Source organism: Procambarus clarkii, chromosome 43, assembly GCF_040958095.1.
Source record: "Procambarus clarkii isolate CNS0578487 chromosome 43, FALCON_Pclarkii_2.0, whole genome shotgun sequence".
In the NCBI taxonomy this organism is placed as follows: domain Eukaryota; kingdom Metazoa; phylum Arthropoda; class Malacostraca; order Decapoda; family Cambaridae; genus Procambarus; species Procambarus clarkii.
In genome coordinates this window covers 37302626-37374714 of record NC_091192.1, presented here as the reverse complement: position 1 = coordinate 37374714, position 72089 = coordinate 37302626, and the positions used below count along the sequence as shown (strand labels likewise).

The following is a 72089-nucleotide window of genomic DNA, read 5'->3' as shown; positions in this document are numbered from 1 at the left end:
AGAAAGTTGGAAGACAGCTAACGTGGTCCCAATATACAAAAAGGGTGACAGGCAAGAGGCACTGAATTACAGGCCAGTTTCCTTAACTTGTATACCATGCAAGGTGCTGGAGAAGATCGTGAGGAAAAGGCTCGTAGAGCATCTGGAGGGAAATAACTTTGTAACGCACCACCAACATGGGTTCAGAGATGGTAAATCGTGCCTCACAGGGTTAATAGAATTTTATGACCAGGCAACGAAAATTAGGCAGGAAAGAGAAGGGTGGGCCGACTGCATTTTCCTGGATTGCCAAAAAGCCTTCGACACAGTACCCCATAAAAGGCTGTTAAAAAAGTTGGAGCAACAGGCAGGAGTAAAAGGGAAGGTGCTCCAGTGGATAAGGGAGTACTTAAGCAACAGGAAACAGCGAGTAACGGTGAGGGGGAAGACATCAGAGTGGCGAGATGTCACCAGCGGAGTCCCACAGGGCTCAGTACTTGGACCCATCCTGTTTCTAATATATGTGAACGATCTTCCAGAGGGTATAGACTCATTCCTCTCGATGTTTGCTGATGATGCAAAAATTATGAGAAGAATCAAGACGGATGAAGATAGACAGAGACTACAGGATGACCTGGATAAACTGGAGGAATGGTCTAGAAAATGGCTGCTGAAGTTCAACTCTGGAAAGTGTAAGGTGATGAAATTAGGCGAAGGGAGCAGGAGGCTGAACACAAGGTATCATCTGGGAGGGGAAATCCTGCAAGAATCAAATAGAGAGAAGGATCTGGGGGTTGATATCACACCGAACCTGTCCCCAGAGGCCCACATCAAAAGAATATCATCAGCGGCATATGCTAGACTGGCCAACATAAGAACTGCCTTCAGAAACTTGTGTAAGGAATCTTTCAGAACCCTGTATACCACTTATGTAAGACCAATCCTGGAGTATGCAGCTCCAGCCTGGAGTCCATACCTAGTTAAACACAAGACAAAGTTAGAGAAGATTCAGCGGTATGCCACCAGGCTCGTCCCGGAACTGAGAGGATTGAGCTACGAGGAAAGGCTAAAGGAGCTGAACCTCACATCCCTGGAAAACAGAAGAGTAAGGGGAGACATGATAACCACCTACAAAATTCTCAGGGGAATTGACAGGGTGGACAAAGACAAACTCTTCAGCACGGGTGGGACACGAACAAGGGGACACAGGTGGAAACTTAGTACCCAGATGAGCCACAGAGACGTTAGAAAGAATTTTTTCAGTGTCAGAGTAGTTAATAAATGGAATGCACTAGGAAGTGATGTGGTGGAGGCTGACTCCATACACAGTTTCAAATGTAGGTATGATAGAGCCCAGTAGGCTCAGGAATCTGTACACCAGTTGATTGACAGTTGAGAGGCGGGACCAAAGAGCCAAAGCTCAACCCCCGCAAGCACAATTAGGTGAGTACAATTAGGTGAGTACAGTTACTGAGATGTAAACTGAATGGTAGTGTCATCCAATACCTGGTTACTGATAATAGCATTTCACGATGAGAAAACCTTATGACCACACATGTAGCGATTTTGCATTCAGTAAACACTTACTGAGATGTAAACTGAATGCCGGAGCAGGCCAATACAAGGATTGTGATAGTAATATTTTATTTTTTTTATTTACGATGGAGAAACTTAAACTAAAAATGAGGTCCCATGGAGGGATATCTATGTTCAATAAACTGTTACTGAGATGTAAACTGGATGGTCCACCCACCCAATACCTGGCTACTGATAATAGCATTTCACGATGGAAAACCTTATCCTAAACTAAAAATGAGCTCACATGAAAAGATTTTCACTTACTGAGATGTTAACTGAATGGTTGAGCTATCCGATACACGGCTGGTGATAGTAATATTTTATTTTTACGATGTAGAAACTTAAAACTAAAAATGAGGTTGCATGGATGGATAACAATGTTCAGTAAACAGTTACTGAGATGTAAACTGAATGGTAGTGTCATCCAATACCTGGTTACTGATAATAGCATTTCACGATGGAAAAACCCTATCCTAAACTAAAAATGAGCTCACATGAAAAGATTTTCACTTACTGAGATGTTAACTGAATGTCTGAGCTAACCAATAGCGGTATTAATTCAAGATGTAAAACTTTAAACTAAACTAAAATGAGTGCACATGAAGTGATTCTCACGTTCATTAAACACATACTACGTTGATGACTGAATGACAGAGACATCCAATACGTGGTTGATGATAACCGTATTAATGACATTGATAATAAGAGGTCTTGAACTAGATACGGGCTGTGGGGGCAACAAAGCTGCGATATTGAAAAGAAACTGAACTGAATTTGAAAATTGATTAATATATGTAATGTGAGGCCGATCTACTGGAAAACAGTAAACATACTTTATTTGAAAAAGAATATGAGAAGACTGTAAAGCTGTGGGGGCGTGAAAATGATAAAAAAATAAGAAGAGATGGTCTTCATAAACATAACATAAGATATCCATGACCGTAATTAATACAGTGTGAACTCTCTTAAACTATGCACACCATGAAATCTCGTCACTAAGCATAACTTGTCACTCTGCGAAACAAATTATTGACTATAGTGCGACAGTGAGAATAAAATGACCACTTATGTTTTGGAGTGCTATTCTAGTCAAGAAATACTGTAAAGGATGATTATTGACTAAAGGGAATTTCGCAGACTGGAGGTGTTTGATGTGTTGAACTGCTTAAAGGAAGCATATTTGCTAGAAAAAATTCCTGTGAAATAACGCTTGTTATATGTTTTGACTAGCTAGCTAATAGCATATTGCATGGTTAATAATGAAATGAAATGTCACATTTTTGTCTGACTCACTTAGCACGAGTGAAGAGATAACAATGAAAAAAAAACTGGCAAAGGTTGAAAAACTCTGTGAAATCATATCTGTTATGATAAGTTTTGACTAGCTGCACGCTATGTTTGCCTTCTCTCTCTAATCTACACACGCGATATGAAATGTGAATTTTGTTGACTGAAAGGAGTTTGATGATACGAATAGTAATTGCCGACATTGAGCTTAATCTCAAAAACATAGTTTCTGCAAAAAAAAAAATAACATTAAATTAGATGCGAGCTGCGATTTGAAAACAGAAGATGTGTGATGTGTGGCTTATTGTGTGGACTCTGGAGATATGATCTCCACATATAAGTTTCTCAAGAAAAACGGTAATATTTTTCTTGTGTTTTGGATGTAATGGCTAAACACGGATGTCATTTTCAATAATGTTATTTGCTCATCCGACAAAGATGATTTTCCCCGTTACGTTACATTGTGTTACAGAGGGCTAAAACTTGTAGACTGTAATATTCTTATGGAAGGAGATGTAATGGAGATGGACTAAGTCCTACTTTATTTAAAAATGTCATTTTGGGCTGTAAAAGTTGATTTGCGTTACGTTACATTGTGTTAGAGGGCTAAAAGGGGTAGAGGACAATATTATATGGTAAGAGATGTGCTAAGTCATACTTTCATTTAAAAATGACATTTTGGACTGCAAAAAGTTGATTTGCGATACGTTACGGTGAGTTACATTGTGTTACAGAGGGCTAAAAGGGGTAGTCACCAATATTTTATATGGTTAGAGATGTAATGAAGATGGACTAAGTCATACTTTCATTTAAAAATGTCATTTTGGATTGCAAAAAGTCGATTTGCGATACGTTACGTTGTGTTACAGAGGGCTAAAAGGGGTAGCCATCAATTATTTATATGGTAAGAGATGTAATGGAGATGGTCTAACCCTCACTTTCCGTTTCAAAATGACATTTTGGACTGCAAAAAGTTGATTTGCGTTACGTTACGTTGCGTTACATTGTGTTACAGAGGGCTAAAAGGGGTAGACGCCAATATTTTATATGGTGAGAGATGTAATGAATAAGGACTAATCCCACACTTTCCGTTTCAAAATGACATTTTGTTCTGCAAAAGTTGATTTGCGTTACGTTACGTTGCGTTACATTGTGTTACAGAGGGCTAAAAGGGGTAGACGCCAATATTTTATATGGTGAGAGATGTAATGAAGATGAACTATGTCATACTTTCATTTAAAAACGATATTTGGTCTGTAGAAAGTTGATTTGCGGTACGTTACGTTACGTTACATTGTGTTATAGAGGGTTAAAACTGGTATACCGTAATATTCATATGCTAAGAGATGTAATGGAGATATTGTGTTTGGCTAAATGAGTTCACATTTCAATAATAATATTCGGACAACAGCCAGAAAGTTGATCTCTACGTTACTTAATGATGATATAATGCGATGCAATCATGTGCTAATATTTTATTTGTGTTAGAATGTAAGGGCTATAGGAGTTTGTCTAGACTTGCATACATTTTCAAACGCTATTTATGTAGGCAGTAGAAAGACTGGTTTCCCATTATGCTACATTGACTGTGATACAAGAACTGAAAAAACAAACTTAACCCAGACCTATTTCACTATCGACTCACCGGTCTTATTCTCATCGATTGGTGTTTACATTGGATGACGTAGGTCTTAAGAGAGACAGCCTTGATGGAGAAAGATACGTGAACAGCGGCAGCAGGAGAAAGGAAATGATGTTACTTTCCCCAACTACTAAGAGAGAGAGAGAGAGAGAGAGAGAGAGACAGACAGACAGAGACAGAGAGACCGAGAGAGAGAGAGAGAGAGAGAGAGAGAGAGACTGAGCGAGACAGGGACAGAGACAGAGACAGACAGAGAGACAGATCGTTACTCTTAAAATGTAATTTGGGCAAAGAACGAATGAAGTTGGTATATTCTCCACGTTACATTAATGATATTGGGTAAAGAACGAAGTTAGCATATTGGTCGTGTTACCTTACAAGGATGTAAGGGTGAGAGTGAAGGCGGGCTTGAAAATTGACATGGTGATCATCCTCTGATGCGTTGTCAGTCTAAGTGAAATGGAGAAAGATATGTGAACAGCGGCAGCAGGAGAAAGGAAAATGATGTTACTTTCCCCAACTATTAAATGATCTGGAGAGAGAGAGAGAGAGAGAGAGAGAGAGAGAGAGAGAGAGAGAGAGAGAGAGAGAGAGAGAGAGAGAGAGAGGCAGAGACAGAGACAGAGACAGAGCGAGAGATAGAGAGAGAGAGACATGGAGACAGAGAGACTGAGACAGATAGAGAGACAGAGACAGATAGAGAGAGAGAGTCGCAGACCCTGGCGAAACGCAATGGTAATGGGTGTCCCACCACTTCCGGTGTCGTAGGAGAAATACCCAGACTAGTTGGAAAGATGACTGTTACGGCCCTCTCGGGACGCAACGGGGTTCTTACTCTGATGTAGTTAGAGGAAGATATATATCCGGCCCCAAGCCAGTAGAGGCTATCAAGGGATGCGATCCGTGACGCAAGTAACTTAAAGGGAGTAGGGAAAGAAAGGTAAGAACTTAATATAATATAATATAACCTTCACCATTTAAATATATAAAAGTAAAACGTACACAAGGGGGAGGGGTATTAACACTTCACAAAGGGGATCAACACTGTAGTCTTCTGCTGGAGACTATGGATCCTCGAAGCTAGATGCTGAGTCCGCGGCGCTTTCTTCGTGGCCTCAAGACGTGTCCTCTGAGAACGCCGAGTCTACCCTGGCCACAGGTCAGCCACAACACAGGTCCACTGGGGGCACCGTCGTGGAGGCCGTCAACCACACGTCCAGCAGGTCTGCTGGCAGGTACTGAGCCACCAAGGCTGGTACGGCCACTCCACGAACGATAAAAGGGGTACGCCCTAGACAGGAGTCTCGTGTGATATCACCAATCACCCTCCTGTCCTCAATACCCCAGTGGATTATCGTCTCCAACCGTCGGTCCCGGGTAAATCCTTCCACTGCCACTCCACTGGCAGGTTTAACACACCACAGTGTTCTTCCGGGGGGACGACGTTACAACAGCTGCAGCAAACTTCACTGTATGGAGACTGGCTGCCTCGGGTAGACTGACTCCACCTTCAACACAGTGGTCCCAGGTCGGCTCTGTAAGCAGACACGTCATCAATAACTGGGACACTAATACACCACACTCACAGGCTCAGATACAAACGCCCGACATATCCACTCTATAGATGGCGCTGTCGTCGGAGCACCACCTCACCAGAGGTCAGGAGCGGCGGTGTTGAGCGCTGAACCAGACTGGAAACTGGTCCTCGAGTCCAGTACACGCTGTCCTCACTAGGTGTCGTCGTTCGTTTGGCGGGGGTTTCGGGAGCTGACCCACAGATGGCGTGTTTGTCACTGCTCCAGGCTCGGACGCTGTATCCGGGTTCGTAACAATGACCAGTCAGGCTCCAACCTGCGACCAGTACGCTTACCCCGTCGCGACATTGAAAAACGCTTTAGGTAATGGTACACTCCCCTCCTGCAGGAGACTTTGCCCTCATCCTCACACACACACTTAGCTCTTCCTGTAGGGGACGTTAATGGTTTGTCTAACCACATAATGGCCCGCTGCAGTCTCACAACGAGAGTGACTTCTCTCTTTCTTGACCCGAACACAGAAAAAGCCAGGTGCAGTCCCGTGTCTTTTCCATGCATTTCTTACAAACATCACTTAAGACCTTCCTGTAGGGGAGTCAATGGGTTTGTCTAACCACATAATGGCCCAGAGCACTCTCTCCCGACTAAGGGGAAACTCCATCCAGCTCCCATCCCAAAACAACATAACAGGCCGTGCTGCCTTCTCCTCTCATCTACACACTAACTCACGATCAACTCTTTTACTCCTTCCTCCATCTTCCTTCTATTTTCTTACTCTATCACTTGCTAAACACACATATTCATTTCACTCCTTCCTCTTACTCCACCACTTACTCTCACACAACAAGAACTCCAATCTTTCCTGACCATGTACCTTAACCCCTGAGGACTGGGGCGACGCGCTCCCAGGTATGGGGGTTCTCCTCTCCCTCCCCCCTCCCCAAACATCCTCTACTCACGATCATCAAACTATTATCATTAAGTCTATGACAATCTCCTTCCTCATATTACACTCTTATCCTTGTATTTTCATACGTCTTCCCAGAAATTCCCTTTGTGTCTAGAGCGATGCGGTACACCTGCTCACCCGCCACGCGCCAAACTTCCGGGAAATTCCCCAAAAACCCTGTGTGACGACGACGACGCGCTCCGACTACGACGTCGCGCGCCACCTGGCACCCAACAACATGACCTCCCCTCTTTCCGGACCACATACCCAAACACAACACCCTCACACGCGTCCGAAACACACCAAAACTTCCCCGAAAATCCCCCAAAACCCTGTGTGACGACGACGACGCGCTGCGACTACGACGTCGCGCCTCACCTGCTCAGATGGCACTCAAGAGTGCCACCTGGGGCAGCTGGTGCGCGTCGCCGTAGTCGTACTTTACACTACTCTGTGCCAGGTAAGTCCAGTATGTGTTCACTATAGCCCGTGCTACTTAATTGCCGCTCCTGTGCCAGGTAAGTCCAGTATGTGTTCACCATAGCCCGTGCTACTTAATTGCTGCTCCTGTGCCAGGTAAGTCCAGTATGTGTTCACCATAGCCCGTGCTACTTAATTGCCGCTCCTGTGTCAGGTAAGTCCAGTATGTGTTCACTATAGCCCGTGCTACTTAATTGCCGCTCCTGTGCCAGGTAAGTCCAGTATGTGTTCACTATAGCCCGTGCTACTTAATTGCCGCTCCTGTGCCAGGTAAGTCCAGTATGTGTTCACTATAGCCCGTGCTACTTAATTGCCGCTCCTGTGCCAGGTAAGTCCAGTATGTGTTCACCATAGCCCGTGCTACTTAATTGCTGCTCCTGTGCCAGGTAAGTCCACTACAGCCGGGGTCACCATAGCCCGCGCTGTTTGGCACATTTTGGTCCAATTAGGTGAATACAGAAAAAATATAAAAATAGAAAACAGAGAAAAACATAGAAAAGTTGTCTTTTTTTTACATAGAAAAAACTCGTACATTTTATGTGGTAGTAAGAACATAAGAACAAAGGTAACGGCAGAAGACCTATTGGCTCATACGAGGCAGCTCCTATTTATAACAACCCAATCCCACTCATATACAACAGTGGAAAAAGCTTGAAGTTGCCCAAAACAATGCTATGAGAGCCGCACTGGGAGCCCCCATGTGGACCAGCCTCTCTACAAGAAAGAATATCACAAAGGACAGCTACAATTATCAGTAAGATAATTATTTCTTCTGATCCAATCCCAGTACGGCAGCCATTGGTGGTTGGACTAGGCCAAAACAATGGAAACTCTTGGGCTGCAAGAGCAGGAAAAGTCGTAAACAGACTACATTTAAAAAGCATGATTCTTGATAGAGAGGGTGATCATCCACACCCAAATTACACTCCTTCCGCGCCGTGGGAAGAGCCTTCTTTCAAAATAGTAATAGCAAGTCTCCCAATGAAAAAGGCTGCCTATGATCCGACAATCCTAAGGCGCATAATAGAAGAGCAAATGTATAGCATAGCAGTAGCAGGAGCCACCCACATCTTCACAGACGGATCGGTGGACACAGAATATGAGAGTGCTGGCGCTGCTCTTTGCACGGCCAGCGTACAGGCATATTGGAGACTGGGAGGACCAGTATCATCAACCCAAACTGAGCTGTTAGCCATACAACAGGCATTCGCATATGTGACTGCACAAAACACTCAAAATGCAATCATACACACAGACTCAAAAGCTGCACTTCAAATACTAGGACAAAAACAGTGGAAATAATTACCACCATTTTGTATCTTGGAGCAGTCGCTAAAGGCAAAGGACTCAACATAACTTTAAACCGGATCCCATCCCATATTGGAATCCCATTAAATGAAAAAGCTGATGAAATTGCTAAATTGGCAACTCGTCATCCAGTGATACATAAAACAATTCAACCCAGCCTAGAGAACATAAAAAACATCATCACCAAAAAACTCTCACATCTCAACAAAGCCTACCTGCACCAAAGAATAGCTGAAGGTTCGCCATCTGCAACATGGTATCTTCAGGCAACCAAATTAGAAAGGTTAAATATCTCAAAAGGAATCCACAGGGAAATAGCAGTTAGGTTATATAAACTACGTCTAGGTTACAGATGCAACTGGGAGATTGGTGAACCCCGAATTGTGAATTTGTTAGGTCTGTGAGATCTTCATTAGATATTTGTTTAAGTATTCTCTTTGTCACTGCTAATGAAACACCCATATCAATTTCTCCCACAGGTTTTCTACAAGCTGTCTTTGCAAGCATATCAACAATGTCATGCCTTGAGATGCCAACATGTGATGGTATCCATAGGAATTTAATTTCAAATCTGTTTTCTTTAGCAGCTAAAACATTCATTCGAATATCACTGACTATTTTCTGGGTGTCACTACTATGTGCGTTCAATGCCAGGAGTGCACTCTGCGAGTCACAGTATATAAGTCCACTACCTTTGTCTTTTAAAAAATCAGTGGCAAGGTATATGCCTGCAAGTTCGGTTTGAGTTGTATTTGCCCAGTCATTGACGCGCTTCATTGCTGTATGTACGAGAGAAAATTGTTCAAATATATTGCATGCACATCCGGTACATCGTCCACCTTCTTCTACAGAGCCGTCGGTATAGCACTGATACACATCGTTACCCATACTCTGAGTAATTTCAGTGATGCTTTTCAGTGTTAACTGTTTTAATAATGTACAGTGAACACTATCTTTCTTGGGCTCATTTACAAAATCAATTGATAGATCCCAGTTATCCCATGGAGTAATTGGTTGATTAATCATTAATTGAGTTGGGTACATATTTAATATTTTGATGGAGTTGGCTACCTTGTAGAACCAAAATACATAATCAGATTTCGTTCTTCTTCTATAGACCTCAGGTGAGTGCAGTATATTAGAAAGTTTAGCTTGAAACTTCATGTGTTGTCTAGATCTACTAAATGCCTTCACGCCGAAAACTGTGCTAATAGACAAAATTCTCTCACTTATGGTAGGTAATTTTAACTCTGCTCTCATATTAACTATTCTCGTGGACTTTGGAGCCCCAAGGATGAGACGCATAGCTTCATTTTGCAAGGTTTCAAGAGATTTCAGCTCTTTGTCAGTATACAGTGTGAGATGCAGAGCATTGTAGTCAATCACAGAGCGTATAAATGATACATAAAACATTCTAGCAAGTCTCACGTTGATTCCATGATTGACACCAACAAGGACCCGCAAGGACTTTAATCTCTCCCACAGTCTCCTCTTGAGAGAAGAAAGGTACCCAGGGTCGTTAATGGGGACACTAAGGTACCCAGGGTCGTTAATGGGGACACCAAGGTATCTGTAAGACTCGCAGTTCTGAAGTGCTCGCCCATCTATATGATAATTGGCTGGTGGAATACTACATGGAATGAGGGCACGAGTTTTCTGTACAGAGATAAGGAGGCCACATTCCTCAGCTCTAGCAGCAAAAGCGTCGAGCAGAACTTGCATTCTATGCTCAGTGGCAGCCTGTAAACATATATCATCAGCATAACAAATGACAGTGTCTTCATTATTAGTTGGAAGATCTTTAATAAGTTTATGCATCAGAACGTTGAACAACAAGGGACTGAGGACCCCTCCTTGTGGAGTTCCCAGTTCAAAGTGTTTGTTCTCTGTGCTTTTAACACCATTAAACAAAACATATGCTGTTCGGTTAGACAAATAGCCCTTTATCCATTTCAGTAATTTTCCTTGTATTCCCAGCTCGGCAAGCTGTTCCAGTATGATTTCTCTGTTTGCTGTATCAAAAGCTGCTGCTAGGTCGATGAAGACTGTTTGAGGGGAAGCTTCAATATGTGCGAAGTACTCAGCAAAACAGTGTTGTGTACTGAGCCCAGGCATAAATCCAAACAGTTGAGGTGACAGGTGCCCCTGTATACGATACATGAGTCGGTTAAGAACAATACGTTCAAGCACTTTACAAACACACGATGTTAGAGATATGGGTCTATAATTATCTGAGTGTGGTTTGGGGATGGGAACAATGATACTCTTTGTCCAAGCATCAGGTAATACTCCTTCACGTAAACTCATTCTGTACAACACTAATAATGGATTACCTGGTACGTGTGAGACTAATCTCAGTAGACTGTAAGTAATACCGTCCTCTCCAGGAGCAGTTGATTTTCCCATCTTTAGTGCATAATTTAATTCCCATTCAGTTACATCATTAAGGTCCGACACGTCGATAGCTGTACAGGCAAGATTGATTTATTTATTTATTTATTTATTTATTTATTTATTTATGCATATACAAGAATGTACATAAGGAATGTGAGGATACAATTATGGTAATTACAGTCTTGTAAAGCCACTAGCACGCGCAGCGTTTCGGGCAGGTCCTTAATCTAAGAAAATTTTAAGGAGGTAAATACTTGCAAAATTTATAGACAAAAAAATGATAACAGATTACATGGAATGAAAAAAAAAAAAAAAAAAAAAAAGATGAGAGAAAATTATAGGTACAGTATATTAAAGCACATAGGTAGCTATGATTGATTGCAATGACAGCTTAAAATGGTAGTTGACAACAAATTGGTAGGCACAATACAGCAGAAACAATATAAGATTGATTGCAATGACAGCTTGAATGGTAGTTGACAAAAATTGGTAGTCACAATACAGCATATGGCTAGCACATAAAAGAAGACAGCAATGAACACAATTATAAGGTTGTTTGATATTGCATAAAAATTAGGAGATTGGGTAACACTAGGTACAGAGCAAATTTAAAGCTCAGTGTAGGAAACTAAATAGATGAAGTTAGGTACTTTTTGGTTTTGCTTTTAAATAAGGCAAAAGTTTTACAGTTTTTCAATTCACTAGGGAGTGAGTTCCATAGACTAGGTCCCTTAATTTGCATAGAGTGTTTACACAGATTAAGTTTGACCCTGGGGATATCAAAGAGATATTTATTTCTGGTGTGGTGATAATGGGTCCTATTACATCTGTCCAGGGAGAGTTTCAGAGCATGGTTTGCATTTAAGAACAGGGTTTTGTAAATGTAGTTGACACAAGAGAATGTGTGGAGGGAGTTAATATTTAGCAAGTTTAGAGATTTAAACAAGGGAGCTGAGTGTTGTCTGAAAGCAGAGTTAGTTATTATTCTGATAGCAGATTTTTGCTGTGTGATGATGGGCTTAAGGTGGTTTGCAGTGGTAGACCCCCATGCACAGATACCATAATTAAGATAGGGGTAGATTAGTGCATAATATAGTGAGAGGAGAGCAGAGTTAGGAACATAATATCTGATTTTGGAGAGTATACCAACTGTCTTAGAGACTTTCTTAGTTATGTGTTGAATGTGGGTGCTGAAATTGAGTCTCTTGTCTAGGAATAGGCCAAGAAACTTGCCATCATTTTTATTTATTTATTTATTTATTTATTTATTTATGCATATACAAGAATGTACATAAGGAATGTGAGGATACAAATATGGTAATTACAGTCTTGTAAAGCCACTAGCACGCGCAGCGTTTCGGGCAGGTCCTTAATCTAAGAAAATTTTAAGGAAGTAAATACTTGCAAAATTTATAGACAAAAAAATGATAACAGATTACATGGAATGAAAAAAAAGATGAGAGAAAATTATAGGTACAGTATATTAAAGCACATAGGTAGCTATGATTGATTGCAATGACAGCTTAAAATGGTAGTTGACAACAAATTGGTAGGCACAATACAGCAGAAACAATATAAGATTGATTGCAATGACAGCTTGGATGGTAGTTGACAAAAATTGGTAGTCACAATACAGCATATGGCTAGCACATAAAAGAAGACAGCAATGAACACAATTATAAGGTTGTTTGATATTGCATAAAAATTAGGAGATTGGGTAACACTAGGTACAGAGCAAATTTAAAGCTCAGTGTAGGAAACTAAATAGATGAAGTTAGGTACTTTTTGGTTTTGCTTTTAAATAAGGCAAAAGTTTTACAGTTTTTCAATTCACTAGGGAGTGAGTTCCATAGACTAGGTCCCTTAATTTGCATAGAGTGTTTACACAGATTAAGTTTGACCCTGGGGATATCAAAGAGATATTTATTTCTGGTGTGGTGATAATGGGTCCTATTACATCTGTCCAGGGAGAGTTTCAGAGCATGGTTTGCATTTAAGAACAGGGTTTTGTAAATGTAGTTGACACAAGAGAATGTGTGGATGGAGTTAATATTTAGCAAGTTTAGGGATTTAAACAAGGGAGCTGAGTGTTGTCTGAAAGCAGAGTTAGTTATTATTCTGATAGCAGATTTTTGCTGTGTGATGATGGGCTTAAGGTGGTTTGCAGTGGTAGACCCCCATGCACAGATACCATAATTAAGATAGGGGTAGATTAGTGCATAATATAGTGAGAGGAGAGCAGAGTTAGGAACATAATATCTGATTTTGGAGAGTATACCAACTGTCTTAGAGACTTTCTTAGTTATGTGTTGAATGTGGGTGCTGAAGTTGAGTCTCTTGTCTAGGAATAGGCCAAGAAACTTGCCATCATTTTTATTACTGATGTTAATGTTGTCTATCTGTAGCTGAATTGCATTTGATGATTTGCTTCCAAATAAGATGTAGTAAGTCTTTTCGATGTTTAATGTTAGTTTGTTCGTTGACATCCATAAGTGGACTTTTTTTAATTCATTATTCACAACATTATTTAGTGTATGTGGGTTGAGGTTTGAGTAGATAAGGGTAGTATCGTCAGCAAACAATATAGGTTTGAGAATATTAGAGACATTAGGCAGATCGTTTATATATATAAGAAATAGAAGAGGTCCTAAGATGCTGCCCTGTGGCACTCCAACGGTAATTGGTAGAGTGGAAGAAGTTGTATCATTGATGGTTACATATTGGTGTCTGTCACTAAGATAGAATCGGATGTAGTCAAGGGCAAGGCCTCGGATTCCATAATGCTGGAGTTTAAGTAAGAGGTAGTTGTGATTAACAGTATCAAAGGCTTTTCTTAGGTCAATGAAGAGTCCAATCGGAAACTCATTTTTGTCAAGGGCTGAGTAGATAATGTCAAGGAGACTAATGATTGCATCATTGGTGCTCTTTTGGGACCGGAAGCCAAACTGGCAGGGGCTGAGTATGTCGAATTTTACGAGGTAGGAATAGAGCTGTTTGTAAATAATTTTTTCAAATATTTTTGATAGAATGGGTAGATTTGATATTGGTCTATAATTGTTTATGTCCGCCGGATTGCCTCCTTTATGGACTGGCGTTACTCTTGCTTTTTTGAGGATATCAGGGAAGGTGTGATACTCTATAGATTTGTTGAACAGTAGTGCTATGGGTGAGGAAAGGGCATGGGAGGCTCTCTTGTACACAAAGGACGGAATTTCACTGGTGTTCCCTTCCTTGGTTTTTAGAGAATGTATGATGGACACAACATCTGCCGGGCTGATTGGTGAAAGGAGAAGAGAGTTTGGATAGCTGCCTGAGAGATATGTGTTAATATGTGTCTGAGTCTGTGGGATTTTACTGGCAAGATTAGCACCAACCGATGAAAAGAAACTATTAAATTCATTTGCCATTTCTAAGTCAGTTGACGGTATACCCCCATCCTTGTAGAGTTTTATTTGGTTATGTGAGTGTTGTTTAGTTCCTAGGATACTAGAGATAGTTTTCCAAGTGCTTTTCATGTTGCCTTTTGCTTCATTGAATCTATTGACATAATATGCAATTTTTGCCTTTCTTATGATACTGGTAAGCATTGATGAGTACCTTTTAGCTACTTCCTTTGAAACTAGGCCAATCCTAACTTTCTTTTCATATTCATGTTTCTTGTTGATTGAGTTGAGAATGCCACTTGTGAGCCATGGATTGTTTAATCTTTTGTCAGTTACTTGCTTTGTAAGAAGGGGACAATGAAGGTTGTAGAGGCTTAGAGTTTTGGAGAGGAAGAGGTTAGCTAATGAATTTATATCATGGGTATTATTGAATTCAGAATCCCAGTTAATATTGTGAAGTGCCTCTGTAAGATTGTCTAAAGCTGATTCACTGTGTAGCCTAAATGAAAGTTTCTTGCTTTTTGGTGGTGTTATGTCCATGTTCGCTATGAGAAAGGTAGGATAGTGGTCAGTTGTTCTGTCGTAGATTATACCAGATACAAGGGGAGCTGTTATGTTTGTCCATACTTGGTCCAAGGTAGTGGCTGATGTTTGAGTGACTCGGGTAGGTTTGGTGATAGTGGGGATTAGCATACAGGAGTTCATGCTGTTAAGGAAATAGTCAACTTGAGAGCAATTTTGTTGACCCAGGTCAATATTGAAGTCTCCTCCCAGAATGATGTGGTTTTTGTTGAGATTGTTGTTTATAATAAGATTCCTTAGGTTGTCTGAGAAAGAAGCTATGTTAGTATTGGGAAATCTATAGATGGCTCCAATAGTCAAAGAGGATTTAAGGGATTTAATTGTAAACTGAGCAAAAGTATATTCACAGTAGTCATCTCTGTCACTAATAACACTGTTGCAGATAAATGTATCTCGGTAATATATAGCTGTGCCACCACCTTTTTTATTAGGCCTACAGTTATGAATGGCTTTATAACCAGCTAAGTTGTAGAGTTGGGTATAGTCTTTATTTAGCCAAGTTTCTGTTAAAATAATGAACGATAGGTTAGTACCTATTGCTGTGAGTAATGCATTTAAATCGTCAAAATGTTTACCAAGTGATCTAACATTTTGGTTATAAACTGATAGACAGGTGCTATTTTGGAGTTTGTTTTTAGCCTGGTGTGCTGTGAAATACTTGCAATAATGATGATCAATGTGCTGGTTGGTATAGATATGAGACAGAAGATTTTGATCAGGATCAATATCAGTGAGCATAGAGATGCAGAGGGATCACGATATAAGATACACGATAAAGCAAAACACAAGAATAAAAGCAGATACAATAAAGTAGTAACAATTTAGAAGTAAAATAAAGATCCAATAGATAGCCAGGGAGGACACAGAAGTTACATAAAATAAAAAAACAAAAAATCAGTAGAGACTGACAATATTAATGTAAAATAAAAAATAATAAGAAAAATGATAATCATAAAAAAATGATCTTGAAGATAATTAGCTTAGTAATGGTTAATTAACAGGGTAATAAAAAGCCCTAGGTTTAGTGACAAGGGGATTAACTAAGAACAAATAATTAAGAGTATAAAACAGGCAAAGATGACAAACAAAAAAATAAATAAAAAAATAAAAATAAAAATAAACACCTTTGGAAAGGAAAGGCAGAGCTTAAGTACACTTTGGTTGTATGTGAGACTACAATAATGTTCTGGTTATTCAGCTGATATCCCACAGTCATCCAGGAAAGAAGTGAGGTGTGCTTCAGTGGTTATGACATAAGTTTTTCCAGAGTCAGTCTTCCTAGCTATTATTTTACCATCGCGCACAAAACAATGTTTAATAGCAGTGGATCTATTGCGAATTCCACGTAGTTTAAATAAGAGATTTTGTCTGAATCTGGTAAGACATTCGTTCACATAAACCTTGGATTTCATAGCGACTGCAGTAGTGATAAGGTCTGACTTGCGGGAGCAGCTATCTAACTTCACCCTTATCTTTCTGTTGTTTGTACCAGATGATTTGGCACCCACTCTATAAGCTGACTTAATGTCTCTTGCTTCAATTGAATAATTCAACTTAGTACGCAATTCCTGGATCACGATGGCAGTACAGTCTTCTCTGTCAGTTTCATGGGGAAAATCCTGTGATGAGATGATGACAGAATCAAGGAGCTTAAGCTGGTCTGATTCGTCTTGGGTTGCAGTGTGTTGCTGTTGTAGGGAGTTAAAATGGTTCTCTAACTTTTGTAGCATCTCTTCTTGCTTCTTAGAGGTTTCTGCTGGTTTAAAGTTAGTAACCGAGATCTGAAGAGAGCTTAATTCCTGTTCGAGGTGGCCGACTCTGGCAGACAGATCTTGGTTAATCTTGTGCATTACAACTGATGGGTCGTTGTAATTTAAATTGTACAATTGCACAATAAATTGTACAATACAATTGTATCAATTGTACTAATTGTAATTTAATGAATAAATCTATCTATTATAGATTTAATAAATTGTATTATTATTATTATTATTATTATTATTATTAAAAAATTTTCAAGGATATTCCTGCGCGGGCCCTAAGCCTCTGGCTGGCCCACTAAGTGTTGCTTGTTTCTGTTTTACTTGGGTGGAGGATGAGTATTTATGACTCGTATATATGGTCACTTCAGTAAGATTTTGTCCCATATGTGTTTAACAACTTCTGCTCTGTTAAATCTAAGCTGAAATCTTAATGGGTTCGTAGTTCTGAACTGTGTTAGATAATGTTCCAAGTGCTCAGTCGGGCATTTCTCCACAGTGCTGACATTTCCTCTCATCTTCTGGAACCTGTAAGCCTATTTCCTATGCATATTTTATTTTATTTTTATTTTATTTATATATATATACAAGAAGGTACATTGGGTTTGTGAGAATACATTGGATAGTACAGTATTTACATTCTTGTAAAGCCACTAGTACGCACAGCGTTTCGGGCAGGTCCTTAGTCTAGCAGATAATTTTAAGTAGGTAATTTCGATCAGAATTGATAAGTGATAAAGATACATTACAAGAGAAAAATGAGATGAGAGAGATAAGTAGGTATATTAAAGCATATTGTTATATTAAAGCTCTGATTGATTACATTGACAGCTTGATTAGTAATTAAACAAGGTTAATAGACACCATACAGCAGATTGACAGCACATATAAGACAGCAATGATCACAATGGTAAAGATGTTCAGATTGGGTACATAAAGATAGGGAGACTGGGTAGCAAAAAATACAGATAAACAAGATTTATAAACACCATACAACAGATTGGCAGCACATATAAGAAAACAGCAATGATCACAATGGTAAAGATGTTCAGATTGGGTACATAAAGATTGGGAGATTGGGTAGCAATTGATACAGTGCAATTTTAAGGCAAAAAGTGAAAACTATGAAGATGAAATTAGGTACTTTTTAGTATTGATTTTGAATGATGTAAAAGTTGGACAGCTTTTCAATTCAGTAGGGAGTGAGTTCCATAAACTGGGTCCCTTTATTTGCATAGAGTGTTTACACAGATTAAGTTTACCTCTGGGGATATCAAAGAGATATTTATTTCTGGTGTGGTGATAATGGGTCCTATTATAATGATACCCATATGGGGTATCCAAGCCTGATGCGTTGTAAGTGTACTTCTGTTGCTCTACTGCTCCCTTTCATCAAACTAAGTGGTTCGTAGTTGGTTGAATTCTTGTACCAACCCACAGATCCTGATGTTGCAACTGCTGTGTTGTGGTCACTGTACATCTTTTGCATTGCTCTGTTTCTAATTACTTTCTTAATCTGTGACAGACTCTGTGGTATGTAAATGTCTACATTTCTTTTCTTAGTTGCAAGTTTTGCAGTTTCGTCTGCAATGTCATTTCCTATTATTCCCATATGACTTGGCACCCAGTTCGTAAGTACCTATTATTAAATAAAAAAGTACCCCCTCTCTGTGCACGTACTCTTCCATACGCAGAAAGTAAGTAATTATCAAAAGAAGGCACCAAGCCGGGAAGGCTATGTAGCACCATCAAATGTGTGGAATTATCATAGGGCGCTAAATATCACTTAGGATGCCAATATGAGAACAGAAACGCATAAGGCGAATGATATAAAAAAGTCTTAGATTCAACAGAGCAGAAGTTGTTAAACACATGGGGGCAAAATCTTATTGAAGCGACCATAAGAGTCATAAATACTCATACTCCGCCCAAGTAAAACAGAAACAAGCAACACTTAGTGGGCCAGCCAGAGGCTTAGTGCCCGCACAGGAATATCCCTGAAAAAAATATCAAAAGTATCCGATTCACCAAGAATTCTATTGAAGGATAAGTGACCATGAGGGGCGGTCGGGAAGCAAGATACACGCTTGTCCTGGAAGTCAGGATATTCAACAAGGATATGCACGACTGTAAAAGGGACGAACTCTGTCAGGAACCCGTAGGTGCGGGACTGGGACGTCCACCTCCCGAGGGTCGTGCGGCCCCAGGCTCTGCTTCAGGAGGCTGTGGTCGTTCATACCCTTGATGGGGTAGTTCTTCTCCGGCCACGACCACGGGGGTCTCCGGGTTTCGGGTCCCTGTGCCTTTTTTCACCCACTTCGAGGTCAACTCCGGAGCTCACAGTTCCTGCGACGGCGCTGGAACCAATTGTATTGCCGTTTGCCTTTCCATTGGAGACTTTCGGAGCCGTGGAGAGGGGGGACCTACTGCATGGGTAACAGCTTCTCCTCCGTATCAACCTACCCTGGCTTTGCGCCCTGGAGAGGCCACTTTCAGACCGACACCCAGAGCGAAACTCCATAGTTGCGCTCCAGAAACACACCAGAAACAAATACCTATTTGATATTCCAAGAGTATGCCCTCCCTACCTATCAACATTGGTGTTCCCCAGGGGAGCATACTTGGCCCTCTCCTCTTTCTCATCTACATTAATGACCTCCCAAATGCCTCCTAATATCTCAAACCATTTCTATTTGCTGACGACACGACCTTCATTTACTCCAGTCCTGACCCCCTTGCTCTAAATGCCACAGTGAATACTGAGCTAAATAAAGTCCATCACTGACTAACTGCCAACAAACTCACCCTCAATATTGACAAAACATTCTATATTTTGTTTGGCAATAACTCCTCAAATCAAATAAATCTTAGGATTAACAATACCCAAATTTGTAACAAAGTAGATGGCAAATTCCGTGGTGTTCTCATTGACCACAAGCTGAATTTCCAGGGACACATTCTAAATATATCAAAAAAAGTTTCAAAAACTGTCAGCATTCTTTCTAAGATCAGATATTATGTACCTCGCCCTGCCTTGGTGACACTATTACTCTCTTATCTATCCTTATCTCAACTATGGTATTTGTGCTTGGGGATCTACTACCCAAAATCATTTACGTCCTCTAATTACTCAACACAAAGCTGCTATTAGGACAATATCTAACTCTGGCTCCAGACATCACTCGGTACCCTTACTCAAATCTCTGAATATGTTAGATATTAAGTCACTGCACATCCTCTCATGTGTATTTTATATATATAAAACGCTGAACTGTAATGTCAATCCTGACCTTAAAAGCTTCCTAGAAAGTTGTAACAGATCCCATGAGCACCACACCAGAAACAAATACCTATTTGATATTCCAAGAGTACGACTTAGTCAAACTAGAAATGCTCTACAAATCAAGGGACCCAGAATGTGGAATGACCTTCCCAATCATGTTAAAGACTGTACCTCTCTCAACCAGTTTAAGATAAAAACTAAGTACCACCTAATTAACTCCCTGTAACCTACCTCACCCCTAAATGTCAACCCATGTCTACTACTTGAAACAATGCTGTTTGTTGACCAAATTGTATTTTTGCTTTTTTTCTACCATGTTTCCCACCCATTTTATTCATTTTTTCTGATTTTTTTCTCAACACAATTTATACTTTAATCTAAGTTAGTATTAAGTTTTAATCTTAGTGTTTTTCCTGCCCGAAACGCTTTGCGTAATAGTGGCTTTAGGCATTGTATGTACTACCTCTATCTGTGAATCCATCAACTTTTGTATCTCACCTTGTATGTATGTACTTTACCTGAATAAATACAATACAATACAATACAATTTTATTTAGGTAAGGTACATACATACAATAAATATTTACAAGGATTGTTTGACTTATAGGTATAGCTAGTACATACAATGCCTAAAGCCACTATTACGTAAAGCGTTTCGGGCATGACAAACTTAAATGACAAGCTTAATACTAATTGAGCATAATGAGTAGAATGAAAACAAGAAATGAAAACATAGATGAAAAAGCAGCACAAATACAATTATGTCGACAAACAGCGCTCTTTATATTTGTATTTGTATTTGTATAGTCTCCAGAGACTGATGGATGCCAACTACCAACTACTAAGAGGGACAATGCAGTTTGGACAATAAGGAGCAGGGCAGCGCTCCATGAGTTAAGCGTGTATGACCAATACACAACCTTGCCAGAGCTGTTTCCCACCGCCGGTTACGGTGGTAGGATTAAGGCCACGAGGACACACGTACTACTCTTAAGAGTATGCAGTTTGTTACCAGTAACAGAAGACCAACAACCTTACCAACGGGCAAGGATGGAGGAATGAATAACCGGGTAAAAGTCAGAATAAGGAATACCTTTACGGGAGATGGGACAAGTATGGATAATTTCCATAGCGGCAGCATCCGCACACTCATTTAAAGAGACATAAATATGGCTGGAACACAGCAAAACTCCACTTTCTTAAATCTACTAGAGATTAACGCCAGTCCATAAAGGAGGCAATCCGGCGGACATAAACAATTATAGACCAATATCAAATCTACCCATTCTATCAAAAATATTTGAAAAAATTATTTACAAACAGCTCTATTCCTACCTCGTAAAATTCGACATACTCAGCCCCTGGCAGTTTGGCTTCCGGTCCCAAAAGAGCACCAATGATGCAATCATTAGTCTCCTTGACGTAATCTACTCAGCCCTTGACAAAAAATGAGTTTCCGATTGGACTCTTCATTGACCTAAGAAAAGCCTTTGATACTGTTAATCACAACTACCTCTTACTTAAACTCCAGCATTATGGAATCCGAGGCCTTGCCCTTGACTACATCCGATCCTATCTTAGTGACAGACACCAATGTGTAACCATCAATTATACAACTTCTTCCACTCTACCAATTACCGTTGGAGTGCCACAGGGCAGCATCTTAGGACCTCTTCTATTTCTTATATATATCAATGATCTGCCTAATCTGACACACTAATATTCTTATGGCAGTGTCTGGGATGCTCCCGGACGCAGGTTCTAATCCTCGTCACGACCCTTGTGGATTTGTTTACAAATACCATAGTTGAGATAAGGATAGATGAGGGAGTAATAGAGCGTCACCAGGGCAGGGCGAGGTACATAATATCTGATCTTAGAAAGAATGCCAACAGTTTTTGAAACATTTTTTTATATATTTAGAATGTGTTCCTGGAAACTCAGCTTGGCGTCAATGAGAACACCCAGGAATTTGCCATCTACTTTGTTACAAATTTGGGTATTGTTTATCCTGAGATTTATTTGATTTGAGGATTTATTGCCAAACAAAATGTAGAAAGTTTTGTCAATGTTGAGGGTGAGTTTGTTGGTAGTTAACCAAAGATGGACTTTATTTAGCTCAGCATTCACTGTGGCATTTAGAGCAAGGGGGTCAGGACTGGAGTAAATGAAGGTTGTGTCGTCAGCAAATAGAATGGGTTTGAGGTGTTGGGAGGCATTTGGAAGGTCATTAATGTAGATGAGAAAGAGGAGGGGGCCAAGTATGCTGCCCTGAGGAACAATGCTACTTGTTACAGTTAACAGTTACAGTTACAATGTTGAATTATCTGCATGTCTCTTGCAAATTGTCTATACAGTATACCTAGGTCATAAAAGTATTTGTGTGTACGTCTGATACCATACTACTTGTGAAGGAGGAACTTTATATGTGTTTATCTCTCAGAATGTTTGGTAATATGTTTATTTGTGATGTGTGTCTATGTATATATTAACACGTTGTACTGACCGGGGTGAGAATAGCTTGAGCTACCTCATCCCTTTGTGTGTATTTTACCTCAATAAACTTATTTCAATTTCAATTTCAATTTCCATGGACAGGGTGAGAGATTTGTTAAAATATATAGTTCAGGGATTTATTGAAGAATCAAGAAGGCAAAGAGTTATGAGCTTTCATACGTCAGGCTGCGAGCAGCCGCGTCCAACAGCCTGGTTGATCAGTCCAGCAATCAGGAGGCCTGGTCGACGACCGGGCCGCGGGGACGCTAAGCCCCGGAAGCATCTCAAGGTAACCTCAAGGTAAGGACATGATAGAGGTTTACAAGTGGATGAAAGAACATAACAAAGGGGATATTAATAGAGTATTAAAAGTATCAACACAAGACAGAACACGAAACAATGGGTATAAACTGGATACGTTTAGATTTCGGAAAGACCTGGGTAAATACTGGTCCGGTAACAGGGATTTTGATTTCGGGAACCAGTTGCCACGTGGCGTGGTGGAGGTGTCTTAGTCTCTTAGGAGGGTCTCTTAGTTGTTTCAAGCAGCGTGGGTCATGTATATGAGTGGGATTAAAATAAAAATAATAAATAAATGTTTATTTAGGTAAGGTACATACATAAAGAGATTTTACAAAGTTTGTTGGATTAATAGATAGAGCTAGTACATACAATGCCTAAAGCCACTATTACGCAAGGCGTTTCGGGCAGGAAATGGGTGGGTGGTTATATATAGGAGAGATTGGGTGGTTATATATAGGAGCTGCCTCGTATGAGCCAATAGGCCTTCTGCAGATACCTTTTTTCTTATGTTCTAATATTAATTTAGCGGTGATAATGAATGGGTTAACTACAAATGCCACTGTAATGAAAAAAAAATATCAGAGAAAATGGGGGATTATTGACAAGCTCTCGGCTTTCTGTCCTCATCGATGCCACAGGTATATACCGACCCTCAGGCAAATTCAGGTAAAGCTTGTGGAATGGAGATAAAAGGATAAAATTTAAGTCTATATAGGATCAAAGGTTTGGAACCATATAGTTAGGCCTATTTTTCACACGCTTTAGTTTAAACTTACAAATGAAGAAGCGAGTCTACTTAGTGCCATCTATTGACGGTAAGACACACTAGAGCTAGGCTGACGCCACGACAAGTGTTACCACAATAACGATTATTAATGATAGGAAGCAGTTTAATGAATTAAAAAACAGATATTAAGTTAGCAAAATCACACGTAGATGTAAACAATTTTATTTAAAGGCATTATTTACTTGGAAATAATTTATTATAGTCGGCAGAAAAGTGGGAGATGGCGGCGTCTTGGCGGGGGACGGAGAGTGACGCGTCCTGATACACGCTGGACGTAAACAAAACTATGGTGGCCTCCAGAGTGCCTGGCTTTACTCGTGCTCACAACATCACGCCCACGCAATATATCTCGTAAAGCGACAGGAGGACGAGTGACACGACTGTAGCAGACGCGGCGATGGTGCAAGAGGGAGTGTAGCGAGCGGACACGGGTAGAATTGGAGAGGGCAAAGACAAGGGCGCCATTGGTGATTCCAGAGAGTTGTCACTCCGACCCGGCCAGCATGAAGGGTGACCTGACGGTGGTGTTGTCAGTGTACGAGGGTGAGTGAGGGCCAGGCTCCAGGGCAGACTGTGGGGTGAGTGAGGGCCAGGCTCCAGGGCAGACTGTGGGGTGAGTGAGGGCCAGGCTCCAGGGCAGACTGTGGGGTGAGTGAGGGTCAGGCTCCAGGGCAGACTGTGGGGTGAGTGAGGGCCAGGCTCCAGGGCAGACTGTGGGGTGAGTGAGGGCCAGGCTCCAGGGCAGACTGTGGGGTGAGTGAGGGCCAGGCTCCAGGGCAGACTGTGGGGTGAGTGAGGGCCAGGCTCCAGGGCAGACTGTGGGGTGAGTGAGGGCCAGGCTCCAGGGCAGACTGTGGGGTGAGTTAGGGCCAGGCTCCAGGGCAGACTGTGGGGTGAGTGAGGGCCAGGCTCCAGGGCAGACTGTGGGGTGAGTTAGGGCCAGGCTCCAGGGCAGACTGTAGGGTGAGTGAGGGCCAGGCTCCAGGGCAGACTGTGGGGTGAGTGAGAACGATGTACAGGGCAGACTGTGGAATGAGTGAACCATGTTCAGGGCAGACTGTGGAATGAGTGAACCATGTACAGGGCAGACTGTGGAATGAGTGAGAACCATGTACAGGGCAGACTGTGGAATGGATGAGAACCATGTACAGGGCAGACTGTGGAATGAGTGAGAACCATGTACAGGGCAGACTGTGGAATGAGTGAACCATGTTCAGGGCAGACTGTGGAATGAGTGAGAACCACATACAGGGCAGACTGTGGAATAAGTGAACCATGTACAGGGCAGACTGTGGAATAAGTGAACCATGTACAGGGCAGACTGTGGAATAAGTGAACCATGTACAGGGCAGACTGTGGAATAAGTGAACCATGTACAGGGCAGACTGTGGAATAAGTGAACCATGTACAGGGCAGACTGTGGAATAAGTGAACCATGTACAGGGCAGACTGTGGAATGAATGAGAACCACGTACAGGGCAGACTGTGGAATGAGTGAGAACCATGTACAGAGCAGACTATGGAATGGGTGAGGGAAACCAGATATTTATGCAGGATTTCACACATACTGCTGTTACTGGCAGTGTCTGTGTTGACTGTCATAGTAATATTGATTAGTGTAACAATTAGCATCTACTATGTAGCTCCTAGTAAATTATCTAGTTTCTTGCCTTGTATCCTAGTGTCCCAATCAAGATGAGCAGAAATGACCAAGTTGTTGATGCATCTATGACCTCCAGTGTTGCAACAATCAGTCTTGTATCTTTACCCATTTATTAGAAAACATATGGCCAATGTTTATGTAAATAGTTTGTCACAAGGATGGCTATAGCCTTCATCTAGGGAAGTGATGAAATGCTATACCAGAGTCTTCTATCATCATGGGTAGTTCTTATTCAGATTTTGTACTAGTTGAAAAATTGACAGTAATTCATATTTTAGGAGGTATTCTGTGTAGTTATATACATACAAAGAGAACAGGTTACTAGAATTAATGTGCTTTGAAAAGTAATTTTATATAACATCCACACACCAACACTGCAATAAATTATTGAAACAATCTTCTAATGATTTTCACTAGCTGTGGAAGGTCCTGATTGGAACCACACTTCTCAATCAACACAATCAGTCTTCCACCGGAAATGGTGATTATGTAGTCCATTTACAAAATTCACTCGGTCAAGAATTAAGGTTTTGGTATGAGCTTTTTATTTTTAGATCAAGGGGGGAAGATAATCTCATTTCAGTATTTTTAGCTCTCAAGTGTTGTTTCACTCTCGAGTATTTGTAGATTGCTAGAGTTATTTTTTTTAAAGTGGTGATATTTATTTCTAGGGGAGGGTATGCAGCCTCGGGAGAAGTGGAAGGTGGTGGTGACGGCTCACCTGGAAGGCAAAGTGGTCTCCACCGACCCTGTGCCCCTCTCAAGTCAGCCGAATATTAGTCAGGAGATGTCATGGGACGTTTCCCCATCAACCCTTCTCAAGTAAGAAGCAGACATTTGTCTCCAGTGTGTTCAAGTTGAAAGATGCTCTAATTTTTTTTTTTACTATTATTCCTTTCACTTTCTGTATTACTTGACTTATTTTATATAACATTACAGTATTTACCCAGAATGTCAGATCAGCCAACTCTTGGTGCTTGCACTTCACAATGTGATATAGGTACTGTACTACAGTTGAACTAACAAGGGAGTTTACAGTACTGTGTCAGATCCCATTTGAAAACAGTACAGTTTAGCACTTGGTTGCAGGTACAAGAATGCCCGAGTGCCGTTGCGTATTGAGTGTCATGCCGTGGACAGCAACAATGATCACCACTTGGTTGGTTACATCATCCTTCCACTCGTCTCAGCTGTCCAGGGAGAAATGGTAAGCCTCATTTCTCTGAACAATAATACAATAATTTTATAAAGTTGAATTTTTATGAACAGTGAAATGCCTCATCAATATATATACGATGGGGCCTCGACTTACGATGCTAATCCATTCCCAGAGACGGATCGTAAGTCGAAATATCGTAAGTCAAAGTGATTTTTCCCATAAGAAATAAAGGGATTTGAATTAATCTGTTCCCCACCCTCCAAAATATTAACATATAAATACATTTTATACTGAATACAATGTTTTTTTCTAACTACAATACAGTACCTAAGTTTATCTTACCTTTATGGAGGGCTCTTGATGGCATATGGAAGATGGTGATGAGGGGGAGGAGTTGTTACTGTTTGGAAGGGGAGTCTCCTTCCATTATCACATCAGGCAGTGATGTTTTCTCTGGGGTACACTCTTTCCTACGTTTTGCCTGAATACCACTAGGACCTGGTTGTGGTTCAGTGCTTGTATGTCTCGCTACAAATTTGTCAAGAGACATTTGTTTTTCCCTTCATTTTAACATTTGTCTGTAATGATGCATCACTTTAGCACCCATAATGTCCTTTTTCTTAGCCAGTATGGTGGATATTGTTGACTGAGATTTGTTGTACTGCCTAGCCAGTCCAACAACCCACACACCATCTTCATATTTACGAATGATCTCTTGTTTCTGCTCTATGGTCATCCTTACATGGGATCTCGTATGTTGAGCCTTACCACTGACTTTCCTGGGACTCATGGCGTGATACAGTGGAACCTCTATTAACGAGTGGCTCTATTAACGAGTTTTTCCAGTAACGAGCAAGCCACTCGCAGCAAATTTGTCTATTGACGAGCTCGCCTCTATTAACGAGTGAAACCACATGGCGTTTCCTAGCGTCTCGCGGGTTCTCGCAAATTCTCGGACGCCTCCGACGCCAGTGTTGTTGTTGTATCTCACACGACGAGCATCCCTCTGGATTTATTTGAGCTTTTCTTTGGGTTTTTAGTGGTTTTGCGACTACAATTTGTAACACGATGTCTCCAAAGAAGCTGCTTGCTAAAGATAGTGTTGTCAAGAGGAAGAAAAACACAATTACTGTGGATTTAAAGAAGGAAATTATAGCAAAGCATTAGTGTGGTGTCTGTGTGATTGATCTCACAAGGAAGTATGGCAGGTCCTCATCAACAATTTACACCATTAGTAAAGGAATGAGGAGGTAAGGGAGGATGCTGCCTCTTAAACTGAGATCAGGGAAGTGTTTGGAATGTTTGAAAAGGTGAACGCATTCTTGGAAAAGCTGCCCTGATAAAGCAGTGACAACCCGGTGTGTGAAAATGTTTAATTAATTTATCACTTTGTGATAACACTTTATGAAAGTGTTATCACTTTCGCAGGTATATGTCGCTTGAACGTAACACACTTTTTTTCTCTTGAATGCACCCAAACACCGCGCTCAAGCGTCATTTGAGCAAATATTTCTATAAAATCCAATTCTTATCCGATTGACTTGGGGATTGTATACAAGTTTGCCATGAAATTTCCGTTTTCTTTAATAACCACATTGCCTATTTGAGAAAACGGCATTGTATTGTATCTTCGGGGTAAGACTATTATATTGTTGACACAACGAGTGTAATCAACGTAGTTTTTTATTTAATGCTGGTCTAACGCATCCTTGTGTGACATTTCTCCGTCTCCACCAGTCTCCGTGGTGTAGTGGTAAGACACTCGCCTGGCGTTCCGCGAGCGCTATGTCATGGGTTCGTATCCTGGCCGGGGAGGATTTACTGGGCGCAATTCCTTAACTGTAGCCTCTGTTTAACGCAACAGTAAAATGTGTACTTGGATGAAAAAACGATTCTTCGCGGCAGGGAATAGTATTCCAGGGACCATAGGATTAAGGACTTGCCCGAAACGCTATGCGTACTAGTGGCTGTACAAGAATGTAACAACTCTTGTATATATCTCAAAAAAAAAAAAAAAAAAAAAAAAATTTGAAATGAAATTTTGGGTGAAATTCCCAAGAAGAGAGAGTCCGCCTGACTCAGAGGTGGATTCTCCTTCCACACCATAACCCCTCTCCTCCTTCCCACCTCTCCATCGTCTCCCTCAAGCCAGCAACTACTCTTCATAAGGTAAAGTAAATATTAAAACACTACAACAAAACATTTATATTTACATGTGCAGTATTATATTTACATAAAAAAAGTCATACAAGTATGGATGTTTTTGGGAGTGGAACGGATTAAATTTATTTCCTTTATTTTAAATGGGGAAATTTGTTTCCAAAGACGAGTTTTCCAGGTAACGAGCTCGGTGCCAGAACGGATTAAACTCGTTAATAGAGGTTCCACTGTATATAATAATTACTTTAATGTTCAAAATGCAAAAAATCACCACAAAAGCGAAATTTCTTATAGACGCGATCATCACTAAGCGGGCAGCTGTAGTAAACCGAGGCAGGTCGGCCGTGTGACCGGGAACCACGCGCTTGGTCGACCCGAGCGTGTCCCAACAAATATCGTAAGTCGACGACACCGTTGGATGTCGAGTCGCATTTTTTTATGAAATTTACATCGTAACTTGAAATTATCGTAAGTAGGGGCAATCGTAAATGCCACTGTATTTTGGTAGCAGACTGTATTGGTAGCAGTCTTTCTTGTAAACATATGTTGTTAAATATGACCGAAAAAGTAAGATTAAACAAATAAAACCAACAAATAAAACCGCATTGGAAATACATAAAACAAATAATTGAAAATATATTTGTGGAAACACCTGGTGCTTGAATGGCCCACGCGACCGTGTCTGGGCGAGTCACGCATGGGGCGATCAGCCCGTGATGACATCACAGCGCACCTTGTCCATGTCCCCACAGCCAAAGGTGGAATTTGGTATTTAGTTTTACATAGACATGTTCAGGGAAAGGAATTTATCATTTTACGAAGAAAAAAATTTTGTTGGGACCACTTTATTTCATGCGCACAGGGGGAATTTCACAATAAACTCAGCGCAGCACGGTGGTTAACACCACTGTGCTCAAATGAAAAAATGTAATATTTTTGTCCTATAAAAATGTTCATTTGTGTCCCCTGACCACCGGAAAAATAACAAAAAATCGTAGGTGACATATTTTGGTCGCAATAGGGCGAGGAATTCTGGCAAAATGTAGGCGTTGATAGAACACGTGTCGGAGGCAGTCGGCTTCGTTCGTAAGAAAGTAATTAGAAACAGAGCAATGCAAACGATGTACAGTGACCACAACACAGCAGTTGCAACATCAGGATCTGCGGATTGGTACAAGAATTCAACCAACTACGAACCACTTAGTTTCATGAAAGGGAACAGTAAAACAACAGAAGTGCACTTACATCGCATCAGGCTTGGATACCCATGTGCATGGGAAATAGACTTACAGGTTCCGGAAGGTGAGAGGAAATGTCAGCACTGGAGAAATGCCTGACAGCCCAATGGAACATTATCTAACACAGTGCACAGTTACAAACCCATTAAGATTTCAACTTAGATTCAACAGAGCAGAAGTTGTTGTTAAACACATGGGAGAAAATCTTACTGAAGCAACCATACGAGTCATAAATACTCATACTCCGCCCAAGTAAAAACAGAAACAAGCAACACTTAGTGGGCCAGCCAGAGGCTTAGGGCTCGTGCAGGAATATCCCTGTCAAAAAAAACAAAAAACAAAACAAAAAAAAAACGAGCAAGCTGTCAGGCGGGTGTTACCACAAAGATGATATTACCTAATTATTTCAATGCCTCTGATTTTCTTATTTTTTCAATAGTATTATTCAATAGCGTGTAGCGTAATAGCGTATTATATTTATGTAATAAAATGTGTGAATCATTGCTACACTCAAAAGTAAGGTGTGCATATTAGTGATTCAATTATTATGTTCATGAAATAATAAACAAATAGTTGTGCTGTTATTACACTATATACACAGAATATATATAAGTATCTGCATGTTTTGTTCACCATAACGAACCACTAAGTTGGTATAGCGAGTCAAAACAACGAGTATCCACCACATACTAGCCAGTAAACATCACCACCTTCCCTCCCTCACCACCTTCCCTCCCTCACTCGCCAACATTCCTTCTCCCACCAAACTGTTTTTGCTTTTATTTACTATATACAGATGTTATTTATGTGTCGACATGCTTTGTTCGCCATAACTGTAAAACTAGGGTGGTATGATGAGCTCGGACAATAACAAAGGTCGCCACACAGTCAGCTGATGCTCCCTTCCAAAAACAAAAGGTATTGCTTTTGGAAGGCCTTATTTTTGATGGCCTTGGACTCTGCGCTTCAGGTTGGGGAGCTTCAAGCTTTCCTCCAACCCCAGGGGTTCTGTTTGTTTGATTTAGGTGGTGATTTTGTTTGTTTGCAGCCTTTTTCTTTTTTGTCAAAGAATGAGATGGCGGGCTTTCGGAGGGGTCCGTTGGTTTTGGATGGTTAGGCCGGGGGTGCATCACGTGTTGTGTCCGGTGGCGGCTTTACACTAATACCTGCTGATCACTGGTTCTGTGATGGATGATCTGGGTGGTAGATTTGGATGTGTGGTTGTGGTTTTGGTTTTTTAGTGGTGGAATTGGTTGGATCTGGTTTCCCTGGTTCCCTGTTCACGGGCTCGTGTATCTCGGGTTGTCTGCAGTGTCATGTCCAGCCTGTCTGTGTTCTACCCTCGTGCCCATGACATTCGGATGTATGCTGCTCTCGCTGCGTTTTTTAGCAACATGTCTCTGATAGTCATTCGGGTGTGGGGGTTTTGGAGGTCGAACAGCGTCCTAGCCTCCAGGTATCTAATAAACGTTCCAGTTCCTTCTCAGCCGTGTGGGGGTTTCGGGCGCCTGTGGCGACCGTTTCTCTTCTTCGTCGAGGGAAGTAGTTCTGAAGTAGAGGGAACACAGAGAACATATACGGCACACATACATGATAAATTACTTAAACTGCTGGGATCGTCTCAAAGCTCTCAAAATGTACTCTTTGGAAAGGAGATGAGAGAGGTATCAAATAATATATACAGTACAGTGGTCCTTGATTTATGATGGTAATCAGTTCCCAGAGACGGATCATAAGTCGAAATATCGTAAGTCAAAGCGATTTTTCCCGTAAGAAATAAAGGGAATTGAATTAATCCGTTCCCCACATTCCAAAATATTAACTTACAAATACATTTTATTATACTGAATACAATTTTTGTCTCTAAATACAATGCAGTGGAGTTTATCTACCGTTTAAATACAGTTTATCTTGCCTTTATAGAGGACTCTTGATGGTGTATGGAAGATGTTGAGGGGGGGGGGAGGAGAGGTGTTACTGTTTGGAAGGAGTCTCCTTCCATTATAACATCAGGCAGTGATGTCTTCTCTGGGGTACACACTCTGGCACGTTTTGCCTGCATACCACTAGGACCTGCTTCTGGCTCACTGCTTGATTTTCTCACTAGAAATCATTCCATTGAAGATTGTTTTTCCTTTCTTTCCAACACTTGTCTGTAGTGAGGCATCACATTGTCATTAAAAAGATCAATGCAACGGGCTGTTACAGCTTCATCTGGGTGGTTCTTTTCAGCAAAACTTTGCAGTCCTTCCCATACTGCACACATTTTCTTAATTAATGAGTAAGGGACATCCTCTAGTGCCTCTGCCGCCTCCTCTGAAGATTTATTTTACTGCCTAGATAGTTCAACAATACTAGTACCATTTTCATGTTTACATATGACTCTTGTTTTTCCTCTATGGTCATTCTTATGTGTCTTCATATGTTGAACCTTACCACTGACATTCTTAGGACCCATGGCATGATATATAATAATTAGTTTTATGTTCAAAAAGCAAAAAAATCACAAAAACAGAATTTCTTATAGGCGTGATCGTCACTAAGCGGGCAGCTCTAGTAAACTGAGGCAGGTCGGCCTGCGTGACCAGGAACCACGTGCTCGGTCGACCCAAACGTGTACCAACAAATATCGTTAGTCGACGACACTATCGTAAGTCGAGTCGCATTTTTCAATCAAATTTACATCGTAACTCGAAATTATCGTAAGTCGGGGCAATCGTAAGTCGAGGTGCCACTGTACATGGAAGATACTGGAAGGCCAAGTCCCAAATTTGCACAGTAGAATAACAATGTACTGGAGCAAAAGATACAAACAGAAATGTAGAATAGAACCATTGAGGAGTAAAGGATACTGTAGGCACAATCAGAGAACACTGTCTGAACATCTGAGGTCCACAGCTGTTCAATACTCTCCCAGCAAGCATTAAAAATATTGCCGGAACAAAGGTTGATTTCTTATTAAAGAACAAATTAGTAAACTCTTGCAAGAAGTACCGGACAAACCGGGCTGTAGTGAATAGGTGAGCCTACAGGCAGCTGCAAGCAACAGTCTGCTGGACCAAGTTACCACAAGTTGAGCCTGGCCTTAGGCTGGGCTCGGAAGTAGAACAACAACCGAGACCCTCTCCAGGTAAGCTCCAGGTAATATTATGCAGAATGACCACCCCCCCCCCTTCGTCCCCCCTTCTCCGCCCCCCCTTCTCCGCCCCCCCCCCTTCTCCGCCCCCCCCCTTCTCCCCCCCCCCCCCTTCTCCGCCCCCCCCCTTCTCCGCCCCCCCCCTTCTCCGCCCCCCCTTCTCCGCCCCCCCCTTCTCCGCCCCCCCCTTCTCCGCCCCCCCCTTCTCCGCCCCCCCTTCTCCGCCCCCCCCTTCTCCGCCCCCCCTTCTCCGCCCCCCCCTTCTCCGCCCCCCCTTCTCCGCCCCCCCCCTTCTCCGCCCCCCCCCCCTTCTCCGCCCCCCCCTTCTCCGCCCCCCCCTTCTCCGCCCCCCCCTTCTCCGCCCCCCCTTCTCCGCCCCCCCTTCTCCGCCCCCCCTTCTCTGCCCCCCCCCTTCTCCGCCCCCCCCCCCTTCTCCGCCCCCCCCCCCTTCTCCGCCCCCCCTTCTCCGCCCCCCTTCTCCGCCCCCCCTTCTCTGCCCCCCCCCTTTCTCCGCCCCCCCTTCTCTGCCCCCCCCCTTCTCTGCCCCCCCCTTCTCCGCCCCCCTTCTTCGCCCCCCCCTTCTTCGCCCCCCCCCTTCTCCGCCCCCCCCCCCTTCTCCGCCCCCCCCTTCTCCGCCCCCCCCCCTTCTCCGCCCCCCCTTCTCCGCCCCCCTTCTCCGCCCCCCCCTTCTCCGCCCCCCCCCTTTCTCCGCCCCCCCCTTCTCCGCCCCCCCCCCCCCTTTCTCCGCCCCCCTCCTTCTCCGCCCCCCCCTTCTCCGCCCCCCCCACCCTTCTCTGCCCCCCCCCCACCCTTCTCCGCCCCCCCCCACCCTTCTCCGCCCCCCCCTCCCTTCTCCGCCCCCCCCCTTCTCCGCCCCCCCCTTCTCCGCCCCCCCCTTCTCTGCCCCCCCTTTTCTCCGCCCCCCCTTTCTCTGCCCCCCCCCCCTCATTCTCTGCCCCCCCTTCTCCACCCCTACCTTTCATATGTGTAGACATAGTGAAGGAGGGGTATTGAGGCTGTGACCCTGTTCAAGGGGGCATTAGAGCATCACCAGCCCCTGACATCACGGTCACACATGTAATAGACTCCCCATTAATCCTACAAAGTTCAATGTGGCTAGTCCTAAGTGTCTAGCTTCCAAACATGGATAGACAAACATTCTCTTTTATATATATATATAGATTTATATACTGATTAGAAAGAAAGATATAAGGCTTTATTTTAATAGCATTTTATTTTCTCTTTGCAGATTGATAAAAAATGGCACCGATTACTCGGAGGACCGTCAGTGCCTCAGAGGATGCCTCCGAGGTTACTGCTCTGCCTCAATGTATTCTCAGAAGCAACCAAGGTACTAGTTCAGTGATAGTAGTGTGTATTTGACTAGTTCAGTGGTGGTAGTGACTGCACATGAGTATTTAATGTGGCATTAGATGAGAAAAGGGGTGTGTGTGTGTATATAATTACCTAAGTGTTGCAGGATGAGAGCTATGCTCATGATGTCCCATCGTCCCAGTATTCTTTATATGTTGCTTTGGAATTATTGATGGTTTTGGCTTCCATCACCTTATAAATTAACTTGTTCTAACTGTCTACCACTCAATTTGTAAAAGTGAACCTTCTAATTCTTGTTGTTTTTTGGTAGCTTTGTTTCCAAAAATTATTCTGTCAGTTTTGTTGATTCTTGTTTCTATCTGTACATATTGCTCATATCTTTCTTCTATCTTCGGTATATTTAACTCCTCTAACCTCTCCTCGTAGCTCCCATTTTACAGTTTGGGAAGCCATGTAGTTGCATGTGTTTGCACCTTCTACAGTTTGTTGATGTGCTTCTTCAGATACAGGCACCATACAACTGGTGCATATTCCAGTTTGGGTCCTGCAAAGGTCATGAAGAGGCACCTCACGCAGTGTTCTTTATGATCCTACGCTGATACTTTACTATCCACAACTAAGATCTTTCTTTTTTTCTGTCAGTCTTTAAGGCCTATATTCACATAATGTGCATGATATGTGTGGCCAATTTTTGCCTATCCCACATTCCATAATGTGGCATTTATTCACATTAAATTCCATCTGACAAGTGTTGCTCCATACACATATTTTGTCCAGGTTATGTTGAAGGGCAAGGCAATTGTCAGTCTCTCTTATCATCCCTAGTTGCTTAGCATCATCAGGAAACATGTTCATATAATTCTGTATTCCTTCTGGTAGTTCATTCACATAGACAGTTAACATTACTGGTGCTAGAAAAAACCTTTGCTACTACAATAGTAACTCTACTCCTGTCTAATACATTGCTTTTGATTACCATCCTCTTCTTCCACAAATTTTTTCATCCATGTTAGGAGTCTCCCTGTCACTCCTCCAGCAAAATTGTTTCCTGTTCTCTCCTGTTTCCAAAACAACCTCTTGTGTGGAATTCTGTCAAAAAACTTTTTCTGTGGAGAGCCCCGTCGGCTATTTGAACTGATATGTGCTATACAGTATTAGTTTGGGGGCCATCGGTCACAGAAGTTTTTATGCCTACTGGGAACCTTGAGCCAGAACCTGGTCCCCTCAGAGAGGTGCAGGAACAATGGCCTATGAGCACTTTACATTTAAAGTATGTCATAATTGACATCAACTGGGGAAGGACCCAGAAAGGTAGGTGAATCAAATCAGACCACTGTCTGGTTAACCTGTGCAATTTACACCCCAAAAGATGAAAATAACTCCCCTAGAAAGAAATCAAACAGACAACCCTTCATGCGACTAGCACTCCTCTCGTTACTGGGGCATTCGGGAATCACTTCCTGTTTGAAGACTTCTTCATTTGTTGTCTTTGCCCTTTGGGTATGTCAGGGGTCTAAGGCTTGCCGTCTTGCCCTGGGTAGGGAAGTATTATGTGCTGGGTGGGGCGCACTGCGGATGGCAAATCAAGCTTTACTTCAATGCAGCAACTCATGTTTCTATCTGACTGCCAGTTTTTGTTTGTTCTGTGTCTTTAGGGAAGGGTTTTGTTTTCATTTAATTTTCATTCTCTGGCATTCTCACCTTGCTACGACAGAGGAGGTCTGCTTAGCTTTTTATTAAGCAAGCCGAGGTTGTGTTGGTAGTCCTCTGTTGCCCCCGAGGTTTCATAGCTGCTACTGGCGGTCAGTTTGCCTGCTACCTGAAAGGGTTCTACCGAGCTTAGCTGGCCTCAGTGCCTGGGCTTCCCGTAGGACTAACTCACCCTATGGGGCCCCTGGAAAACCCCTGTGGGCACGGTTGTTCAATGGCTACTTCTTCCGAAACTGGTCTCGCCTTCTGCGAAGTCGAAAGTTGTTTGTTGCCCCTGCCACAGGGAAACGATCATCCTTACTGTCATCATCACGCTGCCTGTTGGGTCGGGGACACTACCGACCTGGAGTCTTGCGGGCCTTGTTCCCCGCTTGTACATCACTTTCCTCATTCCTTGTCTTTTGAACTCGGGGATCAGGTAGCGGCTGCATTGCATGCTAAATTTTCCTTATTGTGAAGCAGTAAAGTGAACCAGCAAGGTTCTCCAATCACCCCCTTCTCCAAACCCTCCCCTTCTTCAAACCCCCCTTCTCCAAACCCTCCCCTTCTTCAAACCCCCCTTCTCCAAACCCTCCCCTTCTCCAAACCCTCCCCTTCTTCAAACCCTCCCCTTCTTCAAACCCTCCCCTTCTTCAAACCCTCCCCTTCTTCAAACCCTCCCCTTCTTCAAACCCTCCCCTTCTTCAAACCCCCCTTCTCCAAACCCTCCCCTTCTTCAAACCCCCCTTCTCCAAACCCTCCCCTTCTTCAAACCCCCCTTCTCCAAACCCCCCTTCTCCAAACCCTCCCCTTCTTCAAACCCCCCTTCTCCAAACACCCCTTCTACAAACCCCCTCTTCTCCAAACCCCCCCCCTTCTCCAACCCCCCCCTTCTCCAAACCCCCCCCTTCTCCAAACCCCCCCCCTTCTCCAAACCCACCCCCCTTCTCCAAACCCCCCCCTTCTCCAAACCCCCCCCCCTTCTCCAAACCCCCCCCCCCCCTTCTCCAAACCCCCCCCCCTTCTCCAACCCCCCCCCCTTCTCCAAACCCCCCCCCCTTCTCCAAACCCCCCCCCTTCTCCAAACCCCCCCCTTCTCCAACCCCCCCTTCTCCAACCCCCCCCCTTCTCCAAACCCCCCCCTTCTCCAAGCCCCCCCTTCTCCAAACCCCCCTTCTCCAAACCCCCCCCTTCTCCAAACCCCCCCCTTCTCCAACCCCCCCCCTTCTCCAAACCCCCCCTTCTCCAAACCCCCCCCTTCTCCAAACCCCCCCCTTCTCCAACCCCCCCCCTTCTCCAAACCCCCCCTTCTCCAAACCCCCCCTTCTCCAACCCCCCCCCTTCTCCAAACCCCCCCCTTCTCCAAACCCCCCCTTCTCCAAACCCCCCCCTTCTCCAAACCCCCCCCTTCTCCAAACCCCCCCTTCTCCAAACCCCCCCTTCTCCAAACCCCCCCCTTCTCCAAACCCCCCCTTCTCTAAACCCCCCCTTCTCCAAAACCCCTCCACCTCTTCTCCAAAACCCCCCCCACCCCTTCTCCAACCCCCCTCCCTTCTCCAACCCCCCTCCCTTCTCCAAAACCCCCCTTCTCCAAAACCCCTCCACCTCTTCTCCAAACCCCCCCCCCCCCCACCCCTTCTCCAAACCCCCCCTTCTCCAAACCTCTCTCCATCCTTCTCCAAACTCTACTCTACACTGGCCTGATCTGATAGAGGCGGAGCCGCGGGAGGACGTCCGAGTTCGGACACAGAACAAGTTGCACTTGCTCTTGATGTGGTTGTCTGGGGATACTTTGCTATCTAGAACCATACTTAAATGTTTTTCCTTGTTCAAGTTCTTTTGCAACTTTTCACATATTTGGAAATATTTGAAAAGGTTACATTCAAACTTGGTTGAATGTAACCTAGTTTCGCATATTTTGCACTCCATTACCTGGTATTTGTCAATATTGAGTTTTATATCATTTGTTGCTCATGTCCTTTTTTTCATTTGCTTAGGTTTGTTGTGTATGTGTGTGTTTTAGCGATGTGTTTTGTTTATTATGATCTGTGCTTGCAGATAAAGAGGATTAATTTATGGGGTCTGCCTTTTCTTCATTGGGTATATGGTGCAACACTATTCACAACTTCCTGTGACCGAGTCATATCTAGCTCTGTGCTGTAGTTATATTGTCCTCGACAGGAACAATATTTTTTTGAATAACTGTAGCCAGTTTGTATTTCCGGTTTTCTCTGTGTTTCAACTAATACTGTTTATTTCTGTGGGGAGCCCCTACGGCTCCCTGAAGCTTATCAGGCTAATGTATGTTATATTAGACCGGACATTAACTAAGGAGTTCAGACCTACCAGGGACCAGTGCCAGAACCTGGCCCCTTCAGAGAGGTTTCAGGGAGCAATGGCCCTGGAAAACCCCTTGTGGTTGGGGTTTTTCCTTATCTGCCATCGACCGGGGTTAGGCACCAGAAAGGTAGGCATAACAATACAAACCCCCACATGGTAAGAAACTAAAACAAAAAAAACGAACAGAGGTAGAAACTCCATACAATCCCAAGGAAACAAGCAATTATCACAATTTACTGCCGCGCCGGTCGTCCGCGCAGCCCTCCCCTCCCCGTGATGGGGAGGGGGGCCCCTGGACCTCACCGCACCGGCTGCCTTCAGTTCGTAAGCTAGTGTCAACCGGGATAGACGCGTCTCTGGCCTCAAATTCCCGGGCGGTGTTTTGTCTCGTGTGGCGTTCTCTGCTGTCTTTGTGTAGTGGCCAGGAGTACCTCATCAGTACCAGGGCTGCATGCGCTTAGGGGCTTCCTTCCCTAGGCGCCCCTGCGCGTCGGGGTTATCTTCTCTGGGGCGTTCCGGAACCGCTCCCATAGGGGGTTCTTACTGCTCGGCATTTGCCTCGCCCTTGGGGCCAGCTGGGGCTTAGGGTCCTTGTTTGGGCTTGGGTTGGGTAGGGAGTGGTGTTGTGGTGGTTAGGGCATCAAGGTGTTGCGCGACCTGCCACCTAAGCAGCAACCCGTTCCTGTTACCTCTGGGGACGGTGTACTTTTGCGGGGTTTTCTTTTTTGTTTTTGCTTGCCTGGGGGGAGGGGTTTCTGCCTAGTGGAACTATAGTTCCCCTGATACTGTTTTGGTGGACCTCTGCTAGGCCCCCATGCTTGTACACCTCACAGGGATTTTCAGTGTTATCAGATGATAACACTGAAAACCCCTGTGAGGTGTACAAGCACGGGGGACCTAGCAGAGGTCCACCAAAACTAACAGGTGCACCATTAAACTAACAGTACCCCTTCCCCTTGTTAGTTTGGGTGTTTAACCGGTTAGCAACACCTTGCCCGGGCTTCCCGTAGTTGTTACCTCACAGGCCCTGGAAACCCCCTGTCGGGGCTCGGTGGACCCATGGTTGCGTCTCCCAAATTCCAGCCTGCCTTGTGCGGGTTTGAAGGTTGCTGTGTGCCCTTGTCTCAGGGTGACAGTCATCTGTTTTGCCTCCGTCATGCTGCCTGTTGGGTCAACGACACCTTTGACCGTGAGTCTTGCGAGCCGTGTTCTCTGCTTGTGCTCCAGATTTACTGAGGATATTCCTGTTAGAGTACAGGCAGCATCAGCATTGCATGTTAGGTTTAGGTTACTGCAATGCGCTAGGTTAATTTCCCACCCGGATGCCCCGAGGCTGCTCCCGTTTTGGTTTTAGGGACTAGGACCTGGGAGCGTTAGTCGCTTCGGTTTTGGCTCCTTCCGCGCCCCTTGGTCCTTCCCCTGTGGTTCATCCGGCACCCACCCCCGTGTCTGGCTCCAAAACGTCTGAAGGTTTTGGATTCGACACAAGGTTTAGTTGGTAATGAGGCTCGGGTGACTTCGGGGGCTGCCCGATTCGGGTCGGGCACTGCGGCATTTGAGCCAGTTCCTCCTGCCGAGGCTTCTGGGTCCCACCAGCAGACCCCCTTCTTGTCTGCCTTTGCCCTAGACTCTGCCTTTTCTTCAGGGGTAGAGGGTTTGGAGGACGGCTCTGCCCCGGGTCCCGACGTGGGGGATCTTGGGGCTGGGGAAGAGTTGACCTTGGGCCTTGGGCCTCCTTTGACCTCGCTTGGGTGCTTTTGCCTTCCTCGCGAGGTTTATTGTTGCAGGGTGAGGGATTTTCTTACCCCCTTCCAAGTATGAGTATGATTTGAGTTCGCCTCTTCCCTGGGTTCGGTTCCGGGCTCCTTTGGGTACCTCGGCTCGGTCTTTTCTACTTCCCGTATCTCCGCGAAGGAGGCTCGGGAGGCTCTTGCTGCATACCTCTTGCGAGACCTGGGTTATGCCTCTGTGATGGATCCGTCCTCGTTTGAGTTCGGTTCTTCTACCCTCTTTTGGGTGCGTTTGGAGGTTCAGGCGTCTTCCTGGCTGGCAGACTGCCTTTTCTTTTCATTGAGGGCATGGCATGGGTTCTGTCGGATCCGCACGCTTGATTGGCGGGAAACTTCTACATTTATGCAGGTTTATCTGGGGGGCGAGTTTGAGCACCTTAATGCGTGCTTGTTTGCTCCCGTGCTTTCTCTGGATTTTGGCCTTTTCCAGCTTAACATGCAGGTCTTTCGTCTTTCGTCTTCGTTGGTTGTGGAGGATTTGCGCGCCCGTGGGCATTTGGCTTCAGTCTTACATTTCTTTTCCCATCTCGAGCTGTCTTTTGCTTCGCTTGAGGAGGATGTGGAAGCGTTGAGTGAAGGGCCTTCGTCTGGGGCGCTGACTTCGGCAGCTAGGGCGTCAACTGCACTGTTGAAGCTCTTTGCGCCCATCCTGAAGGAAGCAGTGTCTCTGTTTTTTGCTTCTCGCCTCGCGTGACGTCGGGCTTTTGTCCGTTGATGTTTGCAGAGGCTGCGGTCTCACAGTTTCTGCAAGCGGCTTCGTCTTGTTGTCGTCCTATGTCGGACTTGTTAGTTCTCTGGGGTGGTCGTTCTTGGCAGTCTCGGAGGGAATGTGCCTGGGTTCCGGGTTCCGCTGGTCGAGGTGGGCCATTGGTGCCAGTTTCTGAGCCGACGTTCTCTTCGGTGCTGGCATCGTCTAGTCAGCGCGGTGTTCGCCCTGTTCGACATTTGGGTTCTTGTAAGGGGCGTCGGCCCTTTCGCGGTTCGCCCTGATGTTCATTCTGGACTTGTCCTGTCTGAACCCCTGGATTCCTTGCCCCTCCTTTCGGATGACTACTCTGTCTCAGGTCCGGCTTCTGTTGGAGCCGGGTGCCTGGATGGTGTCCCTGGACCTCAAGGACACTTACTGGCATGTTCCTATTCATCCGGGTTTCAGGGACTGGTTAGGTTTCATGGTGGGGCATCATGCTTACCGCTTTCGCTGCCTACCTTTTGGCTTGAATCTGGCACCTCGCATTTTCACGCGTCTGACCCGGGTTGTGGTGACCTGTCTGCATCTTCTAGGGATTCAGGTTTTGGCCTACCTCAACTACTGGCTGGTGAGGGCTCCCAGTCGGTCAGCTTGTCTGCTCACCAGGGATATGATTCTTTCCCAGCTCGCCAGGTTCAGGTTCCTGGTGAACTGGAGGAAGTCCCATATGGTTCCGTCCCAGGTTCGGACCTGGCTGGGTCATGTTTGGGATTCTCGGACCACTTCCTTGTCTCTCCCTCCAGAGACGTTGCTGCGGCTGCGGTCCCGCTGTTGGCTGTTTTTGATGGGGGTCCCGGGTCACTCGGCGGTTGCTCGAGCAGTTGTGCGGGAGTCTGAACTTCACCGTGCTAGTCTACCCGCCTGGTCGGGTTTGGCTTCAGCGTCTGTTTTGGTTCCTTCGGGGACGCCCCTTCTGCCTCTCTCGCAATTGTTGGGTTCGTCCTCCGGGGGCCTTGTGTCGGTTGCTGCGTCACCGGCTTCCTTTTTGGGGTTTTCGGGGTTCGGTGTCTTGGCGTCTTCCCGAGCCTTCGCTCGATGTGTTCACAGACGCGTTGTCTCTTGGCTGGGGCTTTGTGACCAGTGCTCACCAGGCCAACCAGGGACGGTGGGGTCCGTCCTTCTGTCGGTCTCACAGCACGGTTCAGGAATTCGTGGCAATTTGGTTCGCTCTTCGGAGGGTTCGGGTCACTCGGGGATCGACCATCCAGCTCCATTCGGACTGTTCTCCGGTGGTTCATTGCCTGAACTGCGGGGGTTCTCTTTGGTCCATGCCTTTTTGGGGTTGGTCCCTTCGAGTGGTTCGTCTGCTGGATTCTCGGGGTTTGGCTCTCCGTGCGGTTCATATCCGGCGAGTGTCGAACGTCCTGGCGGACGGCCTGTCTCACTTCATTCCCTGTCCACGGAATGGACAATCAACGACGACTCGTTTCGTTGGATCTGCCAGACGTGCGGACTCCCAGACGTGGACCTCTTCGCGTTGGTGTGGTCTCAGCGTCTCCCAGGTTATGTGACGCCCTTCCCCGACTGCGAGGCGTTCGCTGTGGATGCCTTTCGGCAGGACTGGTCGAGGTGGGATTACCTGTACCTCTTCCCCCCGGTCCAGCTGTTGCTTCGGGTTCTGGCACGGTTGGAGACCTTTCCAGGGAGAGTAGTCATTGTGGTCCCTTGGTGGCCGCCCCAGCCCTGGTTTCCGGCGCTATTTGCTCGGTGTCCGAACCCGGGGCATTTCCCACGGCTCCATCTTTTTCAGCAGGTCGGACCGGTCTGGTACGAAGCTGGTTCGAACTTCTGCTCAGCTCTTCGCGTCTGGTCTTTTTTATGCGAGTATATCTCACCATTTCTATGGTGATCAGGTGGCTTCGTTGATGGTGTCCCACCTGAGAGCTTCGTCTCGGCAACAGTAGGAAGTTTCTTGGCGTTCTTTTCGCCACTTTCTTGCTCTGCGTAGGTTGTCTTCTCTTTCGGATCAAGTTGTCTTGTCCTTTCTTTCCTGGCTTTCGCAGGACCGTCATTTGATGCCTAATACTGTCACCTTGTATCGTGCGGCGCTGGCCGAGCAGCTCCAGCTAGCATTCGGGGCGGACGTCACATCCGCCCCTTTTTGTAAGTTTTCTCGTGCTATGTTTTACCTCTGGCCTGCTTATGCTCCGCCTGAGCTGTCATGGTCCTTGGACAGGGTGCTCTCTTATCTTTCCTCTCCTCGGTTTGTGATGGCCCCTTTGGTTCAAGATTGTTTTTCCAAGTCCTTGTTTTTGTTGGCATTGGCCTCTAGGGGTCGGGTAGGGGAGCTTCATGCTCTCCTCCGGCGCAGGGGTTTCTGCACTTATGGTCCTGGGGGTAGGTTTGTACGTTTGCAGCCTTCTCCATCTTTTTTGGCGAAGAATGAGATGGCTGCTTTCCGGAGGGGTCTGTGGGTTATTGATGCTTAGTTGGTTCGGCCGGGGGTGCATCATGTGTTGTGTCCGGTTGCGGCTCTTCGCCGTTACCTGCAGGCCTCAGCTGGAGTAGCTGCGGATGCGCTTTGGGTTGATCCGGTTTCCCTTGTTACCTGTTCCAGGACTCGGGTCTCCCAGGTTGTCCACAGGGTTATTAAGTCTTGCCAGCCTACGGTCTATCCTTGTGCCCATGACGTTCGGAAGTTTGTAGTTTTTGGCTGCCGTGTTTGGTAACATGTCTTGGGCTCGTATTTGGGCTCGGGGATTTTGGAAGTTGAACAGGGTCCTGGCCACCCGTTATTTCGTGAACGTGCCTGCTCCTCGGCCTTCTTGTGTTGCTTTGGGTCGCAGGTTGTAGCCAGTTGTCTCGACTTTGCGTTGAGGAGTTTGTGGCCGCCGCCTCCTGGGTAAGTCCCTATTTCCTTCTCTTTGGGTATGTAGCTCCAGGGAGCCGTAGGGGCTCACCACAGAAAACCTGCATTGAATGTAATGAAATGCCATTTTCTGGGTGAGCCCCGGAGACTCCCTGGCAACCCTCCCTCCCACCGGTTGGCGGTTTTTTGTATTGGTTGTAGCCTAGTTTCCGAACTGATGCTAGGCAGCCGGCGTGGTGAGGTCTGAGGCCCCCCCCCTCCTTCTCCTCTCGGGGAGGGTAGGGCTGCGCGGACGACCGGCGTGGCAGTAAAGTGTGATGTTTGCTTGTTTCCTTGGGATTGTAGGGAGAGCCCCGTTGGACTCTGCCGGGGTTTTTCTACCCTCTGAGCAGGGCTTGTGGTTAGGGGGAGAGTTTTTTTTTCCATTCCCCCTCTGCGTACGAGTTGTTGGGCGTCGGTCCTTCCCTGGGTTCAGATCCTTGTCCCTTTGGGTCTGTTGGTCCTGTCTTATGGGTGGGTACTCTTCTCCGTTTTCTCACCCTACTTCTCTGGGACAGGACTTCTCTGTTATGTTGGGGTCATGTTCCCCTCATATCAGGGTTCTGCATGGCCTTTGGTCTCGAGTGCAACTGTGCCTTTGAGCCATCGTGATTTTGTGCTTGTTTCTGTTGGATCTCGAAGGTTCTGGAAGGTCTTCGATTCTTCCCGTATTATTGGAACATCTGTCATCTTCCGGTGAGGCTTACCTCCAATCCTTTCTAGGACTCGTTGGTCCTCTTCCGTGCTTCTTCTTGATTTTCGGTACTGTCCCGTTCATTTGTAATTATTTCTTCTCTCCGTGCTCTGTCTCGGCACTGTTACTATTCCTTAAATACTCCTTGTTGGCGCTCTCCCCGCCGGGCAGGTTGTGCGGTTCGGACCTCATGCGTCCTGCTCATGTGCCGTGGGAGTTGGTTATGGACGGTGTACAGAAGTGTGGTGTTCCACGTCCTTTTTTCCTCGGATGCTTCGCCTCTCGCTCCTCTTACCTCTCCTGTCCAGGCCCCATCGATACTGGGGGTGTTCTGGATTACCGATAAGAGGAAGACGCCTAGTTTTTCTCTGCATACGGGTGTGAGGCGCCGCATTCTCCTCTACCCTTCTCTTCTCCCAGCATGTGCGGCTCTGGCCTAATTCTGCTAACGGTGCTCTTGGAATATTCTCGGCTACTATGTGTCGGGACACGTTAGTGCCTACGCTCTGCAGGTGTGTTTATGCGGTCGGGTCTCTTTCGGCCAGGTGCTGGTTCGTGGTTTTTGGACGAGTGTTGGGGGATTGGTTGTGGCTTTTTGTTTGGCCATTGCCTGTTTTTTCCTGTGGCCTTCCTTGTTCGTCTGTGTTATTTGTTACACGGTGGGGCACTGCCCCGTCTTTCGTGGTCTTATACTTGACACTCATTCCTTGATCGTCGTGCAGTGCCTGGCTGAGCCCTTCCATATACATTGGCTTCTGTGTGTGTAGTAGGTCATGACTCTTTTCGGTCCCGCTTGCTGGCTGTCTTCTTCGTTCCTCATCTTCCTTCTACACTCTTGTCCCTAGCTGCTGGTGCTTGGGCTGTTTTTCTGGTCTTTTTCTTGCATTTTCCATTTTATCTCATTCTCTCCTTCACATTGTTGTGTGTTTTAGTATGTGCTTCTTGGCTCTACTAATGCTAAGTTGGACTTTGTCCATTCTCTGTTCCCTGCTTGTGCACCGCCCCTGTGTTCGGTTCTGGTTCTGAGTTTTCATCTTCTTGTTTGGCACGTCTAGCTTCTGGGTTGCCCTGCATGCAGGTGATTGTAGCTTCCATTCTTCCTCTCCTGCCCTTCCAGTTTCTTTTCATTGGGCCGGGAGGTGCGAGGTTTCAGGCCCTGGCTCCAGCCTTTTTCTTTGTTCCTTTTCGGGCGGTGCGTTTTTGTTTTCGTGCGGTTCACGTCATAGTTTGTTCTCATACCTTCCTTGGTATTGCGTGCTTCGTTCTGCCCTGTTGGGGCTGCATTTGCTGCTCCTGTGGGTTGCGGTAACCCTGCTTCGTGTTTCTGTTTGCAGTGCTCGCTTCCTCGTTGGCCTCGGTCTGGGCCCTGGCTCTTCGTTTTTCATCTTGATTATGTTATTGCTGTTTGCGGCGTCTGCAATTCGGCGTTTTTTCTGATGGCAGCTTCTAGTTGTCATCTGTTGTCAGACTTGTTGGTCCTTCAGGGGTCACATGGGGTTCCTCCCGGGCGGGGCATGTCTGCTCGCTTGGGTTGGTTCTTTCCCGGCTTGCTGGGTTTGGGTTCCAGTTTCCTGGCTTGCCCAGCCAGTTGGCATCTTCATGATCTCGTGGTGTCACTTCTCACTATTCTCGCCTCGGAACCACAGTGTTTTCGATCTCCTGGCGAGCTCGCTAGCATTGGGAAGTTTTCTGTACAGCAGACGTTCCATCTGGTTCCTTGCCGGCTTGGATTTCCGGCTCTGCTTACTCGGTGTTCGCACCCGAGGGTTTCATGCGGCTCCACCTCTTCCTGTGCTCGATCGGTCCGTGGCGGGGCTGGTTCGGTTCTGCCTCAAGTCTCTCGCCATTTGTTGGTGATCAGGACAAGGGGACAGGGGAGTGGGGGATTGTGGGGAGGACGAGGGGACAGGGGAAAGGGGGGGGGGTATGGTAGGGAGAATAAGGGGATGGGGGAGTGGGATTAGTTAGGAGGACGAGGAGACGCTGGAGTGGGGGATGGTGGGGAGGACTGGGAGATAGGGGAAGGTTGCTGTGGCTCAGCTCACAGAAACGTGTGGCTGGGTACAGCTAGTTCATATAATATAATCAAAGACAGATCATACATCTGAAGAATTTTTTTTCATTATACGAAGATAGCTCATCAGAATTTAACTTAATAGAAAGTACTCATTGGCGCCGCCTTCAAGTTGCGCCCAGGGCATGTGCCATACTTGCCATACCCTAGATAAGCCACTGCCTTGCAGTCCATGATGATATTACTTTCCTTTTAATATACAGTATATGGCTTGTTCATTATCATTCTCTTTTTTTTTTCTTATAATTATTCTAATTAATTTTTTTCAGGAAGCTGAACCTATGAACGTGTGCCAGGAGAATGAGCTGCATATTGATAGTGAGAACATCAGAGAATTGAACTTTCCGTCTCGTCGCTCGGTATCCAAGTCGAGTGGTGTTCAAAGGCAAAATTCTGTGAATTCAGTTCAAGAAGTTTTGAATCGTTCACTTGACTCAAGAAGTGGCATGTTATGTGATAGTAAAAAGAATACGGATCTTCAGACAAAAGAGAAACATCCCTCCACAAAGGGAGAAATCATGACTATGGACAAAGATTTGACCAGGATGGCAACTCGACTCACTTCTCGTTCAAGTGTCAATAATTTACGGGCCGTAGGGGAAGTCAAACAGGAGGTGCGGGAATACTCTGTTGATGATGAGGACCGTGATGACTCTGAGAATAGGTTTAATGCTAAAACACGCAACTTAAGAAGTTGCAAGAACCAGTCGGCGGCGCATAGTCAAAATGCAGAACATCCCGCATACACCAGTCCAAGAGGTATTTCTCGGCACTCTATGACCAGCCCGAGTAAAGATAGCCATATTCAACCAAGTGTTAACCAAAGTGGTGGTACTTATTTCCCGGCTGGTGGTATTCCAATCAGGAGAACAAATCAACAATCTGGTGTTCTGAGTTCACCCAACAGCTCCATTAAAGAAAATGGCCATAAGTCGACTTCACAAGCAGCAAATGAGAATGACTTTGTTATGGCAATTCCGAGCACCTCGAGTGGAACGATTGGTAGATCTAAACCCAGTACGGAGATGACACAAATAATTCCTCGGCTGAATGAAAATGGTGGCTTCTTTCAGATTGGTCCCATCGGTGATCCGGATGAAAAAACCTTCCACTTCTCTGTCACCATAGTGTATGCAAAGAACCTTGACCAGGTATGCTTATTTATTTCTTAAATCTGAATGGACTTTGTCTAGTATTTAATGTTTAGACCATGGAATGTGCAGTTTTTCTCAGTTCCGAGTGACCGCTCTCCCCAATGTTTGACAAAAATAATTTAGTTTCATATCTGCAAAGGAATTAAAAATACCCAGTACAGGGTATTTACAAAATATAAAATATTAATATATAATAATTCCATAGATATACTGTACAGAATATCAAATTAATTTTATTATTGATATCTGTTTCTGTAATTTGGATAAAGATATACTGTATAGTGTACAAGTTAATTTTGTTGTATGACTCAGGGGGAAAAATAGAATAAATATGGGTGAATGGAAAAAAAAAATGGTCTCAAACTTAACTTAATGGTCTCAATTGTATTTTGAATAAATATTTTTAAGTGCAATTCTTATCTTGAGGTTATCTTGAGATGATTTCGGGTCTTGGCATCCCTGCGGCCCGGTCCTCGACCAGGCCTCCTTTTTGTTACACATCCCCCAGGAAGCAGCCCGTAGCAGCTGTCTTAAGCAGGCGATGAGTCACAATAACGTGGCTAAAGTATGATGACCAGACTACACACTAGAATGTAAAGGGACGACGACGTTTCGGTCCGTCCTGGACCAAAACGTCGTCGTCCCTTCACATTCTAGTGTGTGGTCTGGTCATCAGCTGTCTTAACTCCCAGGTACCTATTTACTGCTAGGTAAGAGGGACATCAGTGTGGGGATTTTCTTTTTTGCTTTCACGACTGCAATGCGTACGTCGCCAATGTACATGTGGCAGACGCTTCACGAAACTTTTGGAATTAGCAGAATAGAAAATACGAGAACAACCGTACAGGGCCTGGGAGCAAGGTTGAGTTAGTCCTTGAGGGTCTCTTCTCAGACTAGCCTCACCTGGTCCTGGTCCACGTTGATCGTTGGAATCTCCTCAATGATTTAACACTTTAAGGGACTCCTAGGGTCCTCATCACATTTATAGATTAGTGAATATAGGCAACTCGGTGTTGAAGACACCTAGAGCTGAAGGCTTGAGTAATTAATTGGCAGTATTCAGAAGTGGTTCCACGGAAACACCACATAAAGATTAACAGTAGTTTATTTACTAACTTAACCACTAATACAAAGGGTGCTTTATTTACTTTAGATTGGCGTCAGAAAGGCTGTGGTTGTATTAGCGAGACTCTTGACGTCTGGCTAAACAATTCAGATCCACTCGTGGGAAAACACCTAACTTAACACAGTTGACAGCCAGTCTTTAACACGGCAACCTAACTGCCGGTATACAAAGGGGTCACAAGAGTTCCAACCGGATACTCGGGTAATGATGATATGCAATAACTCAAAAATACACTGTCAATGGGACAGGCAATAACATGCACAATAATAATGTCACACAATACTAAATGTATTGTATGAGTAGGTGAGAACTGTGGTTGATACCTCCGATCAACACAGACACAATAAAACAATGACAAGATCTTGTACTTACAGATAGGGTACCTCTCTTATTCACTCACTCACTCAGGCACATTTATGCAAGAACTCGTAGGTGGCTGGCCTGATAGCTGGTTTCCTCGTTCTGAAGTGAGAACATTGACGACAGGTTTTTCCACAAACCGTACAGGGGGTACTCGCAGGAGGACGCGCTGTATGTATAACTGACACACGCACACACACTGGCACTGGCAGTGAGTAAGGGTGGTGACGTCACGTGGTACAGTGAGGGCGGTGGTGGGCGGCTCGAGGCTACACGAGCTACAGAGGTAATAGCTATACGCTCTGAACCGAGTGACGGCTGGCTACTGCAGGTTATGTGGTACCATGCAGGGTACACTTGTGGTAAAGTCACACACAGGTTACTTAGGCAGCGGCACTCCTTAGTTCACTCCAGGTCACTCACAGACGATCTCCACTTGTCACTAGGGGTTACCTGATACCAGTCTGTTTTGCTCTGGTGATTTTTCCACTAGGCTTCTAAACAATATATCATTGTCGCGATTCCGGGCGAACGTTGGTATATCGAAAAGACGCTGAGTTTAACTTGACGGTGATGAATGGACGGTGTTCAGTCTATTGGCCGATAGACAGAACAGGACACGTCCTCTGTGTAAGGGCTCCCTCATGAGAATGCTTTTGCCAGCGGCTCCAGGCATCTCGTCGGACACACACAAGAGTTACAATTTGACCAATAACATTGCAGCAAATGAGCGGGGACCAATCATAATGACCATTCCCTGATCAGTAGCAGAGGTGACGTCATGAACACGTCACGACCATATCATAGCTGTTATTCTCCATCGCGCTGGTTGACCCCCAGAGGTCAGACGGTCGCCTCGCTGGCGTCTCCCTTCTGTCTCTCACGCTGGCACCAGCCAAACTCACTGACCCTTTGTGGCAAGTATGCTTAACTTCCCTGTATCTACTTCCTGCCTGGACATATGGCAGCCTCCGTATTATAAACGTATTCCTGGTTAAGTGGGCATTCTGGAGATACCCAACATGCCAGTTTATTATCCAGGGTTAACAGAAATAGGGCTTGTGCACACAATCGGTGCACTGTGCACTGCAATGAGCCATTCAAGTCAGCTGTGGGAAAATCTTGAGAGACCATTCTCTTACAATCAGGGTGAAAGAAACTCTGCCCATTTGTTTCCGCCTCCACCGGGAATCGAATCCGGAACCTCAGGACTACAAATCCGAAGCGCTGTCCACTCAGCTGTCAGGCCTCTTCCATCCAGTTCCCCCACCATCCATTCATCTATCCATCCAATTACCCCACCATCCGTCCAGTCCCCCTCACCATTCGTCCAGTCCCCCTCACCATCTGTCCAGTCCCCCTCACCATCCATCCAGTCCCCCTCACCATCCATCCAGCCCCCCTCACCATCCATCCAGTCCCCCTCACCATCCATCCATCCAATCCCCCTCACCATCCATCCATCCAGTCCCCCTCACCATCCATCCATCCATCCAGTCCCCCTCACCATCCATCCATCCATCTAGTTAGTCCCCCTCACCATCCATCCATCTAGCCAGTCCCCCTCACCATCCATCCAGTCCCCCTCACCATCCATTCATCTATCCAGTCCCCCTCACCATCCATCCATCTATCCAGTCCCCCTCACCATCCATCCAGTCCCCCTCACCATCCATCCATCCATCCAGTCCCCCTCACCATCCATCCAGTCCCCCTCACCATCCATCCATCTATCTAGTCCCCCTCACCATCCATCCATCCATCCAGTCCCCCTCACCATCCATCTATCCAGTCCCCCTCACCATCCTTCCTGTTGTCCTCCTAAATACAATATTCAAACGTGATCATCACTATGGCGGGAGACACTGGTAAAGTCCATAAACAGATTCAAATTTTATAAAGAAATTGAGCTCGTAACCTGAAAAATTTGTAAAGAGGGATGTTCGTTACTCAAGGTTCCACTGTACAGTGTATCCTTGTTTGAATGAACTACTGTATATGGAGAGAGGCCAATTCGTTTTGTTTCTTCATTTGACCCATCAGATCCCAGGCAACCTAACTCCGAGGAAAAAAAATAAGCCTACATCTACTATAATGACCCATCAGACCCTAGGCAACCCCCCCCCCCCAAGTAAAAATGGAGACCTACATTTAATATAATGACTCATCAGACCATTCTATAATTGGTCATAGAAGCATTCTATGTCTGCCATCTACCAGGTTAGGCATCAGAAAGATAGGCATCTCAAAACAAACTACACCTGGTTAAGAGCTACCGGAAACCGAACTATCAAGTAGAACTCCTCAATCTGAAAACAAGCAAACAAGCATGATATCACAACTGCCATTGTGCTGCTATCTGTGCAGCTCCCTCCTCCCAAGGAGGGGGAAGGGGAAGTCCCAGAACCCCTCGCACCAGCCATCTAACCCCAGTTCTGAGGCTGATGTGTAGTGTGGCAATCGTTCGACTCTGGCTCCTGTCTCTGAGCAGTGTTGTACCTTTGCGGTGTTGTTCTGCTGTGTAGTGGTGTGCGAGCCAGGAATAATTCTGAGAGTACTGCGGCTGCATGCGCCTTCCCTGGGTACCCTTTAAGTACTGTACTGCTCTTGCGGCTAGGAGTTGCCTTCCACAAATCGTCCGGGAACTACCTCCGTAAGGATCTTTTGCTGCTCGGTGATTTCTCGTCCTTGGGGTCAGCTGGGGTTTTCATTTCTGCTGTTTGACCTTGGGTAGGGGGTAGTATTGTTGCTGTTAGGGGAGCAACACATCATCATTTGGGTTCTTGTAAGGAGTGTCGGCCCTTTCTTGGTTCGCCCTGTTGACGGGGCGATGGGGGGGGGGGGCTAACTCTTTTTGCTCGCGCCTGGTCCCACTATTTTGTGGGCATTTCGGGTCGTTTCCTCCGGCCTGCAGTGGCTATGGGTGGCTCCTCCTTCGGGGAGGGGAGGGGGTGTCCGGGTTTGCGGGGCAGGCCTCTTCTCCTGCGCTCTGTCAGGTCATCTTGGCGTGGATGCACTCGTGCATGGTCAAAACGACCTTGCCCCTCAAGTGGGTTTCCTGCCCATTTCCAGTTCCGAAACATAACTGTGTAGATCTGAGGTTCATTCTGGACTTGTCACGTCTGAACCCTTGGGTCTTTTGCCCTTCCTTTCAGATGACCACTCTGCCCCAGGTCTGGCTTCTTTTGGAGCCAGATGCTTGGATGGTGTGTCTGGACCTCCGGGATGCGTATTGGCACATCCCGATTCATCCGAGGTCAGGTACTGGCTTGGTTTTGTCATGGGGCATCAGGCATACCGCTTTCGTTGCCTTCCATTCAACTTGAATCTGGCACCTCACGTTTTCACATGCCTTACCCGGGTTGTGGTGACTAGCTTGCTTCTGCTAGGGGTTTGGGTTCGTTGATGGTGTCCCACCTGCTGGCTTCGTCTTGGTGGCAGTATGAAGTTTCCTGGTGGTCCTTCCGTTTCTTTTTGACTCTTCATCGTTGTACTGTACTTCGCTTTTGGTTCGGGTGATGTTGTCCTTTCTCTCGTGGTTGTTCCAGGACCGTCATCTTATGTCAAATACTGTTGCCTCGTATCGTGCGGCGCTGGCAGAGCCGCTTCAGCTTGCTTTTGGTATAGATGTGAAACGGTGCACCGTTTCACAAGCTGTTTCGTGCGTTGTTTCACCTCTGGCCTGCTCATGCGCCGCCTGAGCCGTCCTAGTCTTTGGATAGAGTGCTCTCCTATCGCTCTTCTCCTCAGTTTGTTGTGGCCCCTTCGGTTCAGGATTGTTTTTCTAAGGCTCTTTTTTTTTTTCCTGTTGGCATTGGACTCTGGGGGTCGGGTTGGGGAGCTTCATTCTCTCCTCCGGCGCAGGGGTTCCTGCCCTTTTGGTCACAGTTGAGATGTGAGCACTGACCGCCTCCTGGGTAAGTCCCCTTTCTTTCCTTTTTGTCTTTGTCTATATGCCAATGGGGCTCCCTCCAGAAAACCAGTGTTGAATATAATGAAACGCCATTTTCTGGGTGAGTCTTGAGGCTCCCCGGCAACCCTCCCTCCAGTTGGCGGTTTTTGCGTGTTTTGACATCCAGCCTCAGAACTGCAGGGTGGATCGCCGGTGCGGAGGGTCTGGGGCTCCCCCCTTGGGGCGCCTCACAGCTGGGTGGACAGCGCTTCGGATTCGTAGTCCTGTGGTTCCGGGTTCGATTCCCATTGGAGGCGGAGACAAATGGGCAAAATGTTTTTCACCCTGCTGCCCCCTGTTACCTAGCAGTAAATAGGTACCTGGGAGTTACACAACTGCTACGGACTGCTTCCTGGGGGTGTGTAACAAAAAGGAGGCCTGGTCGAGGACCGGGCCATGGGGACGCTAAGCCCCAAAATCATCTCACGATAACCTCAAGATTCCCCCTCCCGGGGAGGGGGGGAGCTGCACAGACATGCGGCACAGCTCATATGATGTCATGCTCGTTTGCTCGTTTTTATTTGGGGAGTTTTGTCCACTCGTTAGTCTAATTTTGTCTTTTTAACCAGAATAGGGATTTGTTTTGGGGCCCTTACCTTTTTGGGTGCCTGCCCCGGTCAATGGCAGATATAGAATGCTTCAAAATCACATGGGCATTCTATACGCCATTGCTCCTCGTGCTTCTCTGAGGGGGGCCAGGTTCTGGCTTGTGGTCCCCGGTAGGCCTAGGACTCTACCTACATCGACTGATGCCAAAGTTAGGGATAATATTATCAGCCTGGATAGCTTTGGGGAGCCTCCGGGACTCACGAAGAAAATGGCATTTCATTACATTCAATGCTGGGTTTTTTATACAGTAACTAAACTTAAAACCTGTATTCTAAATCTATGAAAAAGAAGATATGCTATTCTGAGAGCATAATAATAACACCAAATAAACATTGGTGATATTTTATATTTTTGTAGCTGATTTGAAAATCTGAAGTTTTCAATATTCAGTTTTATAATTATTTTTTATTTTCTTATTTTTCAAGTTATATTTGTGATCATTTAGACAAAGTTGCAGGATTTGCTAGTAGATTATGCAAAAAAAAAAAAAAAAAAAAAAAAATGGAAAGCGTTTGAGCAGGTTTGAGAAATTGGACTGGTGGTACCATCAGGTCCAGTCATATATGTATGCCAGGCACAGTTTAAGGGTTAAGGCTGTAGTAGCATAAGGGTTAAAAAGAGTACTACATCGAAGTGAGCATGTTTAAAGCTGTTAACAAATGAGATGGGGGTTGGGGGAATAGCACTTGGTGAGTGGAGCAGTGTAAGGGTTAAGAAATAATGCATTATTTTTAAATAGAGAGAAAAGATATAGGGAGTGCTATGGTGACGAGGTGTGCATCACGTTACTAATGGATGCCACGAATATTTTAAGTGTATTGTTATAAATAACAAATAATAGGAAATGGTAACATGTTTGGAGTGAATGGAGATGGTGGAAGAACCAGTGGAACACAAGATGATGCACAGGCTTGAAATTAGATAGGCTGCGAACGGGTATTAGAAGGGAAAGGCTTATGGTATACATAGAACAACTGCAAATATGTTCACATATTGGGATGAGATAATGCAAAGAAATATCTTAACAAAAGTCAGGAGGGTGAGGTACTTGATGATTGGACAAAGGTAACTGTGGAACCAGTATACTATAAGGAAAAGAGTGGAATGGGGGGAAGAGGATGGGAATTATAGGGGGATTTGTTTACAGACACACGTCCAAAATCCGGGTTAAATAATTTCAGATGATCCATATTTCCTCAAATTTGCACTGTTTGTGCTATTGTCAGGTTTCCTGAATTTTCTTATAGGAAGTGATACACTAAAAACTAATTGGATATCGAAACACAAATGATGTATAAAAAAATAGTTTTTTTATGTGCCTATAAAAAATAGCTATGCAAAAAATGTACAAAATGAATTAGTTCACTTTCTGTAGCACAGGCTGGTCTTGGTAACAGGGGAAGTAAAATGTATTTATAAGTAACTTTCCAAGTAGTAGCATTATTAACTATGTCTTGTGTATCTTTTATGGTTTTGTATGTTTCATAGTAATTCTATTTACTGACTTGCCAGTCATTTTGTTACATTTAATAATTAATGTAATGCATAATGTTTGAAGTATTTGCTGTTCTGTGAACATTCATTCTAGATTTTGCTTCTACAGGTCCTTCCCAAAGACCTCAAAGTGGCCGAGTCGGACACGCTGCGTTTCTGTTACTCCTTGCTGGGCCACATTGTCTACACCGACTCAATAAAAGACCTCACAAACCCTGACTTTCTAGCAGAGAGAGCAGCAGGCAAAGTGCGTTCCACGTCGCTGAATGTGTCCTCATACTTTCAGCAGCATCCAGAGTTTCCCATCCATCTCCTCATTGGCGATGTCTGCCTGGCAACTAGCAACATAAATCTAAGCTCATTTGAAAGCGCAGGAGATTGTCTCACACCTGAAACGCCAATCACGGTCGAGGGGAGTTTTCCCCTATTGCCGGTCATGTTAAATCCTTTACTTTGGTCTCCAGCCAAGGAACCAGTGCTAGGAGTTATCATCCAACTCTCTGTCTCACTTGAGAATGAAAGTAACACTCAATATTATCCACCAATGATAAAGGAGAACTTCGGCACTGGAAGAGCATTGATCATGATGGACTATCTCTCCTCGGCATCCTCAAGTGACGATGCGAGCGAATATGAAAAGGAGCACAGGATACCCTGGTCCAACCAAAATGACGGGTCCAGCGGCTACTATGTGGAAGATGGGAAAAACAAAAAGTACAAGGTAAAAAAGCAGAGGCACGGACAAAGAGACTTGCTCTCACGGTGGCAGCACCAACGCAAGAGTCTCATGTATGATGCAGCCATGGAGGTTGAGACTTGGAAAGAAGATCAACAACACATATTTTGGGAACAGGTTAGTTTGTGTTTTTTAGTACAGTAATTTATTTTTTCTTTGATAGCTGTGAAACACGATGCTTGTAGTATTGTTTGTGTAATGTATCACAGTTGTATCACAAATTCCAGTATGGCTTTTTATCCTTCATAGGTTCTTTCCTAAACTTCAATGTTAAGCTGCTTGGTATATAATATTAGCTTTTTAAGATAGAGGAGTCGGGTAATATAGGGTTAGCTATTCCAGCAATAGAAGCTCAAATAAGGTATCTAAAAAAATGTTTTCTGTGATATGAATGTAATGGCGATTGACAACGTTTAAAAAAGTATGTAAACTTTTTCAAAATGTAACGTGTTGTTAGTTGCATAAAAATTAGTAATAAAATAGTATAGCAACTCCTATTACTAGTATTAAAATATATTTAACCCCTTAACTGCACGGCCTCCAAATATGACCCCCCCCCCCCCCTCAGTGTGCAGGAAATAAAATCTCTGGAAAAAAATTCTTCTGTTTCTAAAGTGTCAAAAACCCTTTCCTGAGTAAGGGTATAGTAACAGAAGGTTGAAATTGTAAGTACTTTAGCTGCTATGGGGTCTGTAAGTTCGTGCGTGACGTCATCATTCCTGGGTCGTCCGTGGCATACGACGCCGAGGCCGGTAGGGCGCTCGGGGCAGGATGCGCGAGTTGCCGCGAATATATTTTTGTTCATTTTCTACACACAGTTCCAAATACATTTTATATGCTTTTACGTGCCAATCCTATGTGTAATGAACACGTACACTATATTATGGCAGTAGAACATCCGTACTGTCCGAAGACACTGTGTTACATGCATGACACATGTGTACATATATCCGGCACATATTTCCATTGTATTATGCTAATTTATGTATATATACAGTATTTACACAGTATTTACACACTATACACTATCACACACTATATACATTCACTATGAACACACTCAGAACTCTTTGAGTGTCAGCTGCCACACCCTCACTCCTCCAACATCTTACTCACCAACATTGCTCCTTCCACCATACTGTTATTGTTTGTATTACACTATTTACACATGTTATGTATACCTATCTACACGTTTTATTCACTTGAACTATGCAAGTAAGCCAGTATTGTGTCCAAACTTTACAGTGGCCACCATACACTGATGAGAAATCACACAGCAGCCAGCAGACGACGCTACGATTATGTCACCTCCCTCACCAAAATAGCTCCTCCCAACATACTCCTGTTGCTGTTACTACACTATATACACACATTGTATATACCCATGTACAAATGTGTTCATCATAGCAAACCACTAAGGTAGTATGATGAGCAAAACAAGAGTGGCTGCCACACAGTGAGGCTACCTCGATTCTCTCCCTTGCTCCCTCACCACAATTACTCCTCCCACAATACTACGCACAGTGCTTGTTATCACCACAATCCTGCTGTTATCACAATACTGGCACTAAATTCTGTAAATACATAATTGACCACAAGTTTATTTTGTAAAGGAACCTAAGAAGTTGTTTAAAGATTCCTAGATGGACAAAATAATGCTGTGGTGCTGTGGCTAGCGCTGTGAACATCATGAACAGTATTGAATCACTAATATTTGAACATTGTACACAGTCATTATCACACTCAGGCTCTTCTGTAATATTATCATGGCTAAATAATACAAGTTATATATATATTTTGACATTATTAGGCGATGCTATGGTCACAAGCTGAACAGCAGTGCTGTGAGCTCATGCTGCGTGCGCCGGCCATGGTTGCTCACTCACTACTGAGGCTCTCACACCCAGGAATGTGAACCACGATTTTTTTTAAAGATGGCGTCTGTTTACAAGAGCCCTGAGGAAGCTGGTGTGAACCCCATGTAGCCGCAGGAGTTATGAATGGAATGTGAAAAATACAAATACCCGGAGGCACATAGCGCACCCCAGACGTAGGCCTGCAGGCGCGTTGCGCAGTTAAAGGGTTAACTTAAAATATACTGTAGAGTATACACTAGAGATTAGTGTTTCATTTTACATAATAGTGCAAGCGCACACATGCACAATCCCGTATTAATACTCTGACAACAATAACTCCATTTTTTCATTCTTTCCATATTTCTTGATTAAACAACCAGTAGGAAAAAAAATTGTTTTTACACTCTAGCAGCATGGAAGGATCAAATGTGATTTTTTATTTTGTGCATGAAAGTAACCTTTCACAAACTGGTATAGATGGAACAAATGTATATTCCTATACATAGAAAATGTATATGAATCCGTTACGTTCGGATGCAAGACGACGACGTGATATAAACATTAGAAATCAAGAAATGGTGGTATAAATGGATAATGTGAAAAGCATGTGTAGTATAGGAAGATTATATATTATACAGTAAAGAATGAAAATGTCAAAGATATGGAGTTACCTGCTTGATGGGGTTCTGGGAGTTCTTCTACTCCCCAAGCCCGGCCCGAGGCCAGGCTTGACTTGTGAGAGTTTGGTCCACCAGGCTGTTGCTTGGAGCGGCCCGCAGGCCCACATACCCACCACAGCCCGGCTGATCCGGAACTTCTCTTAGAAAACAGTCCAGTTTTCTCTTGAAGATGTCCACGGTTGTTCTGGCAATATTTCTTATAGTCGTTGGGAGGACGTTGAACAACCGCGGACCTCTGATGTTTATACAGTGCTCTCTGATTGTGCCTATGGCACCTCTGCTCTTCACTGGTTCAATCTTGCATTTTCTTCCATATTGTTCACTCCAGTACGTTGTTATTTTACTGTGTAGATTTGGGACCTGGCCCTCCAGTATTTTCCATGTGTATATTATTTGATATCTCTCTCGTCTCCTTTCTAGAGTACATTTGGAGAGCTTTGAGACGATCCCAATAATTTAGGTGTTTTATGTCGTCTATGCGTGCCGTATATGTTCTCTGTATTCCCTCTATTTCAGCAATCTCTCCTGCTCTGAAGGGGGAAGTGAGTACTGAGCAGTACTCAAGACGGGACAACACAAGTGACTTGAAGAGTACAACCATTGTGATGGGATCCCTGGATTTGAAAGTTCTCGTAATCCATCCGATCATTTTTCTGGCTGACGCAATATTTGCTTGGTTATGCTCCCTAAACGTTAGATCGTCGGACATCATTATTCCCAAATCTTTGACATGTTGTTTTTCTACTATGGGAAGATTCGATTGTGTTTTGTATCTTGTATTATGTTTCAGATCCTCATTTTTTCCGTACCTGAGTAGTGGATGTTAAACAAATACATGGTGGTAGGCTGCTGAAGTGTGTGTGTTCAAGTGAATTTGAGGGCAGGGGAGGGCAGTAGGAAGAAATAGTGAATGTGTTATATAGTGGTGTTGAATATGAATAGTGTGCAAGAATATGGTATAGGGACAAGGTTGTGTGGACAATCTGCTCTCTTAAATAATACATTATATTGACATCAAAATTCCTAATGGCACAATATGATGTGCATAATATAAATCATAAAGGCTCACAATAATTGATGACCTGTTAAGTTTTCTATTAGTGGGCCTATCGGTTAGGTTAGGTTAACGTAAGGTTCGGCAATTTAGTGCATACAGTAATTTTTTGTGACGTAGCATCTCGAGAGGATAGGCTGGTGTGGAAGGATGGAGTAAATACACTATGTTTCTGAATATGACAATTTATTTTCACTATACACCTGATGCATTCTCCACCTCATGACTCATGACTCAGGGAAACAGAATAATGATAGGAAATATAGACATACTAACACATCCATCATTAGCAAGAGTCCTGGCCATCAATGACATTACTGTATTTGTTTCTCATCTTGGTCATGTGTAGTGGGTGTTTGGTTGATGTGTGTAATGAGGGGGTTGCTGGAGGTATGGACTGAGTAGTTTGTGTGGTTTGGGGCATGGTGTTGTGCAGTGGGAATATTGTAAAGAGTGCCTTGGACATGTATTTGTTTTCTTTGTGTGAAACAAGACTCCTAGCTCTGCCAAAACAAATCGGTAAAAACAAAATAAATTGACAATTTTTGACATAATTGCAGTGGAGTGCTCGTGAGGCTGAGTTGCAGAACCATTTAGCATCGGAGTGGCAGGAGAGGATCAGCAGTGTGGAGACACAACTACAGAGTCGCCTCGACCAGTGCGACACACTACACAAAACCCTCACATCTGCTTTACTGAATGTTGGCATTAAGGAGAAAAATGTTGCATTGAGGGAAGAGAAGGTGAGGAATATGTTGCTGGTTATAATGCTCTGCAGAAGGTCATGAATATATTACTGGTCATAATGCTCTGTAGGAGAAGGTCATGAATATATTACTGGTTATAATGCTCTGTAGGAGAAGGTCATGAATATATTACTGGTTATAATGCTCTGTAGGAGAAGGTAATGAATATATTACTGGTTATAATGCTCTGTAGGAGAAGGTAAGGAATATATTACTGGTTATAATGCTCTGTAAGAGAAGGTAATGAATATATTACTGGTTATAATGCTCTGTAGGAGAAGGTAAGGAATATATTACTGGTTATAATGCTATATGAGGGAAGGTGAGGAATTTGTTACTGTTGATAATCCTGGGCACTCACTACTAGCATTGAGGTACATTACTATGTTAGTTTACTTAGTATACAGTGCATCCTCACTCTAACGAACCTCACTCTATTGAATTCCCGGATGATCCGAACAAATTGAATTTTGTACTAAATGTTCAGTGGAACATACAAATGTTTGATTAACCCTTAAACTGCGCAGCATGTCATATGAAGGGTTGAGTAACTTGCAATAAATTGTGCATCGCGTCATGTGACACGATGGAGTACAGTGGTACCTCACATAACGATCGCCCCAAAAGGGGAACATTTTGGGTAATGAACGGCCTGATTGGCGACAAATCGTCCTGCATGGCGAAAGCTTGTTTGAGTAACGTCAACACCACATGGTGGGGTCACCCTGCATCTTGCACATTCTTGGACGCCTCCGACGATGCACATAAATTATGTTGTTCTTGTTTAAAGATGCTAATGATGCAGGGATATAAAGGGGTGACTGCTGAGATGTTGCAAAACATTGACGTTTTTGTAGAAAAAAAAATTAAATTTCTGAAATACAACAAATGTCAAAAAGATTTGTTCGGTGTTCGGCAGGTAGACTGCTCCATTATAACAATCTTTTTTTTGTTTCAAATGTGTTCCATTTGTTTTGTATTTGTCATTTACGTCTCAATAATGGAGAAGCCTACCTTACATACACTGAATAAACCATTATGACATTTTCCTTTCTTCAAATGTGTTCAATATTTATTTTTCATTTGTCTTATAGCAAAAGGTTCGTTCGGTGGTTGGCAGGTAGGCTGCTCCATGTTTCTTAAATAAATAAAAAACAAAATAACAGTTGAAACAATTTGAAAAATGGACAAATGCCATAAAGGTTCGTTCAGTGTTTGTCGGGTAGGCTGCTCCATTATTGAGACGTAAATGACAAATACAAAACAAATGGAACACATTTGAAACAAAGAAAGATTGTCATAATGGAGCAGCCTACCTGACAAACACTGAACGTACTTTTTGCTATAACAAATATGAAAGACAAGGGCTGCTGGTTGGGTTAGTACTGCGTGAGCAACCATTTGTGGCACACGTGCCTCTGGCTCTCAAACACCTGTCCGACACGGTGATGAAAGATTGCGCTCAGTCGGTGAAATTCAGACCTTATTGTTTGAAGAACATAAGAGTCATAACATTGGTGAAGCTAGGCGCAATAAGGGCTTAACACAACGGTCGGATGCCAGTGATACAGCACCTATGAGGATGATACAGCAAGCGTATCCAGTTGTAGCTCTGAGCGCCACCCTTGCCATCTCCAATTTATATAGATGATACATAGATGAATCATTTTCTGCGTTCAGTGATGATGCATCTGATACAAGTAGCATAGATGAACAGAGTTAGCGGCTTCCATGGTGGTGTTTTCCATAGATATTTTCAAGAATACCTGAATCTCTTCCTGACTGACAGACACTCTTTGAGGCTAGCTGAATCTCTTCCTGTATGTGACCTTACAATGCGATCTTTTTCAAGACTACCTTACAATATGAGCTTTTCCTATAATCGTTTCAATACAACCTTATGCTTTACAAGCTTGGCTACATACCACCTACAAGTACTAAAGCCAAGGGTGCACACGAGTGCGTTATTTGCAAGCACACAGAATAATGAAACAGCAAGCGAAAATCTATCTGTAGCTGGTGCAAGGAGAGCAAAGTCGTGCTGTGTACCATGGACTACTTCGTTGACTATTACGCACCTCCAAAGTACTGAGTGTGTAATACAGTGTGTTACTGTGTAAATAGTATGTGAAACTGTACATATTGTAATTTTAGTGAATTATTACCACGTAATATTGTGACACTAAACATTTATTGTGGACACATTACTGACACATGTATCACTGTTTCATGGAAAATTATGAACATTCTACTGTGTACATATTGTAAAGGTCACAAATATGCATCATATACGATAAAAGAAATAAAACCGCATTGGAAATACATAGAACAAATATTTGAAAATTATTTTTGTGGCAACACGCGGTGCTTGAATGGCCTGCGCGACCGTGTCTGGGAGCTTCACACACGGGCGACCAGCCCCTGATGATATCACAGCGCACCTTGTCCACGCCCTCACAGTCAAAGTAAGTGGAATTTGGTAATTTTTTTACATAGACATGTACAGGGAGGGGAATTTATCATTTTACAAAGAAACATATTTTTTGGGAATATTTGATGTCATGCATACTGGGGGAATTTCACAATAAACACAGCGCATCACAGTGGTTAAATGGGGACATTCCTTCTGTATGACGTCCGTTTCACATGACAAACACGGCGCCGGAATGGATTAAATTCGTTATTCGAGGTACCATTGTATATATATAATGTCTGTTTTGGAGTACCTGTATTAATATTGTGAAGTACAGTATAATAATTATATTACAGGTAAGATCACTACAACAAGAGGTTAAAAGGCAGAAGCGTGAGTTGAAGCAAAGAGAGAGTGCATCAGTTAAAGTTGACAAGAGACAAAGAAAACGTAAAATGGAGGAGGCGGATGAACTGCAAGTACAGCTGCAAAATGAAAAGAGTAGGAGAAAACAACTGCAGAGACAGGTTTGACATGTCTAATAATTTTGTTCCCTTTTTATGGCTCTGTTCACAAGAAAATTAATTCCTGAAAAGAGTAGTATTAATAATTATTCCCCTGAAACTTGGCATGTATGTTATGGAACGTGTTAGTATGATTGTAATGGTGTCGTTTGTTGGCCGCAGGTGCGGGAGTTGGAGGCGGCCAGCAGGGCCGCTACTGAAGCTGCAGAAGCTACACAACTTGGGAATCAAGTGAAAATGCAGGAGATTAAGTCTCTGAAGGAAGACAAGGCAAGTGATTCAGTTTGGGATACCTTAAGGTTTTATCTTTTATGTATGTTGTGGTTTCTGTTATGTCTGGAGAGCGGCTTTGCGTGTTGATTTGAGACATGTGGGCTTGTGTGATGGTGCTAGGAAGCTCCCTGTTGCTACTGGATCATGTAGTCTACTGGTGGCAGAGTTTCAGACACCATATTAACACATCAGGAGGAGGTTGGAAGGGGAGGATGATTAATGGTGAGTTTTACTAAAACAATTAGTAAGCATAGCAATTGCCAAACATTTCAGATGTGATTCTGTAGGATACTCCTAGTAGTATCATTTGCAAAATATTCCCCTAGAAATTTTGCACTAAAAGACATTTATGGGCAATGGCTCATAAACACTTTACATGTATAGTTTGTCATCTTGCCATCGACCAGGGAAGCACTCGTAATGATAGGTGAATCAAAACAGACTACTGCCTGGTTGCAAAATGTGACCCATGCCCTCAAAATATTAAAAATCTCCCCTACAAAGAAAACAAACAAGCAAAACTTCATTCAACTAACCCATCCTCCCATCCTGCTCATTAGCTCCACTCAGGGTGGAGCCAGGCCGCCACCAACCAGTTCTTGACTGATGTGATCACCTCGGTTTGTGGTGGCCCCTTCGGCTCGTAATTGTTTCTGGGAAGCTTTGTTTTGTTGGCCTTGGCCTCTGTTGTTGGGCGGGGAGGGGGGGGGGAGCATCATGCTCTTCTCTGGTGCCAGGGGTTTTTGTTTGGCCATGGTGGTCGTTTTGTTCGTTTGCAGCCGTCTTCTTTTCTGGCGAAGAACGAGACGATGGGCTTCTGGAGGGATCTGTTGGTTGTGGACGCTTGGTTGGTTAGGCTGGGGGTGTATCACGTGCTGTGTCCGGTGGTGGCTTTACGTTGCTACCTGTAGGCCACCAATTCTGTGTCGGTGTATGTGATCTGGGTTGCTCCAGTTTCCCTGTTTCAGGGCTCGTGTCTCAGGTTGTCCGCAGTGTCATTAAGTATAGCCGGCCTGTGGTCTACCCTCATGCCCATGATGTTAGGAAGTATGCTGTTTTTGTGGTTGTCCGTGGCAACGTGTCTTGGGTTGACATTCGGGCGCAGGGAGTTTTGGAGATTGAACAGGGTCCTGTCCACCAGGTATCTTGTGAACGTCCCAGTTCCTTCATGGCCTTGTGTGACTCTGGAGGCTCCTGTTGTGGCATGTCCGTCTCTTCCTTTCCTTGAGACCTGCAGTGCCGCTGCCTCCCAGGTAAGTCCCTCTTTTCCTTATCTTTGTGTGGTTAGCTTCAGGGAACCAACAGAAAACCTTGGGAAAACCTTTTTCCCTCAGAAAACGATTAGTTGAATGTTGAATGTAATAAAATGCCATTGTCTGGGAGAGTCCTGGAGGCTCCAAGACACCCTCCGTCCCTCTGGTTGGCAGTTTTCATTAATCAAAAATTGGATTGATGGGCTGCCAGCTCCCCCTTCCTCCTCAAGGGGGGGGGGGGGTGTAGCACTAATGAGCAGGGGGAAGGGGCTAGTTGCATGAAGGTTTCCTAGTTTGGTTTCTTTCTAGGGAGTTATTTTGATCTTTGGGATGTAGATTGCGCAGGTTAACCAGACAGTGATCTGTTTTGATTCGCCTACCTTTCTGGGTCCTTCCCTGGTTAATGGCAATTATAACATACTGTAGAAGTTCGCTAATTCAGACTACATGGGAAGGACCCCTTGCCGGATGAGCCCATTTTCTGGATCAAAGGACGTTTCACCGTGGAAGTTCAAACGTGAACATTTCCAAAAATGTTTGGTACCGCAAACAACATAATTTAAATTGCCACACACTATAATTAGTGTGTGGGGCTGGGTGGGTGGTTAGCTGCCTGGTTGGTAGGTGGGCAGGGCAAGTGGGTGGGCAGACAGGAGGGTGAGTGGGTGGGCTGGATGGGTGGATGACAGGCAGATGTGGTTGGCAGGTGAGTGGGCAGGCAGGTTCAGGTAATGGCAAGCAGATGGGTTTGGTGGGTGGGCAGGCAGGTCAGGTGAATGGGTAAGCAAGCAGGTTATGGATGGGTGGATGGCAGGCAGATTTGTTTAGTGGGTAGGCAGGTGGGTGGGTGGGTTGGGGGTTCAGATGGGTGAGTGGGCATGCAGATTTGGGTGGGCGGGCGAGTAGTCAGGCATGTGGCCACACACAGGCAGGAGGTGGGTGACTCTCCCTCCCCCCACCCATCACCCTCCTAACCCTTGTCACAAGTGATGACAACATGCTCACTTGCTGTACGATGTATGATGACTCCATAATATGCGCATTGTGTTAACCCTATTTTATTTTCTTGTAAATATTTAAATGAATAAATAGCCAACCAATACTTTTCAAATATTATGGTGTGGTTTTTAATATTCATAAATAGCTCTTCACAGCAAAAAGAAAAGAAAAATAAGGAGTAAACAACTGCGCCACGACCCAGAGGGTCTGAGAGAGACCCGACTCTCACCCCTAGTAGGCTTAATGCCAGTCACTTCTAGCACACAGTTCACCCCTCTCTACACCCAACACCCCCACCCCCAACACCCCCACCCCCACACCCTACCCACCCTGGTGGGTGAGTGGGTGGTGTGGTGTGTAATGTGATTGGTGTGGTTACTACACCCACTTCTGACACCCACACCCACTCCAGCCTTCTTACTTGCCTGAAGCCTCCCAGCTTGCCTGACTCCCTCCTTTCCTGGTGGTGGTGTACAATGAGTGTTGGGCCAGGCATTTCACTTGTTTATCTCTCGGTGGTAAAGGTTCACGATATATTCTGCGGCAAGTCGACCCCTTGGTTTTGGAGAGATTTTTAAGCTTCAAACTCTCTATCAGTATACACTGATCCAGACAAACATCTGGTAGTCTGGCCTCTATGGACATTCTGTCCGGATAGGGATATAACTTTACCCGGTCACAATTTTTGCCGGATTAGGGCATTTTCCAGATTGGCGGGATTCGGATTAGCAAGCTTCTACAGTACTTTAAATGTTAAGTGCTCATAGGCCATTGCTACCTGTGCCTCTGAGGGGACCAGGAAGTGGTTCCCGGTAGGCAAAGGACTCCTGTGACTGATGACTCCAAAATAACATAGCACTATATCAGTTCGGATAGCTTCTGGGAGCCTGCGGGGCTCACCCAGAAAATGGTGTTCCATTACATTCAACACTGGTTTTATTAACCAATAATTAACATTTTAATTTGATTTGCCGTTATTAATTCTTAAATTTTCACGTAATGTAATTTACAAAAATTTCACTTGGATATTTTCAAGCATAATTGTTGAGAAAATCTGGAAGGGAAGCCATACGATGTGATTGAACCCACATTCCTGAGCTCCTCAGGCACACATACTAGTCCAAGGATGTGGGTTAATGGCTTCTATATTTTCTCTGATATATCACATTATTGTGATTTTATTATGCAAGCATAATTGTTTCTTGTGTGTTACAATCTCCTCACTGAGCTGAACAACTGACTGTAGACCTTGGATTAAATTTTATTAGACCTGTGAATCTTCTTATAGTTTATAAGTTTTGAGTACATGTTTTGTTAAGTACTGTACAGTACTGTATATTGTTCGTGCATGTGTACATCATGATGGGTGCTCTTGAGCTTGTTTTGTCAGTGCTTGAGTTTATTTATAAGTGTAAAGCCTTTAAAGTCTGTTTTCAGCCTGTTTTATTTTTTAGAACTTAATGAAATTTAACCAATATTATTACTGGTCCTCCTTTCTTTAGGAACGTTTGGTGGAACAGCTGAATGCGGCATTAAAGAGGAAACAGTATTATAAATTGCAGTGGGTACGCCTGGTGGGGCAAATGCATAACATGCACACTGCACGTGTCCACGACACTCCTGATGTCAGGTGAGGTGACATCCACACTTCTGGCTTATGTTATGTCCCTTGACCTCTGGGTATGGTTCCTCCGCTTTTGTAGTTGTCAAAAAATAAATAATACGTCTATGCCTACTAAAAGTGTCTAGGGTAAATAATTCAACTGCTTACTCAACAAAGCAATATACTTAAGGTAAGGGTAACAAAGAACATAACAAACATATAAATGGAAATACAGGCAGCCAGAAATATTAATGCACCAGAATACAATAACACAATATCATTATATAAGCACTGATCACTATTTTAAAACTTAAATGAATAGATGGGTATGCAAATAATGGTCTAACCAGGCAATTAGCTATGTTACTAAACAATAAACAGGAACCAGTGACTTAGCTCAACAACATGTCCACGCCAGCCAGCTCTACCCACGCGACTGGCGTTGCTGGAGCATGCACGGCATGGTGTCTACAAGTTACCAACTAAAAACCACATGAAATCTCTAGATACTCTGCTATCAGAGTAATACTTAATAACATAATTATAACACACAGAGATCACACTAACGTGATGCATCAAATGAACAAATCCACAAGGGCCGTGACGAGGATTCGAACCTGCGTCCAGGAGCATCCCAGACACTGCCTTAATCGACTGAGCTACGACAGGGTAAAAGAGTTGAAACTCTTTCTGCCAAATATGGCTCTTTGAAACTGATTTCATGTAGTTCAGTAGAACTTCGGTTTCAACTCTTTTACCCTGTCGTAGCTCAGTCGATTAAGGCAGTGTCTGGGATGCTCCTGGACTCAGGTTCGAATCCTCGTCACTGCCCTTGTGGATTTGTTGTTTTAACATAATTATAACTAAACTTGTATACATATAACACCCCTAAGGTGTAATTAAGAAATTAAGTATAATCAATAAACAGGAATAATTACAGGGGTGAATCAGTAACGCTAGCTTGATACACTGCACGCATACTGAAGCATCCCAAATATGGTCATGCCTCCATGAGATGCAATGGTCTCCCCACACAGGAATGAACATGCAATAGCATTAACCAAATATTCAATACAGGCACACTACAGCATGCTACATTTAAATCAAACATATATATACTGGATAACAACTGGATACAATGTTTCATTTAAATAACTGAGGAAAGAAATAATGGACATACATGTTTATCATGATAAATGTTAGAATCAAATATATGGATTCATAACAGCTTACTCTTCATAACTTACAGACCATTTTTCAGTGTTATCTTAATTATTAACACACACTAGTGGATTGTATTCCAAGCTTTTTCAATATAAACTTTGTTAGGGAGGAAATGTAATTTTAATTTTTTAGTATTAAAGATACTTTTCCATTTCAGGAAAATGCTTTATACAAAGTATTTCTTAGAATGGTCTAAATTCTTACCATAATGCATACATGTATGCATATGATGCATGGCATGCATCATATGCATACATCATAAGACGAGTGTTACTGAATATAACCCTTCAGAAGTTTTGATATATATGTTAATTACACTAAAGATGTCTAAAATTGTATATATGTGGATATAATTTTGTGATCATTTACATGTTTTTTGGTGTGGGTTGTAGCCCACACCAGAGATGGAACTATATGTTTGTTGGCGCACACTGTTGTTAGTGGCATGTTAGTTTTTTCTAATAATATCACATTTATCTTTTTTTCAGAATGGATATGGAGAGGTCAGAGCCATATTTTGTTAATCCACAGCCCAATAAACAATTGAAATATAAAGAAGACAACACAGTTCATGACATTGGGGGGAAAATTACAAGACGTGTAGAAATGGCAAGACGAGGACAGAGTGATGCAGCGCGAGGTGAAACAGAGTTTGGGGAGAGTGGTCGGAGGGAAAGATGGAGGAAGGGGGTAGGCCCAGGCAAGAGTTCACAGCCAAGCAAAATCCTAGAAAATGTATTAAAGGAAAGGCAGGAGCTGGAGAGGCGGGTGAGAAGGAATGATCATAAAGAAGCTGGGCAAGGATCCACAGATTATTCTGCAGCCATTAAAGAAGCAGAGAGGAAGCTTCGCTCTCTGGAGACGGGCAATTGGGAAGCTTCGTAATGGAGATGGGCGCTGTGTTGCAAGCAGTGTGGGGGGGTTACAAAGCAGGTACTGAAGTATTAGGCATATAACAAGTAAAGCTGCAACTTTTATAATATTAGTTGGTGAAGGATTTTTTTTTTTTTTTTGTAAAAAAGAACTCGTTACAGCATATTGTTAAAGACGGATGTAGTTGACACACAATGGTTAACAAAATTTACAATTTATTTTGACATTCCAGGCGTAATATGACGGTGATAGTTATTATCAATGAAGTGTCAGTTATATATTGTGATCAATACTAAGATTGACCACAAATTAAAAAAATCTTTCAAAACATGTATAGCAAGGTAAAAATAATTTTGAGGTCAGGATTTGACATTGCACACTAAATATTCCAAAACTTTACATGCCATGTATTGCAGCTTCTGTTATGTGTTGACATAAGACCTGAAATGTCACAGTAAAAGTACCCGTTGGTCAATGAGGCATTTGTGTCTGTAAATGACGACTTAAAACCTAGAAGTCTTGGCTGTTCACGTAGCATGTTGCTAGTGTCTACACTTGGGCGGCTTGTGTAGACAGCTGGCGAGGTGGGATGCAGTCCTGTCGTGGATATGCATTGGTCGGTGTTTGAGGGTAATCATCTCTCCACATTATAGTTTTAAGCTAATTAATATTTTTGTATTTTTTCTTACTTCTGAAAAGCATTTACAAATTACCTTTTTAAGTTGTTTTCAAAGTTCAAGATTATAGAAAATGTTGAGAGAGAGAGACATTTGAGGAGGATTATGTGGAGCGCACTAAGAGCCTAATTCTGTTGTTCCCGAGCAGCGGGAACTTTTGTAAATATGTTGTGTTCCTTTATATATTACTGTACTCTCAAATAAAATAAACTCACTGCCATTTTGTATTTTTATTTGACTAATATATCAAGTAGTTGATGATTTTATTCATCATTTTGAACAGTTCTTTATTGCAAAACACACTGCTCTATTACACACAGAAATCACAATATTGTGATACATCAAATGAACAAATCCGCAAGGCCTGTGATGAGGGTTCGAACCTACATCCGAGAGGATCCCAGAATATTCCTTCTGTTGAAGAAGTGTTATACAAGTTTTTCTCTTAATGTGCAGTGCCCCCCCCCCCCTCCTCCTCCCAATGATTTTGCCCATATAACCAGGGTATTTATACCCTGGTTTGTGTCTCGGAGAGACTGCAGGATCCATGTGAGGTCAGGTTATCTTGAGTTGATTTCGGGGCTTTGGTGTCCCCGTGGTCCGGTCCTTGACCAGGCCTCCACCCCCAGGAAGCAGCCCGTGACAGCTGACTAACTCCCAGGTACCTATGTACTGCTAGGTAACAGGGGCATAGGGTGAAAGAAACTCTGCCCATCGTTTCTCGCCGCCGCCCAGGATCGAACCCGGGACCACAGGATCACGTGTCCAGCGTGCTGTCCGCTCGGCTGACCAAGTTCAACTGAGTTGACCGAGTTGAACAAGGTTAGTTGAATTCCCGGTTGCAATTCTTTTACCATGTCGTAGCACAGTCGATTAAGGCGCATCTGTGATCCTCTCGGACGTAGGTTCGAACCCTCATCATGGCCCTTGTGGATTTGTTCACACTGCTCTATCTTACCCATGCATTTATTAGTAAGTAACTAGCTCTTGGAGCCTACCTCATTCTTTTTACCCTTCCCCATTCTCATAACTTGACATTTACCAAGATTGAGCTTTAGTAACCATTTGTTTAACAACTTTCTTAAGTTCATCCTGAAACATTCTGCAGTCCTCACATGTCATATATCAAGATTGTCTACCAATAATTATATAAATGAAAGGACTTAATCAGGTAAGTTATGCAAATCGGGAAGAGAAGGGATCTGAGTAGTGATCCTCATGGGACCCCCGTTCATCATCTTTCTTTGCATCTCTCACAATTACCGTTTTCTTTCCGTCATGTACTTTTGGTTTATTTAGAACCTTTCTTATACAAGTTTTTCTCTTAATGTGCAGTGCACCCCTCCGTCCCTCTCTCTCCCCCCTTAAGATTTTGCCCATTTACCAAATTTAGCAGAGCTGTACTGGCCTTGTTGTTGGAGTGTCGGTTTCGAGTTTCTGCCACTTCAATCGATACTTTAGCATTTAGATTCCTGTTTTAAGAAAGGATTTGCAATTATGAAGTTAATCCTTACATATAAAAATATATAGCTGGTTGACCAGCTGATATGGTGTTGTCTAAAATTAGCTATAAATAATACAGTACTCTTAATCTTGTGTTCATGTGAGCAGACCTTAAACTATTAGAGTAAAACAATGAATTCTTCTATCCCTAAATTCCCATCCCAGCAACACGAACTAGTACGTAGCTGTGACCTTATCTCGCGCATCTCGCGCCTCTCTCTCCACTTTTCACTTTTACTCTCGCCCATATCCTCCTATCCATAAATATCCCGAAATCACTGAACATTTTTGCTGCCATTTGGGCTCTGTTGCTCTAATTAAAAATGCATTGAAATCTTCTGATGGAGTTGGATTTTTTAT

The 72089-nt window shown here is 44.0% G+C and overlaps 1 protein-coding gene across 1 annotated transcript; it reads left to right on the top strand.

The window, feature by feature from the left end:
- Positions 1–23978: 23978 nt before the first annotated feature.
- Positions 23979–70446, top strand: LOC123755795 (centrosomal protein of 120 kDa). The gene is made up of 11 exons (XM_045738607.2): positions 23979–24289; positions 26081–26231; positions 26499–26616; positions 34352–34453; positions 46890–47771; positions 55425–56168; positions 60202–60384; positions 63157–63327; positions 63487–63594; positions 67352–67479; positions 69165–70446. The coding sequence occupies exons 1-11, from the start codon at positions 24250–24252 to the stop codon at positions 69559–69561; spliced, it is 3024 nt and encodes a 1007-aa protein (XP_045594563.2). The 5' UTR covers positions 23979–24249; the 3' UTR covers positions 69562–70446.
- The last annotated feature ends 1643 nt before the right edge of the window (positions 70447–72089 follow it).

Bases quoted from the DNA above. Each gene is read 5' to 3' on its own strand.
- LOC123755795 (XM_045738607.2), top strand. From the start codon at position 24,250: ATGAAGGGTGACCTGACGGTGGTGTTGTCAGTGTACGAGG. The intron at 63,595-67,351 runs GCAAGTGATTCA...TCCTTTCTTTAG, and splicing joins AGTCTCTGAAGGAAGACAAG to GAACGTTTGGTGGAACAGCT. The intron at 67,480-69,164 runs GTGAGGTGACAT...TCTTTTTTTCAG, and splicing joins CACGACACTCCTGATGTCAG to AATGGATATGGAGAGGTCAG.